Genomic DNA, 72,089 nt, shown 5'->3' with positions numbered 1-72,089 from the left:
AGTAAAAAATTTCTAAAGTGAGAATAATGGAAAAAGGCATCATGTCTCTTTTGGTAGTAAGCATCTTTAAACATGGAAGGCCAGTAAAAATCGCTTTGCAAAATTTTAGAGACTGTTTTCTTTGCTGAAAAAAGACCACCACATGTACCCATATGACAAAATCTCAACACAGAAGAAAACTCATTATCAGGAATGCATCTTCGAATCAATTGGTCCGAACAATATTTGAAAAGGTAGGGATCATCAAAGTAAAAGTGTCGTACCTCAGAGAGAAATCGACATTTATTTTGGATGGACCATTCAGATGGCATTTGCTTAGTCACCAAATAGTTGACTATGTCTGCAAACCAGGGAGCTTTGTGAACCCCAAATAGATGCTCATCCCGGAAACTATCATAAAGAGGAAAGATGACTTTTGAAGGAGAGGATGGTGGCAATCTGGAGAGATGGTCAGTCACCACATTTTCAACTCCTTTCTTGTCCTTAATAGTGATGTTGAACTCTTGAAATAGTAAAATCTAGCGGATAAAGCATGGTTTTGCATCTTTCTTAGTCAACAAATACTTAAGAGCAAAGTGATCAGTGAAAATAGTAAGATGAGAACCAAGAATGTAAGCCCAAAATTTATCAAGTGCAAAAACCACTGCAAACAATTCTTTTTGAATAGTGGTGTAATTTTTCTGGGCTTCATTTAAAGTCCTACTGTCATAGAAAATCACAGAAGGCATGATATTCACACATTGACCTAGGGGTGGGCAGCCGCTACCCCGCCCCCGTGTGGCGGGGTGGATCATCCAATCCGATTGATGCGGGGGGCAGGGCCACCCTCCCGCATCTGGGCCTCTCTACGGGGGTGGGGGCGAGATGGGGGTGACCCTTCGCCCGCCGGATATATATATTTTATATATTTATATATAAACAGGCATGAAGCGGCGTCGTTCCATCAGGATTTTTTTTTTAACCCAAGCATGAAACGACGTCGTTTCATGCATAGGTTTTTTTTTTTTTTTAACCCAAGCATGAAACGACGTCGTTTCATGCCTGGGTTTATATCAAAAACCTATCCCCCGGCCCCCATCCCGATTCCCTCCCTCGCTCACTTCTTCCTCGCTCAGACTCTCAGTCTCTGCCTCTCTCTGAGTTCCCAGCGCCGCACCCAGTCCCTCTCTCTGCATCGCCGTCCCTGTCACTGTCGTCATCGCACGAGTCGCAAGAGTCCAATCCGAAAACCCTAAATTAATTTAGGGGTTTCAAAGATTGAAAATTCTAAATTAATTTAGGAGTTTTATCTTTAAAATTGCTATACACTAGGGGTTTAAAAAATTAATTTAGTGGTTTAAAAACAGAATTTCATGTTCCCTACCAAATTGAACAAAAAAAAAAAAAAAAGAATGCACTACGGTATTAAGTATTTCACTACAATCATCTCATTTTAACTCAAACTTGAAAGGGATTGACCATCTTAGACTTTAGTTGGTAAGTATATACTTCAACAAACTTGATAAGGCATTGGCCATGTACAATAGGGGGATGCCAATTAATATTGACATAAAGAATCAAGATGTTAGGTAAGACGTGGATCAATTTTTTTTAATCATTCTTGCTCTTTCTATTTTTATTCTCGAGCTTTATTTTAGTATTTACCTTGTCAACATGCATATATGTAACATAATTCTTTACCTAAAAATGGCAACAACAAAAAAAAGAGATAAAAAAGGCATACTATGTTAGTCCGGGCTAACCAAATATTGTTTTGGCTTTGAGTATATGATATGAATGGTTATTATATAGTCATATAGTCTTGGACTGTATACAAATTATATTCTAAATTTATTACAATGTGTCCTATAATCCGAGAGAAGGCTGTGAAATTGTGAATACATAGGCCAGAACATAAAAAAGGAAAAGAAACTAAAATTCCAAATAAGAAATTTAAACTATATATATATATATGTTAGAAAATAATTTTGCATAAAATACATGCTATATAGCAAACGAAAAATAGAAAAGTTTTTTCCTAAATAATTGTGTTTCTAACTTTTCATTTGGTAGTTAATGAACGACTTGAAGGAAGAAAATGATTTTAAGGTAATGGGGAGTGCAAAAATAATACTTTTGAAGATTTATTGGGAACATTTAAAACACAAGCAAAAGTGTTTTAACATAGCAACATTTACTCTACCTTTTTTTATGTTATTTGGATTAGTTGCTATGCTTATAGTCTTTCAAGTCTAAGAAACTATAATCTATATTGTTAATATATAGTTGGCATGTTGCTATGTTTTCTATAATTTCAGATTTCTTGTTTGCTTGAGTTCATGGATATGCCAGCAGATTCTAGTGCCAGCTCTCCTTTTCAGGCCGAGCGCATCCCTACCCCTACACCTACACCTACCCCTCCTACTCATACCCCTACCCCTAGCCCTACGGCACCTTGCCATGCCCCCAAGCCCAGTAAGAAACTTGCTTCAATAGTTTGGAGTCATTTCACCAAACTAGATGGTGGTGACCCAAGTAACCCCCAAGCCGAGTGTAACCATTATGGGAAAATTTATGGATGTCACTATAGGAAACATGACACCTCACAATTAAATGTGCACTTAGAAGAGTAATGCAAAAAAAGTCAAATATTAAGATCATTACAAGAAAAAAACCAATCTAGGCTAGAAATTGGACTTCAAAAAATGGCGGATGGGACTAATGGGGGTGCAACTTTGAGGGAGTATACTAAGTATGATCCCGATGAGTGTAGAAGACACCTAGCTCGTATAGTCATCATGGACGAGCTACCTTTTCAACTTGTTGATGGGAAAGGGTTCCAAGCGTATTCTCGCTACTTGGAACCAATGTTTAATATTCATTCTCGCCACACGGTGGCAAAGGATGTAAAAAAACATTATTACATTGAAAAGGAGAAGTTGAGGAGTCAATTGGCGGATCAATTTGTTTGTCTCACAACTGACACTTGGACATCGATCCAAAATTTTAATTATATGTCTTTGACTGTGCATTTTATTGATTGTCATTGGATATTACAAAAAAAAATTATAAAATTTTGTAAAATCACCGATCATATGGGTGAGACAATTGGGAAGGCCTTGGAGGCCGCAATGAAGGAGTGTGGGTTGACTTGAGTTGTTACAGTCACAGTCGATAATGCCTCATCTAACAATGTCGTATTGGGACATCTGAATACCTATCTTAGAGAGGCAAATAAGACACTCATGGGTCGTGAGTGTCTACATGTGAGATGTGCGGCACATATTCTGAATCTGATTGTCACTGATGGTTTGAGGTGTCTTCATGACTCGATTGCTCGGGTTAGGACTACTGTGAGATGGGTGAGATCTTCTCTTTCGAGGTTGGAGAAAGTCAAGGTTGTTGCGAGATCTGTGGGCTTAACATCTAAGAAGGGTCTTTGTACTGATATGCCTACATGATGGAACTCAACATTTCTGATGTTGGAGGCGGCCCAAGAATATAAGTTGACATTTGCATTATTGGGTGATGAAGACATCCAATATGTTAAGTATTTTTATGATCACGGGAATTGGGGAAACCCATAGATGATGATCTGGAAATTGTAACTATTTTTGTAAAAAATTTTAGGCTTTTTTACGATGTCACCACGAGGCTATCTGGAACTTTGTACCCCACATCCAATGTTGTATGTCAGCAAATATGTAAGGTAAAAAAAGAATTAGATGACATGGTCGCGGGTAGTCACATTAGGCTGCGGGAGATGACATTGATTATGAGGACAAAGTATAACAAGTATTGGGGAGATTTAACTAGGGCTAATATTTTGTTATATGTAGCTGTCGTGTTTGACCCGAAGTATAAGTTGGATGGCATGATATTTGGATTGGGCCTTGCGTATGGGTAAGTATGGGCTGAACTTATTGCAGCAAGGGTTCGGGAAACCCTAAATAGATTATTTGATGAGTTTTCCACCCTACGGGATGGTAATATTGCGGCACCTACACCTACACCTACACCTACCCTCTCAGCCTCAGGCTCACAATTTCCTGAAGTCGAGGTTGGGAAAAGACGTAGATTGAAGTGAGGTGAGAGGTATGAGCAAACCCCCTTTCTTCGGAGTGCTGTAGAGGCTCAGTCAGAGATAGATAGATATTTAGCAGCAGAGATTCTACCATTTTCACGAGATTTCGATATATTAAGTTGGTGGAAGGTGAATGTCGTGAAGTATCCCATCTTTGGAGAGATAGCCTGCACACTTTGGCCATCCATGTTAGCACCATAGCCTCAAAGTCGGCCTTTAGCACCGGAGGACGTGTATTAAATTCATTTCAGAGTTTATTAGCTCCTGCTACAGTGGAGGCTTTGATTTGCATGCAGAATTAGATCAGGGGAACTCCAATTCATGTTCCGGATGTTCTTGAGTATTAGGAGGCCGGCGTCGAGGAGGAGGGTGATGATCGGCCTGGATCCGGTACTTATTTTAATTTTATTTTCTAATTTCTTATTTTAATTTATTTATTTTCATTTAATTGGTATTCATTAATTTGATTTCAAATTTAATACTTATAGTGATACATGAGATGGCGTCTACGGTTACCTCCGATGCAGTATGACTTTGTATTGGACCCACCATTGCCATGATTTGCACAATTTCTCCTTTAATTGTTTTTTGCATTTAAAATTTTGTTTCATCTTTACAATTTTTTAATTCTAATTTGTTTTATTTTTAACTTATTAATATTTCAAGTTTTATAACTTATTAACTTTTATGATCTTGATTTTCAGTTTCACAACAATCGACACAACTCACCATTTAGTGAACTCACCGCTACGGCTCCACCCCAAAATCAAATTGATCAAATTGAAAAAATATCATTTTGTTAATTTACAATTAATTGTAATCTTGCTACAATAGTTAATTGTACAATTTGTAATATTTATTTTTTTTAGAGGAATTTGTAATAGTGTAATAGTTTATTAGTTCTCTTAATTTATATAATTGTAAACTACTTATTTTAGCTTAATGCCTTAGTGATGATTATTACTTAATTAGTTAATAGTTGAAACTTAATATCTACTTAATAGTTCAATATATGATTGTATATATATATATTTTTTTTCAATTTTTAAATCTATATATTTTTTAAGTTAAATTATGGGCTCAAAGTGGCCCAAAAATGGATTATGGGCCTAAAGTGATCCAAAAATCGATTTTGGGCCATTTAGAATCTAGAAAAGTGTACTGGGCCGAAGGCCCATTAAAAGGATGCGGGGTGCAGACGTATGGGGGTCCACCCCCGCACCCCGGCAGCGGGACGGGATACACCACCCCTGCCTTTGCGGGGGCAGGGTACAGGAAAAAATTCCTCACCATCACATATGCGGGGGCGGGGGGCAGGTATCACCCCTACGTTGACCTAAAACAGCCCTTAAGACATGGTCACTAGCATCAATCATGATTTCAAATGGAATGTCTCACTGTGGGGGTTGTATAATGAGGGGTATGGTAAGTGATTCCTTAAGGGTATCAGAAGCTTTTTGGCACTCATCGGACCAAACAAATTTAACATCATTTTGTAAAAGAGTACACAAATGTTTTGTAATAGAACTAACCCCTGAATAAATCGTCTATAAAAACCAGCATGACCAAGAAATGAACAAATATCTTTAACTGTCATAGGGATATGAAATTTAGATATTAATTCAATTTTTGCCTTATCGACCTTTATACCTTCAGAAGAAATAATATGACCTAAAACAATGCCATGAGTAACCATAAATTGGCATTTCCCCCAATTAATCAAAAGATTTCCTTCTTCGCATCTTTGAAGAACACAAGCAAGATTATGTAAACAACTCTCAAAAGATTTTTCAAAAATAGAGAAATCATCCATAAATACTTCACAAATATCTTGAATCATGTCAGAAAAAAATACTCATCATGCTTCTCTGAAAAATAGCTGGAACATTACACAAATCAAAAGGTATTCTGATAAAAGCAAAACTGCCAAAAGAACAGGTGAACGTGGTATTATCCTAATCCTTAGGTGCAACAATAATTTAATAATAACCAGAGAATCTGTCTAAAAAATAATAAAATGCATTCCTAGTCCCAGTTCTAAAATTTGATTCAAAAATTGTAAATAAAAAAAAAAATAATAATAATAATAATAATGACATTTACTCTGTTCGGTGGCCGCCTTCAGTGTCCTTTCATCTGTGGACGTAGGCGTCACGTAGCAGCCTCCTTGTTAGTTGTAACAAATAATCGCCGACCAACAATTAAAACGACATGACAACTCTCATCAGACTCACGTTAATTGTCTTCGTACATTGTCCTTGTTGTGTTTTAAACGTGAACATATATATATATATATATATAAAATTGAAATGGCTATATATAAGGGTAGTTACTTTGAGAAGTGATGCCAATGCAACTTGGTTAAAGTTCTAATTTTGGGGGTCTATTTTCGTTTCCTTAGCTGCAGAGGTTTTAGAAATCAGGCTGCCATGACAAGTGTTTCTTTAGTCTCAGCGGCTGCCCGCAGGTACTATAGAAAATTTTCAGATTCTTTCAGATCAATTGTATAGTCTTAAATATTATCTATAAATTATTTTCCTTAACAGTTTGACTAAATTAGACATTTGTTAAGGAAACTCTCTCTTAGATCTGTTTTTCTCCTTATTTTGCTTTTATGCTATTCTCTCTCTCTCTGGAAGTATAAAGAAGTCAAGACTCAAAACTCATTTCCTATTGTTACTGTTTCCTGGTAATTTGTATTCGTTACTGCTGTTGTTGAGTTTTCTTCACTTAGTTGGATTTGGTCTAATGGTGGAGCATCTGTTTTTGATGCTATATATGTTGTTGGATCGTGTCTGTTATTTCCATGAACTGGATTGTATCTGGATTATTTCGCAAGGTAAGGCTCTTTAGTTGCAGGAGTAGAAGGGATTTGCTCGCAGGGAAGAAGGTTTTTGTTTAGATAGGCTTTAATCAAATGTAAAATTAACAATGATGAGTTTTTGATATTGTCTCAAATTTCTTAAGTGTCATTACATAAGTGGAGGGCTTTTTTCTCACATCTTCGTATGGGCTGGTAGTGTTTCTCTTTTATGAATAATAGTAAAATAGTAAAATGAATTTTAAATAATAATAAAATAATTTGAATTAAGATTTTTTTATTAATTTTTGAAGAAAAAAAGATAAAAAAAATATAGAATAAATTATTATAAAGTTAAAAAGTTTTTTAAGTCTAATTTTTTTTTATTTTTTAATTAAAAAAAGTTATATTATTTTTTATATTTCATTTAGAAGTTTAAAAAAATTATAATGATTAAATCATAAAATTAAATATTTAAAATTAAAAATTATTGTATATTTGAATAATATTTAGAAAAACAATTTTAAAAATTTTTTGAAATAAGATGAAAATTTCTATTCTTATCTAAATTGCCAAACAACCCATCTTAAGTCTCGTTTATTTTTATAATTATTTTTATGTTATAATTATTTTAAATTTTTATATAAAATAAAATAAAAAATTTAATTTTTTTAATTTTAAAATAAAAATTTTAATATTATTTTATTTAATTTTTAATTTTTATTAAAATTCATCCCATTCTATTTTATGTGTAAAAATAAACAAAGGCTTGGATGCGACAAAATATAATAAGAAAATGCCGTCTTTTCCTAATTAAAATCTTCAAGAATAGAAAAAGGAAGATTTGCTTTCACGGAGAATTGTACTTTCACAAAAGTAACCCTTAGAGTATTGGTAATAGACTAGTCAAATGTTAATGCAAGTCTAAACTTTAGTTAGATATGAGAAAAAGCCTCCACATTGGACTAAGCCAATAGTCCAAAGCTTAAGACTTGATGAATAGTAAATCTTAAGTCTTCTCCAAATATGGCTAGTTACTATTCACAATGGAAAGTAATATTTAATTATTTAATCACTTTCCTCTCTTTTTGAATGATAAAACATGCATGGCATGCACATTATTTCTATTGATTGATAGAGTAGATACATTATTTCTACAAAGCATAAAGATCTAAAAAATATATAAATTATATTTACAAAAAAAATATATATATTATATTATTATTTTAACTTTATAATGGCTAGTCCAATGTGGACTCACCTAGTCAAAAATTGATATTACAGCTAAAACTTAAGATTCTAGCCAAATTTTAGACTTGACAATGGCTAGACCATTGCCAATGCTCTTACGTGGGAATTGTTGTATCTGTAAATGTACCTATAACTCAACCACAGTTTAAAGTTGTGTTTGGTAAGAGCATTGATATGTTAAGTCTTAATTTTAATTAAAATTTTCACCTTCTGTTCACTTTCTTCTTCCTTTCTCTTAATTTTTTTTTTCATGTTAAATAATTTATTTAGATAATAAAAATTAAATTATTAATTAATATATAAAAAATATTTTCCAAATATAAAAATAATTATTAAAATACATATTATTATTTTTTTATTATTCACATATCATCTTAAATATCGTAATATTCGAACATAGTCTAAGCTGTTTTTTGCTAATAGAGTCTAGACCCCTTTGTTCGTGGACTATATATATATTTTTTTAATCTCAACCTTCTTTTATAATTTATATTCTTGCAATTTATATTTAATGTCATACTAAATACAGTAAAAATGGATATAAATCCAATTGGGGTTGCGTTAAGAATCTTAAAAAATACAGATCAGGGTTGAATTAAGAATCTTAAAAAATGCTTATATTATCTTTAAAGTTTTTTAATTATAAAATTAATTTATTTGTGTTATATATTAAATTACTTTTTAATCTCATATAAACTAATTCCCAAACAACCCCAAAATCAAAATCCTCAAGTTCGGATAATAACTCGACCTGCATAATTTTCCTATTGTCACAGGCTAGAAGGGAAAGTGGCAGTAATCACTGGTGGAGCAAGTGACATTGGGGAGTCTACAGCAAGACTCTTCTCCAAACATGGAGCTAAAGTTGTTATTGCAGACATCCAAGATGACTTGGGTCATTCTGTCTGCAAAGATCTAAACTCTAAATCCACATCCTTCGTCCATTGTGACGTCAGCAAGGAAATAGATGTGGAAAACGCAATTAACTTTGCTGTTTCTAAGTTTGGAAAGCTTGACATTATGTTCAACAATGCTGGTGTTGGTGGAGTTGCCAAACCAAATATCCTTGACAACACCAAGGCTGAGTTTGAGCAAGTAATTGGTGTTAACCTAGTAGGTGCCTTCCTTGGAACCAAACATGCAGCTCGTGTCATGGTCCCGGCTCGCCGTGGCAGCATTATTACAACTGCTAGTGTTTGCTCTACTATAGGAGGGTCTTCATCGCATGCCTACACGAGCTCCAAGCATGGCGTGGTGGGATTAATGAGAAACACAGCAGTGGAACTTGGACAGTTTGGCATTCGTGTGAACAATGTATCACCTTATCTAGTTGCTACACCATTGGCAAAGGATTTCTTCAAACTTGATGACAAAGGAGTTTACGGTGTTTATTCCAACCTTAAAGGCAGTCTCCTCAAACCAGAAGATGTGGCTGAAGCTGCTCTTTATTTGGGAAGTGATGAGTCAAAGTATGTGAGTGGACACAATCTTTTGGTAGATGGAGGCTTTTCCATTAGCAATCCAGGCTTTTCCATGTTTGTACAAAAGTTTTGAATTCCGTTTCGATTGAGGTACTGGAACGGAATATTTAGATATCGATATATTTTGACATATCGTTTCGGGATAGACATTATATGAATAAATTATATATAATAATAACTATAATAATAACTATATTATATGGTTAAAACAAGTTCAAGATTTCATTGATTTATTTATTTATTAACTTGTTTTTAAATATTTTAGTTGGTATTTATATTTTGTTTATACATATTTTGTTTTCTTTCCCTAGAACGTTTAACAGAGTTTAAGATCTCAGGATGACTGCTCTTCGTCGAGTTCGAAACTTTGGAGATTTGAGATTCTTCAGATTTTATGGACTGAATATTTGGAGGTTTGAGGTTTAGAGATGATACATACTTTAAAATTGATTTTGATGAGATTTAAGATCATTGATTTCTGCAAGTTCCAGGATATGATTTTTGATGATATGTAAGGTTTTAGCACTTGCGGACCTATGGAATGGGTTCTAAGAAATCTGAGGTTTTGGATTTTGCATAATCTAAGGAAACAATTCTTATGACATTTGAGATTTTAATTTCGGTAGGCATATTTTGTGGACTGTAGAAAATAATTCTAATAGGTTTTGAGGTTTAGATTTTAGGTTGACTTTGTGGAATGAGTTTTGATTAGAAACTAGAGGTTTAAACTTGTGATATTGATGTATTATAGTCTTCATACATGTTGGGAGACTTTGCAAATTAAATCTGAAAAGTGTATGGATTGGTTAAATGTGAAGGTTAGTTCTTTTCAGATGTACTTGATTTGAGATACAACGTGTTTAGTACTACAAGTTGTTAGAGTGCGCAACAGAAGCATGGTTTTGGTGATATGATAGTTTGAGAGTTTATTTCGTTATTTATTGAGGTTTTATATTAGGAGGAGAATTTGAAATTTATTTTTGGGTCTTTAATTGTATTATTGAAGTTCATATTTTAGATTTGAAATGGTAGTGTACAAGATCGTGCACACTTTGTACTAAAATGGTGAGATCTTCTCCTTCGAGATTGGAGAAATTCAAGGTTGTTGCGAGATCTGTGGGCTTAACATCTAAGAATGGTCTTTGTACTAATATGCCTACACGATGGAACTCAACATTTCTGATGTTGAAGGCGGCCCAAGAATATAAGTTGGCATTTGCATTATTGGGTGACGAAGACATCCAATATGTTAAATATTTTTATGATCACGGGAATTGGGAAAACTCGTAGATGATGATTGGGAAATTGTAGCTATTTTTGTAGAATTTTTTAGACTTTTTTACGATGTCACCACAAGGCTATCTGGAACTATGTACCCCACATCTAATGTTGTATGTCAGCAAATATGTAAGGTAAAAGAAGAATTAGATGACATGGTCGCGGGTAGTCACATTAGGCTGCGGGAGATGACATTGATGATGAGAACAAAGTACAACAAGTATTGGGGAGATTTAACTATGGCTAATATTTTGTTATTTGTAGCTGTCGTCTTTGACCCGAGGTATAAGTTGGATGGCATGATATTTGGATTGGGCCTTACGTATGGGCAAGTATGGGCTGAACTTATTGCAGCAAGGGTTCGGGAAACCCTAAATAGATTATTTGATGAGTTTTCCACCTTACGGGATGGTAATATTGCGGCACCTACACCTACCCTCTCAGCCTCAGGCTCACAATTTCCTGAAGTCAAGGTTGAGAAAAGATGTAGATTGAAATGGGGTGAGAGGTATGAGCAGACCCCCTTTCTCCGGAGTGCTGTAGAGGCTCAGTCAGAGATAGACAGATACTTAGCAGTAGAGATTCTACCATTTTCACGAGATTTCGATATATTAAGTTGGTGGAAGGTGAATGTCGTGAAGTATCCCATCTTTGGAGAGATAGCCTGCACACTTTGGCCATCCCTGTTAGCACCATAGCCTCAGAGTCGGCCTTTAGCACCGGAGGGCGTGTATTAGATTCATTTCAGAGTTCATTAGCTCCTGCTACTGTGGAGGCTTTGATTTGCATGCAGAATTAGATCAAGGGAACTCCAATTCATGTTCCGGATGTTCTTGAGTATGAGGAGGCCGGCGTCGAGGAGGAGGGTGATGATCGGCCTGGATCTGATATTTATTTTAATTTCATTTTCTAATTTCTTATTTTAATTAATTTATTTTCATTTAATTGGTATTCATTTAATTGATATTCATTAATTTGATTTCAAATTTAATACTTATAGTGATACATGAGACGGCGTCTATGGCTACCTCCGATGCAGTATGACTTTGTATTGGACCCACAATTCCCATGGTTTGCTCAATTTCTCCCTTAATTGTTTTTTGCATTTAAAATTTTGTTTCATCTTTATAACTTTTTAATTCTAATTTGTTTTATTTTTAACTTAATTAATATTTCAAGTTTTATAACTTATTAACTTTTATGATCTTGATTTTCAGTCTCACAGCAATCGACACAACTCACCATTCAGTGAACTCACCGCTACGGCTCCACCCCAAAATCAAATTGATCAAATTGACAAAATATCATTTTGTTAATTTACAATTAATTGTAATCTTGTTACAATAGTTAATTATACAATTTATAATATTTATTTTTTTTAGAGGAGTTTGTAATAGTGTAATAGTTTATTAGTTCTCTTAATTTGTATAATTGTAAACTACTTATTTTAGCTTAGTGCCTTAATGATAATTATTACTTAATTAGTTAATAGTTGAAACTTAATATCTACTTAATAGTTCAATATATGATTGTATATATATATATATATATATATATATATATTTTTTCAATTTTTAAATCTATATATTTCTTAAGTTAAATTATGGGCTCAAAGTGGCCCAAAAACGGATTATGGGCTCAAAGTGCCCCAAAAACTGATTATGGGCCATTTAGAGTCTAGAAAAGTGTATATGGCCGAAGGCCCATTAAGAGGATGCGGGGGTGCGGACGGATGGGGGTCCACCCCGACAGTAGGACGGGGTATACCGCCCCTGCCCTTGTGGGGGCGAGGTACGGGAAAAAATTCCACACCATCGCATATGCGGGGGTAGGGGGCGGGTATCACCCCTACATTGACCCAAAACAGCTCCTAAGACATGGTCACTAGCATCAATCATGATTTCAAATGGAATGTCTCACTATGGGGGTTGCTTAATGAGGGGTATGGTAAGTGATTCCTTAAGGGTATCAGAAGCTTTTTGGCACTCATCGGACCAAACAAATTTAACATCATTTTGTAAAAGAGTACACAAATGTTTTGCAATAGAACTAACCCCTGAATAAATCGCCTATAAAAACCAGCATGACCAAGAAATGAACAAATATTTTTAACTGTCCTAGGGATATGAAATTTAGATATTAATTCAATTTTTGCCTTATCGACTTTTATACCTTCAGAAGAAACAATATGACCTAAAACAATGCCATGAGTAACCATAAATTGGCATTTCTCCCAATTAAACAAAAGATTTCCTTCTTCGCATCTTTGAAGAACACAAGCAAGATTATGTAAACAACTCTCAAAAGATTTTTCAAAAATAGAGAAATCATCCAAGAATACTTCACAAATATCTTGAATCATGTCAGGAAAAAATACTCATCATGCTTATCTGAAAAGTAGCTGGAGCATTACACAAACCAAAAGACATTCTGGTAAAAGCAAAAGTGCCAAAAGGACAGGTGAATGTGGTATTGTCCTGGTCCTTAGGTGCAACAACAATTTGGTAATAATCAGAGAATCCGTCCAAGAAATAGTAAAATGTATTACTAGCCCCATGTTCTAAAATTTGATCCAAAAATGGTAAAAGAAAATGATCTTTCCTACTAGTTGAATTAAATTTTATATAATCAATACACATCCTCCAGCCAGTGACCATTCTAGTTGGAATCAATTCATTTTTCTCATTTTGACAACAGTTAAACCAGATTTTTTTGGTACCTCTTGAGTTGGACTTACTCAATTACTGTCTGAGATGAGGTAAATGGTACCTACTGCGAGCAGTTTGAGCACTTCCACTTCGACAACTTATTTCATGGTAGGATTGAGCCTACGTTGAGTATCACGAATCGGTCTAGCATCGTCTTCAAGATGGATTATTTGGGTACAAACAATAGCATCAATACCTTTGATGTCGGGTATTGTCCAACCAATTGCGCCTCAATGCTTTCTTAAGATTTCAATCAACTGGGCTTCATCCGTCTGATTTAATTTTGAGGAAATCACCACAAGAAAAATGTCTTCTTCAGGACCAAGAAAAACATACGTTAAATCTTGAGAAAATGATTTCAGTTCCAAATGGGGAACTTCTTCCTTTGAAGGTTTAAGTATGTCTGGTGGTGGTAGAGTTTCAAACTATGGTTGTCATCTTGTGCCTGCAAATTGTACTTCAAGTGGTAAGGAATAATCTGCAAAACAGTCCAAAACTTCAAGGAGATTTTCATTAATATAGTCAATTTTTTCATCAAGTAAAAATTCAGGTGTCTGAAAAATGGAATCATCATCAGAGAAAGAAAAAGTTGAGCAAATAAATTTTTTCGGTGTTAAACTCTCTACAACATTCAAATCACTTAAATAAATTTTTTCGGTGTTAAACTCTCTACAACATTGAAATCACTTATGTCATCAAAATGTGCTGGCATCTTTCAAGCATTAAAAATGTTTAACTCAAGTGCCATGTTCCCAAAAGTAAGCTTCAGAACTCCACTTCTGCAATTAATCAAAGCATTTTACATAGTTAGAAATGGTTTTCCAAGGATGACAGAAGCTTGGTAAATAGTGGAGGCTGGCTGCTGTATATGAAGAACTACAAAATCCACTTGGTAGTAAAATTTGTCCACTGGACCAGCACATCCTCAACAATACGTCTCGGCACCTTAACTGATTTGTCAGCCAATTGTAGCATGATGGAGGTGTTTTTCAGCTCACCCAATCCCAACTGCTCATACACTGAGAACGGTAGCAAGTTTACACTACTCCCCAAATCAAGTAAAACTCTTCCAATGCGTGACTCATCGATCATAATAGAAATGTTGGGAGAGTCGGGATCTCCGAACTTATGAAGAATCTCGCTCAATATCAATGCACTGACTTGCAACGTTAGGAAAGTTTCTTCTTTACATTCAACTTCCTCTTCACTGTGCACAAGTCCTTCAAAAATTTTGCATATGAAGGAACTTGTTGTATGGCATCCAAGAGTAGAATATTAATTTTTACTTGCTTGAAAATCACTGAATCTCAGTGTGGTATTTGTTCTTTTGGCCAACTGCCATCTCTGAGGATAGGGAACCACAAGTTGGTACCCCTACTAGTTTCAGCCTCTGCACTCACAGGCTTCTGCAACTCTAGTCTCACTACCTCTAGTTCTTTTTTAGTTTCATCAGTCTTTGTTACATCTTCTGGTATATGAGCAACTACCTGTCTGTCCATGTTCATCTCAAATTGGGGAACTTCATTTCCACATCATAAAATAGGAACGGCCTTCGCTGTCTCAATAACCTCCCTTGAGACATTATCTACCTGTTGTGGTTGTTGCTGGTATACTTGAGGATTAGGCGAAGGCTGCGCTGGAAATTTTCCTCTTTCTAGAGAGCTCAATGTCGTGCTCATCTTATTGATGGTGCCCCGCAAGTCATTTATGGCCTGAGAGTTCTTATTATTTGTGGTGGCCAGAATTTACATAAATTGCTGAAGTGTATTGGCCATCTGTGTCATACTGTCATCTAGAGACTTCTTCGCAGATGATTAAGGCTGAGAACTCTGTGTAGCTACATGAGGCTGAAATCCTTGAGGTGTTACAAAAGGATAGCTTTGAGAACTTTGATATGGTTGATATTGGTGTTGAGGAGTAACTTGATGAAATGGCTGCTGAGAAGGTGGTGGAGACCAGCCAGACAGATCATTCCTCCATAAGAAATTTGGGTGATTCCTCCACCCCATATTTATATGTATTGGAGAAAGGCTGATTTTATGTTCTGTTAACCCAGTTCACTGATTGCATTTGCTTAGACCCATTCTCCTGAAATACTGGCATAATTGGGCAGTCTTGGGTTTTGTGGTTTGAATCAACACATAAAGAACATGCCTCTACTGCTTCACAACCTTCACTTTTTCCATATCCATTGCCTCTAATCTTCTAGTCAATGCAACTATTTGGATTTGAAAGTTAGCGTCCTCCTTAAGCTCAGATATGCCCCACCAGCAATAGTCCTTAGTGATTGTGCTGTCAATGAAACTTAATCAGTCTGAGTGCTCCATTGTTGTCCGCTCTCAGCAAGATCGTCAAAAAATGAAAATGCTTCATCAGGTTCCTTGCTAAAGAATTTTCCATTGCAAATAGTCTGAACAAACGGCTTGCAGTCTGGAGTGAGACTAGTGTAAAAATAATTCACCAGCCTCTAGAATTCAAAACTGTGATGTGGACAGATGTTCACCAAATCCTTAAAACTTTCCCAGCTGGTCTGAAAAGTCTTGCTAGATTTCTGAAACCTGGCTGATTTGCTCTTGTAAATACTGAGTTCTCTGAAAATAAATTTTTTTTTGTAAGAACTCACGCTGCATATCAGGCCGACTAGTCTATTAGGCCTCAAAGAATTAAACCAAATCTTCGCTTTATCCTTTAAAGAGAAAGCAAATAAAAGAAGTCTAATAAATTCATCAGTAGTGGCTTTATTGATAAAAGTAATGCAGGCCAACTCAAAATTTGTCAGTTACTGATAAAAAATCTCAGAATCCATCCCTTGGAACTGAGGTATCACTGACATTATGCCATGTTTAATAGAAAAATTAGGTGCGTCATAAGGTAAAATAATGCATGATGGTGTAGTGGTGCGAGTGGGCTGCAAATAATCGCTAAAAGTGTGTGGTGCAGGTGTAGGCATGGTTTGTTCAATTTTAATGTCATCTTCTGTAGAAAAAAATAGAAGAACTATCTATCTCTAAACTGTGTATATACTACTCTCAGTGCTCGATATAACTCTAAGCAACCTATTTGAATTGTCTCTCACCCATGACATAAAACATCAATCCAAATAGCATAAGCAAGGTTTAAGCAACTGAGTAGTAGGTGACAATTGAAATGTGTAATCAGAGATAAGATAGTGAAAGAAACATTTGAGATAAAAATAAAAATAAAAATAACGAGTTTAAATTTACGTCAAGCAATTAATCCCCGACAATGGTGTAAAAAACTTGACTCACTAAAAAATAAGTAGCACGAAGGTTGTGCCAAGTGTAAGAGGATGTCGCGTAATAATTAGGAATAAATTTCTAAATTGTCTCCTCAGGGAAAATTGCTTAAAATCAAACTCGTTTAAAATGGTGAAAATATTCACAAAGAGAAACTAAAAGTTGTGGTATGTGCAATAAATGGAAGAATGCAACTGGAATAAAAAGGGCACTAGTCATGGACTAGATTCATATTTTTAGATTTTTTGAGTGTCGAAATGAAATATAAGAGACTAACAAATTGAAATTAACAATCAAGGAACCAAATAAGCTAATTAAACAATCTCAATTAATAAGAAAATTAATTAATAAAACCAAAATTAATTAAGTCCTAATTAACCTAATATGCAATAGAACTAAAAGATTAACAAAACTAAACTAAGAACTAAGCTAAATTAGATAATAATTAATACAATATGACCTGAAAATTGAAAAGTCTCAAAATCAAAATTCTAGGATTCATTCTTGTATTTAAATCATAAATTCTCAAAATCAATCTATAACAATTGTAATGCCTATTTAATGGAAGATTAAAGAAGCAAGAAAAATAACTAACATTAAGTAAATAAACAGCAAATAAAATGCCAAAAGGTATAAGCCAAATATCTCAAAAATACATTATAAACTTTAAACTAAAATTAAATAAATAGTAAAGTAGAAAGTGCAAGCCAAATTAATGGAGATAGAGGAGGCTGAGCAGCGACAGTTGGACCCTTCAAGGTTCTTCAACGTGCAGTGCTCTCTATTCGTGTTTGTCCAAAAAAAAAGCAAGAAGAAAAAAATATATCGGGTCCCCCTGTGCCTTTTTGCGTCTTCAAACCCAAGTGTAAAGCCCCAGAGCCCTCTATTCATTCAAAACTGAAAAAGCCTTTATTTTTTATTTTTTTTCGCACGGCATACGTCCATTTCTTTCTTTTTCCTTTCCCGTGTGTGTTGCCCGACATGTGTTTTGAGAGAGAACCAAAAGAGTTTTGCCTTGCTTCCGTCCAAACACCAAGAGAAAAAATGTTGGGTCTCGCGTGCATGTGTGGCTTTAGAAAAACCAATACAAAAACATGCTATTCTCATCTCATCATTACAATTTTTTTAAATTTCCACACAAAATAAAATAAACAAATCAACTTTTTCAAATTTTAAAATAAAAATAAAAATAATAAATATATTGTAACAATATTTTATTCAATTTTTTAACTTTAATATCAATTCATTTCATCTCATCTCTGAAGACAAACGAGGCCTTATTTTTACCTTTCTATTTTTTCATGCTTTGCATTTCTTGGCCTGAAAAAGAATATAGAAATCAGAAAAAAATAAAATAAAAAGAGGAATAGAACATAAAAAAATGTGTTGTGCATGTGAAGAAAATATTTTCCAATTAAATCATAAGTTATAAAATTAAGCATAAATTATGCTTTAAATCAATTTAAATTACAACTCGGATTTATGCATCTTAACAATTTTTTCATCTAAAATCAATAATAATGTAATGAAATAATAAATATATGGGTTCTAGACGTATAAAATATACAATAATTCATCTCAATCAAAGCTCTTCTATATTCTATCACAAATACGTAAAATTAGTGATTATATAAACAATTTAAATCATACGATATCTTATGAAATGGTGAGAATATTATTATTTCAACTATATTTCGAGACTATCAAGTAATTAATTAACTCACATTTTTCTTATTAATCCTCGTGGGGACAAATTTTCTATGTTGAAGCTAATTAAAAGACGAGAAAAACATTTATTCCATGGTGAATCGTTTTTACACTGTTTATGATGTTAGTATTATTGTAGTACTGTTAATTGAAAATAAAGTTTAACTAAATAATGTCCTGGTGGCGTAATTTGGAACGTCCATGAATCACGCTATGAACAGGGCTCGGTGCTTCAATATTCTTCTTTATTAATGGAATTGAAGACTTCGGGTCCTTACGTGCGGTGGTTGCAACATCATTTTCTTTACAGTAACACTCAGTTGTATAGTATTTAATCGGAGTTGAGTCTTCTAGAGTTTCTACTGAACTTATCTCAACTCATCAGGCTTCGTTTGGAATTTAAAATTATCTCAACTCATCATTACAATTTTTTCAAATTCAAATATAAAATATAATAAACAATTTAACTTTTTTAAATCTTAAAATAATAATAATAATAAATAATAATATTCTAATAATATTTTATCATCTTAACTTAACTCAACTCAACTCAGTTCAACATCTAAATGCATCCTAAAGTGTTAAGAACGATAAGTGAAAAAAATAAAAAATAGAATCATTTATACATATAATATAAGATTTACGTAGTTCGACAATATATCCACTTCTACAAAATTGTAAAAAATTTTAGTTTTGATGATAGCAAAAGAAACACGGAAGTATATAAGAATACAATGCAAATAATCCCTAATCCATAGGATCGGATCTAAGGCAAAAATGGGTCAAAAGGCCACCTATTGGCCGAAGCCTTCACTCCATGGCTCAATCATCCTTGAAAATTCATTAAAAACTCGAAACAAATCTTTATCAGAACAGGTCATCATCAATCGGGCCCGCCTACAAATAAAAACTGATTCTACAATAAAAGTCCCAACGAAAAGTTTAGAATGCGAAAGAAATAGACATGTGAAGTACTCTATAATATTTATTGAATATTTAATATTATTTAGAAAATTATTTGAATAATTATAAATATTGTAAAATAAAACTTAACTATTCATCTCATCAATCCTATCTAATCTATCACAGATGATAAAGGTGTGAAAGTAATGCCATGTTGCTAGGGGCTTTGGCCAACGGTATTTTAAGGTTGCAACTTATTATTTTTAATATATTTAAATTTTCAACTGAATCAAATGGAGCACGAAATTAATCTTTTAGCAATTTTGTTATATACAGTCATTTTTACGTATTTTTTACGCACTACATAAATGTGATGGAACTCAACATTTATTTTATATTAAAAAAAAGTGACGCAACCAATCAAATTTATGAAGTGCACAAGGAGTACATAAAAGTAATTGAGAAGTTTGAATCTTCAGTTTCCTATAATAAGCTCTCCGCTTGTGTCTCATCTGCCCTTACTCGTGTATGTGAGCAAAATAGAACAATTATCTCACTGCAAAAGTTTCATCATTATTTTGCGATGATGAAACAATAATCTATGCTTGGTTTTAGAAGATTCATTGGATTAATGGTGAACTTTTACAATTTAGGAATGTTAAAATTCTCATAAAGTTTCGTGTGGATGCTAAGAAAGATGAGACTGTAAAATAAAATATAAATAAAGTTATTCATGTGAATTTGAGCCGGAGTTAGGAGCTACTACCTGTGGCCATCTGCTCTTCCCTTAATGCACTGAAACCCAAACATGCAGAACCTAAGTTCAAAGTAATTAATTACAGCTTTAGTGACAGGTGAAAGTTCAAACATGCTGGTTCTTTGTACATAGTATGCTAACAAATCCTTCGAACAGAGAACATATACTAACTGGTAAAGAAAAATAAAAAAAACCAACTGCTAAAGATAAACTTTTAGAAAAAAAAAAAGATAAGAAAATGGTGATACGTTGGAAAAAGTAAGCCAGACCAAGCACACCGATGCCTTTTTCTATTGGGGTGGGTGGGTTCTAGATCAGGTTATATCATATGATCCAATGAATGCTACAGCATATTCTGTGTGCCTTTGCATCCGGAAAAAGTAATTAGATGAATCATACTGATTGATGTTGTTTAGCTGACCATGCATTTGGAACAAAAATGCAAATAGAAACAGCCAAAAAAAAGGGTAATTGTCTTCTTACATTGTCCTTAGTGTATTTTAAAAGTGAACATATATATATATATATTTATATATATAATTGAAATGGGTCTATATAAGGGTAGTTACTTTGAGAAGTGATGCCAATGCAACTTGGTTAAAGTTCTAATTTTGGGGGTCTATTTTCGTTTCCCTAGCTCAGAGGTTTTAGAAATCAGGTTGCCATGACAAGTGCTTCTTTAGTCTCAGCGGCTGCCCGCAGGTAATATAGAGAATTTTCAGATTCTTCGAAAATTGTATCGTATTAACAATTTGACTAAATTAGACTATATGTTAAGGACACTTTCTCTTAGATCTGTATTTTCTCCTTTTAAGTAGTTTAGCTTTTATGCTATTCCGACAGTCATGAACTATGTGTTACATTAACGTTTGTAATAAGATGATCTTGTGAATCTAAGGACATATTTAGATAATGAGATAAAATGAATTCTATGAAGAGAAAACCTAGAGATCAGCCTATCTGTTTTTAGAAGAAAACCAATCCTCCAATAGAAACCCACCATGTAAGCATTTTATCACTATTACCATGCATTTGCCTACACCTGAACACCCGTGTCTCGCTTTCTTCCTATTCGAACCCAAACCCATCCTCAACGCACTCCATCCCAACCCAAACTTGATGACACTCCACTCATCCACGACGGCAAAGAACACGACAACTACCCCTCAAAAGAGCTTCATCTCACAAACCCACCCTCCCAGAGCCCCATCGACGAACTCACTATGACCCTAGCAACCAAGAACACGCTCTTCCGATCGACATGGTGGCAACCCCTATCTCGCTTAATATTGGGATTACGTTTACATTCCCAATTTGAAGTTCTTTGAGTGGATAAGATGGCATCTCTCCACTTCCACTTCAATCTACCTGCTTTTAGTGAAATCGGAGGCGGTTGAGCTTCATTCTCCATTTCTTCTCCTCCATCAGTTTCTTTCAAGTAATTTTTTTTCTTTTTTCTTTTTTTAACTAGAAAGCTTTTGTGGATTTGATACTCTGTTGTGTGGAAGTATCAAGAAGTCAAACTCATTTTGTATTGTTACTGTTTCTTGTTAATTTGTATTGGTTACTGTTGTTGATGATTTTTCCTCACATAGTTGGGTTTGGTCTAAAGGTGGGGCATTTGCTTTTGATGCTATATATGTTGATGGATTGTGTTTGTTATTTCCATGAACTGGATTGTGTTTGGATTATTTTGTAGGGGAAGGCTCTTTAGTTGCAAGGGTAGAAGGGGTTTGTTCGCAGGGAAAAATGTTTTTGTTTAGATGGGTTTTAATCAAGTTTAAAATGAACAGATGATGAGTTTTTGTTATTTCCTAAACTTTCTTACGTGTCTTTACATAAGTAGAGGGCTGTTTTTTTCACATCTTCAGATGGGCTGGTCTAAAGCGTTTATCTTTTATGAATAGTAGTAAAATAATTTTTAAATAGTAATGAAATGGTTTGAATTAAGATTTTTTTATTGAGTTTTGAAAAAGAAGACAAAAATAAGTTGAATAAATTATTATAAAGTTAAAAAGTTGTTTGAGTATAATTTTTTTAATATTATTTTTATTTTGAAATTTAAAAAAGTTGTATTATTTTTTGCATTTCGTTTAGAAATTTGGAAAAATTATAATAATTAGATGAAAAAGTTAAATATTTGAAATTATTATTATTATTATTATTTTTTTTTTTTGTGTTTGAATGATATTTAAAAATTCAATTTAAAATTTTTTTGAAATAAGATGAGAATTTCGATTCTTATCTAAATTGCCAAACAACCCTAAAAAGTCTTAGGTCTTTGTTTGTTTTTACAACTATTTTCATCTCATTTTATCTAATTATTACAACTTTTTCAAATTCTCACATAAAATAAAATAAAAATTTTAACTTTTTAAAATTTTTAAAAAAAATAATATTAAAAATATATATTCTAACATTATTTTATTCAACTTTTAACTTTTATTTAAATTCATATCATCTTATTTTATCGATAAAAATAAACAAACCCTTGGATGCGACAAAATATAATAGGAAAATGCTGTCTTTTCCTAATTAAAATCCTCAAGCATAGAAAAAGGAAGATTTGTTTTCACGAAGAATCGTATTTTCAGATCTGTAACCCTTACATCGGATCAGTTGTATCCTGTAAATGTACTAATCACTCAACCACTGATTAAGGCTGCGTTTGGTAAGAGCACTGATATTGAACTAGTCAAATATCAATCATATCTAAATTTTGACTAAATGTTTTTAAAATTAGTTATATTGAACTAGTCAAATCACTTCAATAGTCAAATATTAATCATATCTAAATTTTGACTAAATGTTTTTAAAATTAGTTATATTGAACTAGTCAAATCACTTCAAATCAAATTATTAGCTACAATAAATGGAAAACAAAAATCATATTTGGTGAGTTACTATTCACCAATCAAAATAATATTTTATTAAAAAGTATTCAATTTCTCTTCCTTTTTCTTTATTTCTTCTTCATGTTAAATAATTTGTTTGGATAGTAAAAATTAAATTATTAATTAATATATAAAGTGTATTTGAAAAATATAAAAAAAAAAATTAAATTAAATTATTAAAATATATAATATTATATTATTATTTTAATTTTGAAATGACTAATCTAATGTAGATTAACTTCTTCAAAGAAGTTTTAGCCAAAATTTGAACTTGACAATGACTAGGCAGTCATTGCCAATGCTAAGTAGGCTGTCTTTGACAAATAATTATTTTATTATTATTTGTTATTATTTTATTATTATTCACATATCATCTTAAACATCCTAATATTCAGACGTAGCCTAGAATGTTTTTTGCTAATAGAGTCTAGACCCCTTTGTTCGTGGACTAGATTTTTCTTTTTTAATCTCAACCTTCTTATATAATTTATATTCTTGCAATTTATATTTAATGTTATATTACATACAGTAAAGATGGGTATAATCTGATTGCGGTTGCGTTAAGAATCTTAAAAAATGGTTAAACTATCTTTAAAATTTTTTAATTATAAAATTAATTTATTTGTGTTACATATTAAATTACTTTTTAATCTCATATAAACTAATTCCCAAACAACCTCAAAATTAAAATCCTCAAGTTCGGATAATAACTCGACCTGCATAATTTTCCTATTGTCACAGGCTAGAAGGGAAAGTGGCAGTAATCACTGGTGGAGCAAGTGGCATTGGGGAGTCTACAGCAAGACTCTTCTCCAAACATGGAGCTAAAGTTGTTATTGCAGACATCCAAGATGACTTGGGTCATTCTGTCTGCAAAGATCTAAACTCTAAATCCACATCCTTCGTCCATTGTGATGTTAGCAAGGAAATAGATGTGGAAAATGCAATTAACTTTGCTGTTTCCAAGTTTGGAAAGCTTGACATTATGTTCAACAATGCTGGTGTTGGTGGAGTTGCCAAACCAAACATCCTTGACAACACCAAGGCTGAGTTTGAGCAAGTAATTGGTGTTAATCTAGTTGGTGCCTTCCTTGGAACCAAACATGCAGCTCGTGTCATGGTCCCGGCTCGTCGTGGCAGCATTATTACAACTGCTAGTGTTTGCTCTACTGTAGGAGGGAGTGCATCGCATGCCTACACGAGCTCCAAGCATGGCGTGGTGGGATTAATGAGAAACACAGCAGTGGAACTTGGACAGTTTGGCATTCGTGTGAACTGTGTATCACCTTATCTAGTTGCTACACCATTGGCAAAGGATTTCTTCAAACTTGATGACAATGGAGTATACAGTGTTTATTCCAACCTTAAAGGCACTCTCCTCAAACCAGAAGATGTGGCTGAAGCTGCTCTTTATTTGGGAAGTGATGAGTCAAAGTTTGTGAGTGGACACAATCTTTTGCTAGATGGAGGCTTCACCATTACCAATCTAGGCTTTTCCATGTTTGTACCAAAGTTTTGAATTCTGTTTCGGTGACCATTCTGGTTAAGGTACTGGAACAGGATATTTCGATACCGATACGTTTTGCCATAACGTTTCGAGATAGACATTATATGAATAAATTATATATAATAATAACTATATTCTAAAATAAATGAAAAAAAAATGCTTTGTATTTCTTGAGAGAAAGAAAAAATGAAAAGAAATTCATTTATCTTTATTCTTTTATTTTTCCTTAAAACTTACCAAAGTAAAAAAATTTCAGATATCGCATTCCTATTTAAATCAATCAATAACCACCTCAAAAATAAATAGTATCAATGTGCATAAGTTCTATTCCAATGTGCATAAAGAGTAGGGTCCAGTTTTGATACAATTATGTGTAAAATATAAATCCATAGTAGAATGACAAATTGACAACCCAAGATTCGTATAATCAAACTAGAGCATGGGAGATAAACTATTCATCACTTCCAAATAGAAATAAACAAAAAATTTTTTTTTTAATTAATACTAGGTAGTGGTAGGTGCTTTCAAAAAATAAATATGAAGATACAAAATTTATTTTAAAGAAGGGGATACCCAATGCCCACAATGACGTTAAAGAAAGGGATCTGGGAATCAGGATTCTGGGGTCGTCGACTCGTTGGAGCTGCGCCGTTGGCTGTGGAGATCGACTGCTGTGGAACGATGTTGGCGTCGTTGTGGAGGAGCTGTGGCTGTATCAATGGAGATTGGATCTGCACGTTTTTTTCATTGAGATTGGACTTGGAGAGCTGCGGGCCATCAACTATCAATGGGAAGAAATAGAATCGCGATACACTGCAGAATGACTAAATTAGTATTTTATTCGATTAAAATATTGTTTCAGGCCCAACCCTCACTTTTCTCTCCCTCTTCTCTCTGTTTTCTCTCTGTATCGAACGATTGTCTCTCCGTTCTTGGGTCTCTTGAGTCCCTTTCCTAGTTGGTTCCTGTCATCCCAGGGTTGTGCGATTTCCCCCCCCCCCTCTCTCTCTCTCTCTCTCTCTCTGAGAGCTTGGCTCAAAAACATTCAACAACACTCTCGGTTTGGGTTTCCTTCGCACGATTGGTGCTGGCTAGCTTTTTGAGGAAAGAGCGGTTGTTTTAGAAGTTCGGGAATGTGAGGATGGTTGTGAGTTAGAGCGAATCTGGTTACGTATCGAGGGCCCCCTATGGTGAGCAATACTTTTCACCCAGCGACAATCTTGTTGAGTAAGGGAACTTAAAAACTCGATGCTATTTGAATTTTGGGTTTTGCCACTATCGATAAGCTCTATTTGGGTATAAATTAAGTTGCTTTGTGTTGGCTCTTTAACTTGTGAAATGGGTATGACTTTGTGTATTTTTTCTTAAAAAAATTGAGTGCACGTCTTCAAGAGTAGAAAACATACAGTTATATTTGGGTGATGGATTTTTCTTAATTTCGTGTTTGTGCATTTTTGTGGGAGTCAAGTAGTTTTTGGTGCTGTTTATCCTTGAATTTACTATGTACATAATTTCTTATTTCCCGTTTTTGGCTTATTACCCATTAGAGGTGTGTTTAATTTTGCAATTTCAAAGTTATTTTCCCAAAAGCTGAATAGATCATTGTGTCTAATTATAGCACTGTTTTTATTAATTTGACTAATGTATTTGGAAAATTGTTATAAAAAAATTATGCTAGTCTAGGAATTACTCTCCATTGCCACTTTCTGATGCATTCAATTTGTGACTTCTTTTCTATATCACAGATCTACTTCATACATTGTCAGCTATTCAAAGAAACCTTAATTTATTGAGCATACAAGTGACATTGGCTAGAAGGAGTATTTGACCAATCATTTTTCTTTTGTCAATTTTTTTTAATTTTGGTTGCATTAGTTCAAAAGCAGTACAATAATTGTCTGCATAATTGAATAAAACTTTGTTTAAAAGGTGCAAATCCTTCGAAATCCACAGATATCAGAGAGCCAAGCCTATTGTAATTGATCGTTTGTATAACTTGCGTAAATCAAAATGATTATGTTCTATTATATGAACGAGCCTATAAACCCTTGCAATATGCAGATTGTTGTGTATGTTGTGTATGAGGGAGAAATATTTAGAGAGATACCATATTTTATAGTGGAGAAACTCGAAACGGTTTATAGGACGGTTTATTTGACGAAACAATATAAATGTTGAAATAATGCCTTTGGATGGAGACTTGAATCGGTTTATATATTTATATGTAAGAAAATAAATGAAACTTAAAAGTTACAACAACTCATAATGAAACATTGATTTTAAAAGGATTATCGCTCTATAAACATAACACTTCAAGTTTAATTGGTAGAATAAAATACAAAACAATATAAATGATGAATTAATGCTTTTCGATGAAGTCTTGAATTGGTTTATATCTTTATATGTAATAAAAGAAATGAAACTTAAAAGTTGAAATGGTTCATAATGAAACATTACTTTTAAAATGTTTACCGCTTCATAAACATAACATTTCTAATTTAATGGGTAGAATGCCTACTTTTATGAGTAGAATGCCACGTTATAATTATATGACTCCGCTTTTATATATAGTAATAGATTTTAGTTATTTTTGCATTTCAAAGAGGCATAATGTACTGTAACAAACCCTTCCCGTAGGCCATAAGTGTCACGTGTTTTTCATAAAATAAACCCGGCAAGAGATCTCACATTTTAATAAATAAAATTAGGATTTATTTTGTAGAAAAATGTCTAATAAAAAGTATTTCAAAAATATTAAATGAATAAACTGAATAAAATTTATATAATTTTATTCTAGAAGGTCTGAAACTAAATCAACTGCTCTTTCTAATCTTGGCCTGCCTGTTTGTATTCATCATCCTCATCTAGGTGATTAAAAACATGAAAATAAACTAAAATGAATCGAAGACTCAGCAAAAAATCAATTACAATGTATACATAATAAATATAATGTTTTCATAAAAGTTTTCATATTGAGAGCTTAAAATTCATGACTATTCATACCGATGATTATGCTATGCTTGACTAATTTATTTGAATTAACTGACTGATTTGACTTAACTAACTAATCTGACTGGTCAACACACTTAACTCTATGTGCGCGTTTGTGCACCGGCCCCACATCTCGTAGCCGAGAGGGGAGCTGCTGATAGTATTTTGGCATACTATGGTGGACCACACTTGAATCTGTGGCTTGCACAACCTGAAACTGAGCTGCATTGGTACCATTCATTTGAATGACTATCTAATTAACTGATCTTATCTTATCTTGCACTTGAACTTAAGATAGCTTACGTGTCTTATACACATGAGATGCATGACATAATACATATATAATTACAATTTTTGAATTTGAACATGATGCGGAATGATATGATCGTATGCTATACTGGATGACATATTTGCATATGACATTAGTGGTGCATAAATAATGGCTGTCAATGAATTGATTTGAATAATACTTATATATAAGCTGAACTGTGATGATCTTAATTCGTGATCAAATTACTTACCTTGATGCACTTCTTCTTGAATCTCACTTCGTAGCTTGTCACCTATACGTAGTATTAACTATCACTAATTCTGTCTAGGAACAACATGTACTAATATCCTACTTAATTAAATTCATAATCTAAAAAATAGTTGAATAAATCCTGATATTTTAAATTACTTAAATACTAATAACTTATTATAATTTAGTAGAATACTTGTGCTATTTTAAATAGGTCATAAAAAAACCCCAATTCTTAAAATATATTTCCTTTCTTAACAAAATTATTCAAAACTCATAACATATTCCTTAGTTTTTCTATTTAAGATGCAATATAATAATTTTATTAAAATTCCTATTAAATAGACAAAAGAAATATTAACTAAAATATTAAGCTCAATAATATACTTTAAAATATATTTTTAATTCTTTAAACAATTCATTATAAAAATGAGCATTTGACTGAAATATTTATTTAAATAAAAACTTACATTTAAAATGTTAAGCTCAACCCAACAACAAATAAAGTACTCAAGCCCACATGAGGAAATCAGAAGCTCTTGGCCGGATGGGCTTAAGGCCCCGAGGCCCATTAAAATCCTACGGGTAGTTCATAACACAGGGCTCGGGGGTTTACGCATCAAGAGTCAAGGGCAACTTTGAAATCTTATTTAACACTGGCATTAAATTGGAACTTAAAAACAAACACAACTTATATAATGAAGAGAAACAGAGGCTCGGGTGAGTGGCGTGCGATACAAGGCCGAAACTCACTGAGGGAGGGAGATTGAGGCAATGGCAGTTCTGGGGTGGCTGGAAGTGGCCGGCGACTCGAATGGATTCCTGGGCAAGGTGGTGCGACACCGTAAGAGAAGAGAGAGAGAAAGAGAGAACTGAATTGATTACTGAAAACGAGAGAGAGGGAGAATGGCGGACGGCTCTGGCTTACCGGGATGGGGTGGGTGTGTGGGGTTGTGTTGGTCGGCTCTTTATGTGGCCGTGGAGAGGTGGTCCGTCGCTCCATGAGGTGGTTGACGGTGGGCTGATCAGAACACTCGAGGCCTCTTTTGGTTGTTGACGGTGGAGAGACGTGGCTGGCCGTTGGCTTACGGTGGCTGTCCAAGGCGTCGACATATTCTGGGTAATGGTGGTTGGCGATGGTGGACAACTGGTTGTTGGGATGGAGGCTGCGGTGGCTATTGGAGAACAAGGCTCATAGTTGGGAGCTTGCAGGGGATTCGTTACGTGGTTTAAAAGGTTCTGTGTTTAAAACAGAGGCTTTGTGGGTTTATATAGAGGGAAAATGAACGTTTGCTGATAGGATTTTAGAGTTACCGATGATCAACTAGGAGGTAAGAACGAAGATGGGATTAGGATTATCCAATCAAAATATAAGAATGAGGCTTATGGGTGGAGATAGGGAGAAATAATGTTCAATTTCAAAACAAAACTCTAATGGCTATTGCAAAAAATAATCGGGTCATAAAAAAATATCAATAATAAAATGATAATAATCTTATTAAAATGAACAATGTAAAATTTGATGATGATGATGATGATAATTTATAATAGTTATATAAAAAGTACATAAAATTTATATTATGGCCTAATCTTAAGATCGGATTGTTACATATACATTTAGGGACCCAAATAATTTTGAAAATTTAGAGCATGCTGCCTTTAGTTCAAAACCTATTTTTATGTGTTTAAGGGCTTCTAACAGTTACTTCCATGCTATATTTGGTTCCAAATATGAACTTCGTTCTTATGAGAATGCAAACATGATATTAGAATTTGATACAAATGTTTGTCCCTCAGATTTTGAAATGGTTATCCTCACTTTTTTTTGTACACCAGATCCTAGTTTTTACCTTTTAGTTAATCATGGTGTATGGTCATTGATTTCTTCAGATTCCGCTAGGATGATGCTCTCCCAGCCTTTTGTAGAGTTTTGTTTATGGGATGGGACAACCTCAGAGGGTAGTCCTCATGTATTATGCCAACTTTCTTTCTTCACCTGAAGGGTATTTCCATACAGTTATCTGCAATGCATTGGAGTTCCTGAATACTACTATAAACCAAGACCTCCACTTCGTATTGTGGGACAATCCTCCCAAACAACACCATATTTTCTCACTAACAAGGACTATCAAGGATGGTAGACAGTAATGCCCCGTTGCTAGGAAATTTGGTAGGAATAAGATTGATTCTAAGCCTTTGGGTTGCAATGTTGATGGATTTGTGCTTGGTAGATGGTTTAATCATCAATGAAATGTGAATATGACTGTTCCACAACAGATCATAGCAAACACCACTGAACTCAGGCCAGGTCCAAATTCTGTTGAAAGGCTCAAACGCCACCATCAGGGTTTGGATAGATAGTGAGATGAGATGAGTTGAGTTGAGTTGAAATGAAAGTTGAATAAAATATTATTAGAATATTATTTTTTAATATTATTGTTATTTTTAGATTTGAAAAAGTTGAATTGTTTATTGTATTTTGTTTAGAAGTTTGAAAAAATTATAATGATTAAATGAGATGAGATTAGATGAGTTGAAAGTGTTTCATTATCCAAGCCACCCCTTAAATGACCATTGAGAATATGGTTGTTTAAACAATAATTTAATTATAATTTGATTATTAATTAACATATGATCCGTAGAGTTGCAAAATATAACAAAAAATAATTAAATAAAAAAATAAAAACTATTAAATTAATGATATTTTATTATTATTTTGACTAAAAATAGATAATTTAATGTGTGAATAGATTTTAAATATAATAGATAAAATACAAAATATATGATATTAGCCAAATTTTAAATTTGACTTTACCTATTCCCATGCTAATTAGCATGGAAAATTCTACTCATCATCTATATATATTATATATTATATATATTTTTTTATCTTATTAAATATATGATGTATGAATGATGAGTTGAATAATTTAATTAATTTAAGAAAAAAAATTTAAAAAATAAATGAAAATAAATGTAATATAATAAATAAGAATAACGAATAACAAAGCTCGGTACGAAGATGCAATTCCGGTTCAGTCCGGTCAGAGATCACTCTTTAAAAAGGCATACGAATAAAAGAAGCGAACGTCAACCTTCCAGCAATCTACGGTTGGTGGTGCCTTTTTCAACTCTTCCACTGTTGTGCGTACTGCGTACCACTCACAACCGATCAGGCAGACACAAAAAACGCTTTACAAGTTTGAAGAAAGTGCAAGCACTCGTCCCAAGGAGGTCGATCATGAAGTTAGGGTTTTCTTGCCGGCACCAGTCTGTGAGTCTTTCTCGGCGTTTTGATTTTAATTGGTATTGCTCGTTGATCACGAGTTTGTGGTTTGTTTGATGGCTACCAAATCGCTGGAAAAGAAATGAAATCAGTGTTTGAATTCTTCACTGGGCTTAATATAACCAGTTTAGATTTTTTGGGACCTATTACATTTCCATGGTTTTGCCTATTCTTCTAAAAGGGAGAAAATAACAGAAAATTAAATGCGTTGAAGTTAATTGAACTATTTCTGTCGAGTGGAGTTTTTCAAGTTCGGGAAACCTAAATAGCACGTCGAAAGTTAAAAAAATAAAAATTGTTTTGTTTCCTCCTTTTTCCAACAGTTTCGCTTAGCTATCAAACACCGAAAAAAAAAACTATCAAACTGCTAGAGTATTATGGCTGAATTTCTTTTCTTTCAGTGTAATCGCTAATTTGTGTTTTTCTTTCTTGGTTTCGGTTCAGTTCTCATATAATTTTTTGTAAGGGTTTTAGATTATGGTCGTAGATTTTGTGAATTTAAAAGTTGTTATGAATTGTACTTCATTTATCTTATCGAAAGATCTGTTATTTTTATGATTATCTGTTCTTCCGTTGATTTTAACTTCATTTGCTTGCTTGGAAACGAAGGAATATAATTGAGCTTAGAGTTTAGAATCTTGGGGGATTCATTGCTGGAAATCACGTTCTCTAAAGGGCGCTTCTATGGCCATGTGGTTGGACTGACAAGTATGAAAATCAAATAATATAGGATATTGCTTTTAGAACTCCATTTCTTTTTTTCCCCAGTTTTCTTTTAGGTCAAAAGGATGGTTTTCTTGCTGGAGATGTTGTGGTTTGGCAAGGGTAATACAGTGATGCTTATAAAACTTCTTACATACTGAACAGGTTTTGTGAGAGCTACTTGCAATGATGTCAAGACCCATGTTGCTTGTTTTTCTGTTGCTTATACTTATCATCACTTCTCAGTTTGAGTGGAAGCAACAACTCGTCTTTGACCTCGACTCAACTCCGAGCATCTCACAGAAGCACCACCAAATTTCGAAGAGGGAAGAAGTTGTAAAGGAGAAGGTAAGAAGCCTATCCTATTTTTTGGTTATTGAGCGAAGATGTTGGTTGTGTGAAAACCTTTTTCTGTCTCAAAGATATATCACTAGTCAGTTATGATGCTTTTAATATACAAAAATCTGCATATGATCATTAGTGTGCTGATTGCTCTTGGACCTGCAAACTTCTTTTGTGAATTGGTCCCTTAGTTAAAGTTGCAAAGCCTGAATCTCCTAACTTAGTTAAGGTTATAAATTGTCTTTTAAGATGTAATCTCTGATTACTGTTTCTTTTTACAGGGTTAAACTTACTTTTTTGCATGAATTCATTATTTTGAGAAACCAAGCCTTAGAGTGCTTAGGATTTATTGCCAGTATTCGGAATAGAATTAAGTTATTATGTTGACCTTGCAAGTCTTCTTTTCAGTCAAGACAAGCTGTCGTCAGGCCTTAAGGTATGAAAAAATTTCTTTGGGGTTTTTTATATCATTGTGGGAAACATTATACAAAATATCCTGTGGCTAGAATGTGTGTGCATAACTGGAAGGAAGTGGCCTTTTTGTATATGAACTTGAATGTTATCTTTTATAGGTGCACTAAAGGGATATAAAATTAACAATATTTCCCTGCAGTTGTCTCTACATTACCCTTAGCTCTTTGATTTGTCAATTTAATACAATTAAAAAATGATGTACACCCCCTCTCAAATATATATATATATATATCCATATGTGTTGTGCTTGTGTTTGTGTTCCCTACATTAACTTGTAAACTGGTATTGTATGTGTAACTTTGTTTTTTGATAAGTAATAAAGTATTATTAATTGAAAAATGGGCACCAACTGCCAATTACAAAAGTCAATATGCCTTATCTATGCAGGCTCATTAGAAACTAAAAAATCATGAAGATTCATGCCATTAAAGTGCATAGCAATTGCCCAAGTACAAAGAATCCTAAAAAAGAAAATTTTAAGCTCTGCCATAGATCTCTTTTTGTCTTCAAATGTCTGCTCATTGCGCTCCTGCCACAAGCACCACATGATACAAATCGGAATCATTTTCCAAACCGCTTTGATCTGTTGTGCACCTCGAATGGAGGTTCAGTAAGCCACCATTTCCACCACAGATTCTGGCATCACCCACGCTAAATCTATTCTTTTAAACACCTCATGCCAAAGAGACCTAGCAACCTCACAATGTAAAAGTAGATGATTCACCGACTCACCCCCACTTTTGCACATGCAGCACCAGTCTGTAATGATTATCCTCCTCTTTCTCAGATTATCCGTAGTGAGAATCTTGCCTAAAGAAGCTGTCCAAACAAAAAAAGAAGCTTTGGGTGGAGTCTTGTTCTTCCAAAGCCTTCTCCAAGGAAACTGTATCTCAGGTACTTGTGTGAGAACCTTATAAAAGGAATTAACTGTGAATACCCTTCTGCCTGCAGGAATCCACCACAAACCATCTTCATGCTGGATATTCAGATAACACGAATACAACAGACTATACAAATCTACAAAACTCTCCACCTCCTAGTCTTGTGCTACCGGGATCAAATTGATATTCCAGTGTGTAATTCCACCCGAGAATCTCATAGCCTCCGCCACTGTGGCATCTTTGTCATTTGTGATCAGGAACAGTATGGGAAACAAATCTTGAAGAGTACTGTTACCACACCAAGCATCCTTCCAAAATCTAATCCTAGACCCTATACCCAACTGAAACCGAGTATGATAGTGAAAGGCCTCTCACCCTCTTCTTATATGTTTCCATAGCCCCACTCCACAAGAGCCTCTAACTTCTCTAGTACACCAACCTTCCCCTAAACCATCATATTTGTTCTCGATCACTACTTTCCATAAGGCTTCCGGTTCCTTAATATAATGCCACAACCATTTTCCAAGTAACGTCCTGTTGAACAACTTCAAATTTCTAATACCCAATCCTCCACTAGAGATAGGACGGCAAACCTTTTCCAACTTGACTAAATGAAATTTAAATTCCTCTCCTAAACCACCCCACAAAAAATCTCTCTGTAACTTCTCAAGTCTTCCGGCCACACTTGTCGGTATAGGGATCAAGGATAAAAAATAGGTATGTAGGTTAGAAAGTGTACTCTTGATCAACATAATCCGGCCACCTTTCGACAAGTACATTCTCTTCCAACCTGCCAATCTTCTCTCTATATTTTTTAATTACTGTATCCCAGATTGAGCACGACCCTGAATTTATACCCAACGGGAGTCCCAGGTACGTCATAGGAAGAGACGCTATCTTGCACCCCAATAGCCCAGCCAACTCTCGAACATTATGAACTCCCCCAATCGGCACCAACTCGGATTTATTATAGTTAACTTTTAAGCCAGATACAACTTCAAAACAAAGAAGCAACGCTTTCACAGCACTCAACTGATCTATATCAGCCTTACACATAATAAGCGTATCATCTGCAAACAACAAATGAGAAATAGTAGTAATACCCCTACTCGAGGAGCCCACCTGAAAACCTCCTACAACACCATTAGCCACCAATGCCGAGATCATCCTGCTTAATGCCTCCATAACAATAACAAAAAGTAGAGGAGATAACGGATCCCCTTGTCTCAAACCACGAGAGCTCGGAAAGTAACCCTCTGGGTTGCCATTGATCAACACAGAGAATCTTGCCGTGAAAATACACCAGCTGATCCAAGACCTCCACCACCTCCACCTCTCCCCAAAACCACACCTACCCAGTAGATAAAGAAGAAAATCCTAATTAACATGATCGTACGCCTTTTCCATATCTAACTTGCACATAATCCCTGAACTCCCATCCTTCAATCTACTGTCCAGACATTCATTGGCAATTAAAACCACATCAAGAATCTGTCTTCCCTTTACAAATGCATTTTGAGGCTTAGTTACAATCTTCCCCAACACCACACTTAACCGATTAGCAAGTACTTTGGAAATAATCTTGTAGACTCCATTCACCAAGCTAATAGGCCGATAATCCCTAATCTCACTAGCCCCCACCTTTTTAGGTATTAATGCCAGGAAAGTGGTATTGAGACTTTTCTCAAACTTCCTAACCGAGTATAACTCTTGAAACACCTTTAAAAGATTTTCTTTTATCACCTCCCAACATTCTTGAAAAAATCCCATAGAGAAACCGTTAGGTCCAGGAGCCTTATCTTTTACCATATTTCTTACTACATCATATACCTCTTCCTCCACAAATGCCCTCTCCAGCCTAGCTACATCCCCCGTCTCAATGGTGTCAAATACCAAACCATCAAGAGTAGGCCTCCACCCCACCTGCTTAGTAAGGAGCTTCTCAAAGAAATTAGTAACATGATCTTTAATAACCTTCTCTTCCATGCACTCCCCCCCCCCCCTCAATATTCAGTAACTCAATGTTATTGTTTCTTCTATGCGAATTTGCAATTCGATGGAAGAATTTCGTACTCCGATCCCCTTCCCTTAACTATAGTGCTCTTGACTTTTGTCGCCAAGACATATCTTCTTGTAAAATAATCCTCTCAAGATCTGCGACCAATACAGTTTGTTGTGATTGCTCCTCCTTCGAAAGTGGCCTCCCTGCTTGGAGTCTTTCTAATTCCTGAATTTCCATCCACTTGATCTTTTATTCTCCCTTATGTTTTCAAAAGACTGTTTATTCCACTCCTTCCAAGTCTCTTTTTAAGACTTTCAATTTGTTCGCAAAAATGAAACTGGGTGTACCATTGAATTGATAAGAGGTCCACCATTGTTTAACCCTCTCCACAAATCCTTCTGATTTCAACCACATATTCTCGAACTTAAAGTATCGTCTACCACTATGAATGCCTCCACAATCCAGCAAAATAGGCTAATGATTCTAATTTAAGCGTACTAAACACTTTTGCCAAACCTCCGGAAAATGGCTTTCCCAATCAGGTGAAATTAGAAAGTGATCCAAGCGAGACCAAGTCTAGTTATCTGCCCATGTGGCTGGGCCCCCTACGAGAGGAAGGTCTACCAAGTTCAAGTCAAAGATACACTCTGCGAACTCCACGCTTGCAGGCCTCAATCTTCTTCTTCCTGAGCTTTCACTTGGGAATCTCACAACATTGAAATCCCCCCCAATACACCAAGGAAGATCCCACTAACTATGTACCCCTGCTAATTCATCCCACAATAATCTTCTGTTAACATCTGAATTTGATCCGTATACACCTGCAAAAGCCCATAAGAAATCATTGAACACATTTTTAAAAGAGCACGCTAACATATATCTCCCTATATATTCTTCCACTTTCTCCACCACTTGCTTATCCCACATCACCACAATTCCTCCCGATGCCCCTATTAAGGCCAAATATACCCAATCCACATGAATACCACTCCATAAACTACGCACAATCTTCCTATTAATCATTTTCAACTTTGTCTTCTGTAAACAAACAATGTCCACATTCTACTCACGAAGCAAGTTCCAAACCCGGTGGCGCTTATCTACCTCGTTAAGCCCACGCACATTCCAGGACACAATCTTTGGCTTCATTTAGGAACAACCAGCCCCTTCCCTTTTACCCTACTACTACTGGAGCTCCCCTCCGAATTCATCGACCACGCCAATTTTTTGAGCTCCCGAACTTTGTTCGAATCCCCCTTTCTTTTTTGTTGATGTCCAGCTTCCATAGCAGTTAATGCTATGAACTGCTCTTCATACCCCTCACAATTAATCCCCACATAATGTTGAATCTCTTTCACCTTGTTTATGACCCAATCTGAGGCTTGGTTTGGATAACAGTAATTTAATGGAATAGGAATCCCCCTCCTATTAATCTGATAATTCTGAAACTCTTCACCCACCGAAATTCCATCCAAGCCCACTTGATCGCAAGCCTCAGGGAGAAGAAATTCATCCTCCACCGAATGCATAAGCACCTGATCACACACCTCAGGGATAAAAAACTCATCCTCCACCGAATGCATAAGGTCGACCGAATCATCATCCACCTTAGCCAGCTCGAAATCCTCATACAGCTTGACAGACAGGTTCGCCGGAGCCGGAGCCAAACCCACATCTCCTCCAGTCATCGGCGACGTCAAAGCTTCCTGCAGGGGAGAGAAACGCAATCCGAACTCCACCAGCGCCTTTTGCGCACAGTACGCCGGCAGATCATCATCTGCGAGCTCCATCACCACCGTCGGCGACGTCTGTGCAACCTCCACCTGAACCTCCACCGGCAGCAAGCTTCCTGGCATGAAACCGAGATTGTGCAGCTCCGCGAGACACCCTGGGTTAGGGCACCCAATACAAATTGAACCTGCCGTGGGCTGGGGCAAGCTTGCCCCGATTCTAGGCCCATCACAATGGGCCTTGGGCTTAGTCGGCCTAGCCCCATCACTAGGGCCCGTCCTAGTCGAAGCTTGCTGCTTGGCCTTAGATCGAGAAAGCCCACCCTTTTGACGCCAAACAGCCCTGCTCTTCCCACTCTTAATTTTCTGTTGGACCTCCCTCTGGGCATTTCTTAGCCCATCGCCAGTTGCCTTTTGTTTTTCTTTTAAATCTCCTTTTTCATCCCTTACCTTAAACAGACCGACAACCTCGAGTACTTCAGATATATCCCTCTGTAGAAGCCGTAACTGCCCCTGCACCTCCAACAGCAACCTACGCACCTCCCATGCCTCCTGACATGCCACAGGACTTCTGCCATGGGAGTGGCTCAACGCACTGTACGGCTTCGACGGAGCTTCGCGACGCCCGTGTCCCCTTACAGAGCCCCTCACATCACCGTCACCTTTCCTCACCACTTTCGTCATCGTCAGCGCCTCCTTATACGACCGTGATTGATGCCTCATCACCCCCTTGAAAACATTTGACTGACCTCCATCAGGTGACTCCTTTCTCGGCTCTAACAACACCTCCCGCATCTTCCTCCACCCCCAACCATTCTCACCCTCTGGAATGCATAAGACATTCCTTCTCCCCCCTTGGTTGTACTCAGCAACCTCAAGGTATCTCCCTCCACGATTTGAGCATCGTTGAGCAATAAGACTACAATAACCTTCCCTAGTTGCTGAATATACCTCCTTTCTTCCTCCTTTCATGCACTCCTCCAACACCCTCCCGAGCCATTGCAATGAAGATGGACCCATAAGAACCGCATGTTCTGTCTTCCAGTTTCTTTCGGTAACTCGCAGCAAACATCCCCCACCCAGCCTTGGACAAAGTAAAACATTTGGATTCAATAACCACCTCTACATGACAACCCATCTTAATCACCACAATAACTCAAAATCCAGCAATCATAGCACCAGGTCAATCAAATTATTGATCAGAAAAAATCAATTAACGCAACATTGATGATGAAAAAACGTTACAGGAAGCAAACAAGAAGAAAAAGTGTGCATGTGTATGGAGAGAAAATTTCTAGGAGAGAGAAAATTTTGTGCTTGTATGTGTAACTTGTAAGCAAATGGAGAGACTTTCAATCGTTTGTTCATTGCTTAATTACTATGGAGCTACAGGCTTTGTCTTTGTGGTTTATGCTATTATATGGGTTGTTGGTGTATGAAACCCACTTCAATCAGGAATAGGGCTTGGAGTGTGGTGCTAGGCTCTCATGAGGACTATATGATGGGAAAGAAATAATGAACTTTTGCGAGGACACGGCCTTTATATTGATATAATCAAGTGTTGTCTTGTATAATTGCCTCACCATATTCCACCACTGCCATATAACGGCCTCAATCATTCGCACAACGTTGTGCTATAAAGCTACGGCTCCCTTCCCGGACTGTGGTGTAAAAATATTTTTTTTCTTCCTTTGAACATGCTTCCATGGCCTTGGCCAGCCACTGCACCGATGAAGGTCGTAGAACCACCTTAGACACCACCCTCCAACTCCTCTCTGTAATAACCAAACTGCCCCCCTTTCACAAGAGTAAGACATTTAGGCTATGTTTGGCAAGTGAGAGTACCTCAAGTACTCTCACTACTATTCTTTACTTTATTATTACTTTTTACCTACTTTTCTATTATTCATTACTTTTCACCTACTTTTTACCACTATTCAATATTTTATTATTACTTTTTCATTACTTTTTCACTACTATTCACAAACATTCTCAACACTTCTCAACACTTCTCACTACCCAAACGTACCCTAGAGTCCATGACCAACTCCTTAGAGAGACCCATTTTGTTCACTCCCATAAAACTCCCATCACCTTCCATCTTGTAAACTTGTAAACAGAAACAGAAAAAAAAAAGGAAGAAAAGAAACAAAGGAGGGAATCAGCTCCGGCGAGAAGCGCCGGAGATGGGTTTACGTGCGTGCATGAGAACAGAGAAGACAAAAGGGAAAAAGTGTACGGAGAGAAAAAAGGTTATCTAGGGAATACTGTAACACACTTAAGGCAGATTTGATTTAAAATTGCCTTATCTTTTACCTTCTCCTGCAGATCATGCTAAACCTACCAGCTTAGCTTAGGAAAACATTTCAGTGCTGAATCAGCTGCCTGTTTAAGGGGCTAAAAGTTGTATGAAATTCAGAAGACTCCTATATTTTGGTAGCTAAGTTTGACAGAATTTTCTTATACTCCATCTATGGTATTGCTTGAGTATGCAAAAGTGTATTCTTGAAAGCAGTCATGGATATGACTGAGGTTACTTATAAAAAAGAAGAAGATATGACTGAGGTTAATTCACCATGTTGCCAGAATTTTGACCCTCATAGCCTTTTGTTATTTGGTCTGAATGAGCTACTGCCCTTTTGGAATAGTAAAAGATAACTTTTACGAATCCACACTCCAAAGTTCTAAACTTTTAAGGGTATATTTGGTTTAACAAAATTTTTCAAAAGCTTTTTAAAGTCAAGCCAAACATCTTTAAATCTAAAAAAAAATTGTATTTTAACTTTTCATCCAATCATTACCCAAACACAAAAATAATAAACCTTTTACAAACTTCAAAACAAAAATACTCTCAAAGATTGTATTTAAACAACTTCTCAACTCTACCTATGCACTTTCATAAACTCCACAGTACAAAACTTATTTCCAAAAAAGATTTTATTCAAGTTTTTCTCTCCTTTCCCGAAACCAATTTTTTTTTTAAAAAAAAAAATTATAATTCTCAAATATTCAAAAAAACTTTCATAACCTAGCATACCCTAATTTTCCTTGAAAAATTATGAGCAATTCACTGTTCTAAGCAATTCACTCTCTTCTAAGGCTCCTATATTGTGGAATGGTTGGTTGATATTAACCGGAGGGTCCTTTCCGGTCATTTTATAGGAAATAATACTTCCACTGGTGGTTGGGGTATGCACTTAAAAGGATTTGGAGGGAGGTTTATACAAATTGTGTTTCTGTTTGAAAATAATATTGTGGTGTTGCTCTTGTATATGTCCCATGTATCTGGGCTATGCCTAGTTCTCATCAATAAAATCCTTATTTACCAATCAAAAACAATATTGTGGTGACTGTACAGCCCAAATAATTATGGCAAAGCTTAAGGTACTGCGATACTATAATTCACTTAGACAGAAGATGAACATTACCATGTGTAGTGTGTTTATTATGATACATAGTTGTGTGGTTCATGGGGTCTTTAGTATGCAGATTTAGGCCTGGTTTGGATAGCAAAAGCCTCCCATCTCATCTCATATCATCCCATCTTATCTCAATCTCCAAACACCACAAATACAAGTACTTTTCAATTTCGAATATTCAGCTTTTTCAGCTAATCATACTTAATCATTACAACTTTTCCAAACTTCCAAACAAAACACAAAAAACAATTCAACTTTTTCAAATCTCAAAAAAAAAAGAAAAATCTCAACTCAAACAATTTCACTATTATTCACAAATCATCTCATCTCATCTCACTATCCAAACAAGGCCTTAAATTTGATGTCTCACCTTTGACTAGTGATGAGCCAGTTTTCTCCAATCACCTCATTTAGGCATTTGATATTCTGTGTTATGGATTTATGACCAACGGTTGGTAATTTAGGTAAGCCATAATAATTTGGTTTTGTTTTATAATGGCATTGGTTTGGCTCCTTGGGGCATGTTTGGATAAGAATTTTTAAGATGCTTTTTTTGTTTGAGCTTGTCAAAGTGGTTGGGTCCACTGAGAATCTGTTTGGGTGAACATTCATGAGACTTGCTACTTTTTTGGGTTTTTTTGTAAGTGTTCTTCATTTTATGTTTTTTTTAATATAAACCAATCCTGGTGTTTAGATGATTTGTTTTTTTTTTTTGGGAGATGAAACATTATTTTTGGGTTTAAAACATACTTAGATTGATAGTCGAAATTATTTCTAGAAAACTGAAAATCCTTTTACAGCCTAAACCTAGATTAATGTTTCCTATAGACATGCTTCTATGACCTATCTCATTAAACAAAAAACAGAATACTTTGTCAATGTCACGACTGCTAACATGTATTTCATTGAAATAGTTACCAAATTATGATTTCTTTTCTTTTGATTTAGTGGGATATTTCTTATGATCATCAATGTTGAAGTTTATTTCTGCCACTTTTTTCTATTTTAAGAGCAACAGCTAGGTCTTATTGATCCTATACTGACAAAGGCTTTGGTTGGAAACTGATAAAGTCTAACAAAGACAAGCTGTATAAAGTGGGTACTTTAGGGCTAGTTTGGTTACACAAAACCAAATTATCTCATGTCATCTCATTTCATATAATCATTACAACTTTCTCAAACTCCCACACAAAATATAATAAACAATTCAACTTTTTCAAATCTCAAAACAAAAATAACATTAAAAAATAATATTATAATAATATTTTTTTCAACTTTCAACAAAACATCTCATCTGAACTACGTAACCAAACAAGTAATCATCACACAGTCATTTTCTAATTCGCATATATGAATATGGCAACCTTTTGCTGCTTAATGTTTTGTTACAATAAAAGTTATGTTATTATGAAGAGTAGAAATCTACTGTTGGTTGGGAAGGTACTGACTTTGTGCTAAAAGAGCATATGAGTTGTGAAATTTGATATATTTTCCAGCAATATGCTTGGTTAGGTGGTTCTTGGGGTGGGGGGAGATTGGGAAGGTATTATTGGTGGGGGTGTCCAATACAGATATTACTTTGTTTGTATTAAGATTTTCCTTAAGATTTTTTAAATCATAACAATTTTTTTCAGGTTTTGTCAAAGATGTGGAGTGCGTAAAAAATATGTTTGAATTGAGAAAATTTTTGAAATATGTTTCTATTAGAGTTTGTAAAAGTAGTGAAATGGACTGAAAAAAAGTCTGGAAAGAAAATTTTGTGAGATGTATTATTTAAATATCTTGTGAAAGCTATTTTGAGTTGTGTTTTTTTGTCATGGAGATCGAGGAAAATTATTAGTTGGAATTTTTTCAGGGATGACTTTTTTTGGGTGTGTAAAAGATGTTTTGGTTGTACTTGAAAAACAAATTCTGTTTTTTTTTAATCCAGATATGGTCTAATATTGATGTTGGTGGTTTAATGTATCTCAGTTAGTTACTTGTCAAAAAAATGTATCTTGAATGTGTTCTTTACAATTTTCTTAATCCTTTTCAAGCCTGCAATTGTAGTGTGCTACTGTGGCTTGTCAATCATGTAGTATTTGTCAGCTTTGTTGAATTTGTTTCCGATGTATTTTTCACTTGGTGGTGCAGATAATTTTATCACAAGAACAGAACATTCAGAGACTCAATGAACTTGTACGGAGTCTCAGAAAACAATTGCAGCAGTGCAGAAACAATAATGAGACTTCAGATCGTAATTTAAGCCCTTTAACTGAGCATGTTATCCGGCTAGAACGACAGCAGATCCTGGAAAACTGAAATGGGTATGGGGCCAGGCAAGTTCTTATCAACATTTACTGTTTTCCTATGTCGTATGACCTCTGTTTCTTCACCCAGCTTTCCAGTTATTTTTCCTTTGGTCATTAGCTTCCTATCTTCTTGTTTAAATGATCATTGATGCACAATGTCAAAAGCCCCACCCACTATACCCCATCCATTGAAACTGGTAGGACGAGGCCATTTATATTTAACTTTTCATCGGTGTTACTACACTAATTAATCTCATTGTACTTGATATAATGGTAACTCAATTAAATTTGAGTATGATAGATACAGTATTGGAGTTCGCAAGTGCCGTGCAATGTTTTTGAAAAAGAGTGGAGTCTACTATTAAAAAATTAATTTTTTTTTATGTGGGTCTCGTATTTACTCATTTTTTAAAGAGATTGCGCAGTACTTGTACACTTCACGACTACAAATATTAATTCTCATTACATTTAAGCCACATGACAATTTTCTGTTGCTGTGATATGATACCTATGAAGCAAGTCTAGGGCATGAGAAGTGGGGCTTTATTAGGTAGTTTCAGATTACAAACGAGGATGTCATATCATTGGATGTCATTTCGTTAAATCTTTTTATGTTACAAATTCTTTAAGAGAAATGATATTTACAGTCGTGAAGTGCCCAAACACCGTGCAACCTCTTTGAACAAAAGAGAATAAATACGAGACCTACATCTAAAAAAAATTAATTTTTTAATAGTGGACCCCACTTTATTTTAAAAAGATTATGTGGTGCTTGCGCACTTCACGACTGTATCTAGCATTACTCTTTACTTGGGAGTCCATTTCATGGTTATTTTCCAACAATAATATTGGAGGGATTTTTTTTTTTTCCGTGTACCCAAGCCAAAAAGGCTTCAATTATGTTGTACCAAAAAGCCACCCCCCCCCAACCCAAAAAAAAAAAACTAACGAAAGCCTGTGCTTTTTTGGGTTAAATGGATATTGCTCTCATCTAAATTTATCTGAGAATCCCTTCAGATTGCTTAAAAAAAATTCCCACAAAACTGCCACATTTAATCAACCCAGTAAGCATAGTGTGTTAGTGGGAGGCTCGGTTTGGATTGAGAGTTAATCTCAACCCATCCATCTCATCTTATTTCATCATTACAACTTTCACAAATTTTCACATAAAATACAATAAACAATTCAACTTTTTCAAATTCCAAAACAATAATAATATTAAAAAATAATATTCTAATAATATTTTAGTCAATTTTCAACTTTCATCTCAACTCATCTCATCTCATCTCAACTCACTATCCAAACCTAACCATGTCAAAATATATGTTTTCTAGAATTTTTTTAAATTACTTATTTGTAATTAGTTGTTGAACACTTGAATATAATCTCCAGAAGATTTTACGAAGATTTTACTATTAGTTGGCTGGGGCTGAAAATTTTACTTTCAATGGCACTTTGAGACAATTTCAAAGTGCTATGCAACTAACAACATTACGTAAACAAAAAAAAAAAAAAAACTGCAACAACAGTTTTGTTCTGGAGGCAATGTTCTTTTTCCTTTCTCATAATTTTTTCTCTTCACACTTCGAGTCCCTTTTGTTTCGAATAAAAAAAAACTATTTCAGCAATTTATTTTATGGGAACATAAATAGTTTTCTTGTTTTGGCTCTTGTTGTAAATACTTATTTTAAATCACTTCCTATTGTTTGGTGGAGGATAATGCAATTTTTCATAATAAATATCATAGACGAATTTTTGTAATTACTAATAAAATGATATAAATATTTTGCAATCCCACCTGATTTTAGGTGGTCTTGAGGACAACTTACATATATATATATATATATATTTATGTAGATATATGATACATACACACACACACACACATATACATATATTGGCCTTCTCACCACCGCCATAATTGTTGGCGCCACACACTTGGAACGTTTGAGTGTCGCCAAGTCCCTGGGCTCCTATGCCGCCACCCCCCCCCAACAACCTCTTGCTGCCTGCCCCATAATTACTGATGCCACACTTGTGACTTTCAATTCATGTCTGCTCCATGATTTTCTTTCTCCATATCTCAATTTCATTCAATTGTTCTTCTTTGTGAATTGAAATTTTGTGTTCGAAAATGCCATTTCGCTGCCATAAGACCTGTTGGTTTTCATTGCCTAGGTTTTGGTCCATTATGCCCATTTTCGGCAGTGCCTAAAACAAGTTATTTTGTTCAGTGATTCAACTTGGGATTTTTGGATTTTGTTATTGATTCAGCTTGTTAGTAGTTTAAGAGCAGTGACCAAAATCTTTGTGAGTAGTGATTCAACTTATTTCATTATCAATTATATATTGCTTACTGATTCAACTTCAATTTTAATGATTTTCATGTATTGGTTAGTCATTTATTCAGCTTGTGAGAGTTAAGAAGCACCCATCAAAATATAAAATGTTATTAGTTAGTTAATCAACTTGTATATGTATTGATGAAGTGCCATAAAATGTTTTATACAGAGGTGTTAGTGAATGTATACTCAAGTGTTGAAGAAATGTGAAATATGATTGGTTAGTACTTCAGCTTGGAATCAACTAATGTGTGGTTTGCCATTTCATTTGAACAGGCAAAGTAGCTAAGTTTTCATTCATTGTATTTTTCCAGCATAATGAAAAGTTCTAGTTTTTATCCCGGGTCGAGTTATTGGACTGCAACGGAGGAAGATGGAGCCAATTTGAAGAGATCATTACACTATTGTGGCATTCCATCCAAACTGAGAACATCTAGCAAGGTAAGAAGTTTCGGTAGATGGTTTTATAGTTCACATTACAAGATGAATAGTCTTTGTTTTTTAATTTTTTTACTGTAACATTGGCGATGTATCAAAATTTATTCAGCAGTTCGATAGCAATCAACAGAAACTACAGCTTTTGTTCATACCTACTATATCTTAGGCAGCACTGAGTCTTGTTCAACACAAATCTAATGAATTAAATTCAGTTCCACTCTTCGTTACAGGATCAATAAACAGTGTAGATTGTTTTTAATGAGTTTGATCTCAAAATGGAACAAAGTGTTTGTTGTAAAAAGACATTTGGAGCTAGCGCAACGAAGGATGGAAGAATAAATGCGACAATTGCGACATGTAGGAAGCGAAATTCCGAAAATATGAGAGACCTTTTGAGAGACTTTTGGTATATTTGGTAAATGAGATAGGAACTTCTCAAAATTTCTCGTAATTTCCTTTTCAAACATTATTCAAATATAAAAAAACTTTTAATGTTTGGATGATCATGATGCAAATCCAAATCTTCCTACCCAAATCCAAGCATCCAAACGCCCCCAATCAGGATTGAATTTTAGTCCTGTTTTAGAGGACTTCAGCAACGATCATCCTCTAATCTCTAAAGATTAATTAAGAGTTGGTGAAATCGTAGTCTTTGTATTAATTAGAGAGGCCGTAGTAGTTCCAGTATCTCCAAAATATGAGAAATTAAAGTCAGTTGTTATACGCATTATATACTCAGTGCACCTCAGAATGCTTGCGTGGTTGCCTTCACCTCATAATATTTCATCAACAACGATAATACATGCCACCTAGACACCTACCAAACCATCTTATCTTACATTTTAGTAAGAATCTTAACTGCCCACATTTACCTGCTAATTTATTACCCTTTTTACCCTTTAGGTCCTCCTTACAGCACATCTAATTCATTTATAATTTTATAAATGAAAACCCACAAATGGGAAGAAAATGTAGATGGTCATGTTAAATTCCATCAAAGAGCACCGAAAACTTCGAGTTTCTATGCAATATTTTTTTAGCCACAAAGGGATTACACAAAAATAATTCCACAAACTAATGTGGTTTGATGTGGTTCGTCAAATTATAAAGTTATTTTTATTGTAAGGTAGATCTAACGGATCAGATGAAGCCACATCAGTTTGTGAGATTACTTTTGTGTAGTTCGTTTGTGGATGTAGCAGTACTCTAAAAATTAATATTTATGTAACTAATTTAGTGATTTGTCATGCCTCATCATCCATACTTAGAGAATATTTAATAAGAATAATTCTTCTCATTAGTCACTATTCATTATTCCACACTCCACACCATATGAAAAACATCCCATTATTTAAAAAAAAAAAAAAACTGTCAGGTGTGGGGCGTGGAGGTGAATAGTAGTTGATGTTTAACAAAACTCATTTAATAATTATCGGATTTGACGAGCTAATTGTGTTTTCAAGTAGAATATTTAATTTACTTGCATTTTATTTTGGTAGTTAGATTGAGTATTAGGAGAGTTGATAGAGTATTGTCAGAAACTTGAAGGTGGCCGCTAAAAAAATCTCTCTCAGGAGTGCTGCACTGTGAGGATAAGATAAAGTCATAATAATATTGTAGGTGAATATAAATGGAGCAAAATTCATTTGAGAAATAATAAAATTCAACAGTACTAGATGGTTCCATTTGACATAAAGTGTTCAAACAACCAAAAAAAAAAAAAACAGTTCATGATGGGTACACACACATGCATGCACAAGAAGTTAATTAGAACACCTACACAGATACACGTGCATACTCCATGGGAACTAATTCATAATGACAGAAAATGATGCTTTGAACCAAAATGTGGTCACGAATTGTTGCTTAATCGTCCATCCAAGTTTCCAGCTTGAGGATTGTCAAATACATCTGATCAAATAGTTTGGGTCTTAGCAGCCACAAACAAAAAAATGGTTGAATTTGCTACTCCAATGCATGGCTAATTAGTCATACGCATTAAAGTCAATATTCAATACTATATAATAAATGATAGCTTCGTCTTCAAAAGCTCACATAAAAGTTGGTCACATTAAGAGCATTGGCCAAACAAAAAATATCCTTTTTTTTTTTTTTAAAGAATAATATTTTTTTTATCATCCTTTTAATTTATCATCATTTTATAATTTGTGATAATTAATGATAATCATATAAATAAACGATTTCTTATCATTTGAGAATCATTAGATTCTACGTCCTGAGATGATGAATAGTATTTTTCAAAATATTTTATTTTACATTTAAATGGAAGGACGGATCCGAATAAAAGAACAATTTTGATATGGAGATAAGCAAGTTAATTATTCTATGACAAAAATAGGTCAACCACCTACATATATATATAAGCCAACTCTCCCAAGCATTTTGAAGATTATAAGGTATACCTTTCTTCCTACCAACATTAAGCATCTTGGCATTCTTTCCTACCTCAATTAATACATTAGAAATCATAATTTTAGACTTCCCACCTATCGATCCATCCTTTGTTCTCTACAACTCAATCCAATCCATCTCTCTCGTCCCTTCGCCTTAATTCATTTCTCCTAACACTGCATTTGTATCCATTATTTATGGAGGATTAAAGCTCTCTCTCTCTCTCTCTCTCTCACAAATCTACTATATATATAATGATATTTTGAGATCGATCCACCGTCAAAAACAAAGGACAAACAACCTTTGTTGATGGGGCCGTAGGTAAATGCTTAACAGAAAGTCCTAAGTAGCAGAACTTTGTCCAATTTTCAACCCAACTCGATCTGATTTTCTCCAGCTCTGTTCTTTCATCAATCTAGGTAAGATTTACTTTCGCAATAATCGAACACTATTCATCTTATATATGTTCTTATTTTGCAATCTTTCTCGCATTACCTTAACTAGTTTCGAACCATTAACTGATGCACTCTTTGTTTCATGGCGCATGCAGACAGAAACATGAGCCGAAGAGTTGCAAAGAGTCCAAAGTTGGAGCTGAAACTGAATTTGTCACCACCGAGAGAAAACCCTCCAGTTGAATCACCTGATGTTTCGACTACTTCGCCCGCATCGTCGTCATCATCATCCGAAATGTCGATTGAAGGCTCCTGCGTTTCGTCCGAGGCTGAAGATCAGACAGTGAAGAAGTGGCCCACAAACTCGGAGGCGACATCGATGATGCTGGTAGGGTGTCCTAGATGCCTCATGTACGTCATGTTGTCCGAGGTTGATCCAAAATGCCCCAAATGCAAGAGCACTGTCCTCCTCGATTTCCTCAAAGACGAAAAGAATCGTGCCAAGAATAATACCAGCAAGTGATCAGAGCAACCGCATGCTTTTCGATCGATGCTTTTTGAGTACTACCCTTATTTTTTCTATGTTTTCCTTATTTTCCTGTCTTCTGTTTTGTTCTGCCTAGAAAGAGCGAAAAAAAACAAAAAAGGTTTTTCACTTTTTGTATTCTCTCCTTTTTTTTTTTTTTTTCCTTCTTCTGAATGTATTTTGTGAAATTTGGTGCCCTAGAAGAGAAAAAAGTTTCGGTTCACTTCTCTAATATTACTCTCCTTTTTTTTCTCTGTTTTGTATAATTTTGTTAATTTTCTTTATCTTTATCAACACTTTCTCCACAACCAAACAGAACCTTATATTTTCTACCTTATTATTCAAGATGTGGCCTAGGCCTTTATTCTCATTTACGCAACTTCTCGACAGGAAGATGATTCTCGTAGCTACTTGGGCCTGAGCTTCTTCACCTCTAGGGGTTGGCTCAATCTAATAGAACAGATTAAACAGAGAGATAGATTCTGAAAGTATTTGATTTTCTTCATTGAGAAATGTTTGATACAAACTGTGCTATTTATACACATAAGATGGAATATTCTTTGTAACAGACTTTCATCACTACAAATAGAAACATTACATGACGTGTATAATAGAAAATTATTCTTGAACATTCTGGCTTGGTACGTCTTCAGCATTTCTGTTATGAAATACTATACAAAGCACACACACCAACGATGACAAATAAAGTAAAAGCAACATAATCAAGAACACGACACAGTATTTACGTGGTTCGGCAAATTGCCTACGTCCACAGGAGCTGCAGAAATCTTATTAACCAAAGGAGATTACAATCACTCAATCTCAACTCACACTCTCTAGGACTTTTTGCTCTCTCACACAATATGCACTCACAAGACAATTGTTCTCTCTCAAAATATGCTTCTGGCCATCCAACACAAGTCTAATATGATAAATATATAGTGAGTGGCGCTGGAAACCTAATCTAGCAAAAACTGCGTACTTCGCTCGAGCGGAGTGTCGAGCGCTACTCGAGCGAACAGCCAAATGAACATTGGCTCGAGCGGAGTGTCAAGCGAACACTAGGGTTTGTGTCTTGCTCGAGCGGAGTGTCGAGCGAGACTCGAGTGAACCTCTCTGACTTGCCTTTGCTCGAGCGGTACGTCGAGCGATGTCGAGCGAACCTTGGCTTGAGCCAACTGTCGAGCCAACTTTCAGCAAACACTTTTCAGCTCCAAAACCAGTCTCCACATATACCCCAACAATCTCCCACTTGGAGACTGAGTCTCCACATGCCAACCACTGTTTCCAGCCAAGCCCTATCATCTCTGCAGCTCACAGCTCCCATCTTCAAGCTAGAAGATGCACTGAAGTCAAGCCCAACTTCAGTCTTCCACATACATCGCCCTTAGGGCGACTCAACTCCCACTGCACTAAGAGTATCCAGTCTCGAACCGATCTTGGCAACCTTAGCCAACTTTCTCAGGCTTTCATGAGGAACGGCAAATCTGACTCCCTTTGGCTTCCTCCCATGTTTGGCGCGATCAAGCCTGCCTTTTTGCACTCTTATATTTCCCTGCACATCACTGGATCTTGATGTCAAATACAAAGAATTAGATCTCTTACCATGCGCTAGGACCAGCGCACCCTTAGTGATCTTCCAAGCTCCTCCAGAGAACGCTACTGCAAAACCGTTGTCATCAAGCTGTCCCACAGAGATAAGGTTTTTCTTCAGATTTGGAACATGTCTAACTTGCTGTAAAGTCCACACGCTCCTGTTTGGAAGTGTGATCTGCACATCACCCACTCCCACTACATCCAATGCCTCTCCATCAGCCGTATACATCTTCCCAAAATACCAGCAACATAATTCTGCATGATTTCTCGATGTGAAGTGCTATGGAACGAAGACCCTGAATCCAACACCCAATCATCAATCAGACTGTGCACTGCAAGAAGTAAGGCATCATGAATTTCTTCTACCACTACATTCACAGCATCATCATCATAACTTTCTTGATTCCTGCAGTTTCTCTTGATGTGGCCCGGCTTGCCACAACTCCAGCACGTGATCTGCTGCCCAAATCTCATCTTGCTATTTCCTCTGCTCTTAGAGCTTGACCTGCCATGTCCTCTGCCTCTATTGTCAACAATCAGGGCAGATCCTGAACCCGAAGACTCACCCATGTCTCTCCTACGTACCTCTTCAGCAAGCACCATATCACGTATGTCATCGTAGTTCAGTTTTGCCTTGCCGGCTGAACTACTCACAGCCATCCTCATGGCCTCCCAACTGTTTGGCAACGATGCCAACAAAATCAACGCTCTGATCTCATCATCAAACTCAATCTCTACAGAAGATAGTTGATTTGTGATAGTATTGAATTCATTCAAGTGTTGGGCTACAGACATACCTTCCGACATCTTCAGATTGAACAATTTCTTCATCAAGTGCACCTTATTGTTCGCAGACGGCTTTTCATACATACCTGACAAAGTCGTCATAAGATCCACCGTGGTTCTCTCCTTATTGACATTGTGTGCCACTGTTCTGGACAAAGTCAACCGAACAAGACCTAGAACCTGTCGATCTAACAAGGTCCACTCAGTATCAGCCATGCTCTCCGGCTTCTTTCCCAACAGTGGAAGGTGGAGCATTTTCCCATAGAGATAATCCTCAATCTGCATCTTCCAATACCCAAAATCAGTGCCGTCAAACTTCTCGATCCCGGGTGCGTTCACTTTATCTCCAGCCATCATTCTCTTTCAGATCCGACCTTGGCTCTTGATACCAGTTGTTGTGAAATACTATACAAAGCACACACACCAACGATGACAAATAAAGTAAAAGCAACACAATCAAGAACACGACACAGTATTACGTGGTTCAGCAAATTGCCTACGTCCACAGGAGTTGCAGAAATCTTATTAACCAGAGGAGATTACAATCACTCAATATCAACTCACACTCTCTAGGGCTTTTTGCTCTCTCACACAATATGCACTCACAAGACAATTGTTCTATCTCAAAATATGCTTCTAGCCATCCAACACAAGTCTAATATGATAAATATATAGTGAGTGGCGTTGGAAACCTAATCTGGCAAAAACTGCGTACTTCGCTCAAGCGGAGTGTCGATGGCTACTCGAGCGAACAGCCAAATGAACATTGGCTCGAGCGGAGTGTCAAGCGAACACTAGGGTTTGTGTCTCACTCGAGCGGAGTGTCGAGCGAGACTCGAGCGAACCTCTCTGACTTGCCTTTGCTCGAGCGGTACGTCGAGCGATGTCGAGTGAACCTTGGCTCGAGCCAACTGTCGAGCCAACTTTCAGCAAACACTTTCCAGCTCCAAAACCAGTTTCCACATATACCCCAACAATTTCCTGATGTGGTGTCCTTTGAGAGCTGGTCTTGAGTGGTAATGGCATTGCTGATACAATCAATATCAATTCCACTCTGTCAAGGTCAAAGCACCCATCAAATGGAGCCGAAGTCGAGGTGTTTATCGAAAATCTGATCGGAGTTAGAGTCGGAGACAAAGTGTTTTCTCCGACTTTGAACTAACTAGATATAAGATATAAAATATATATTACAATTATTTTCTATAGTTATCATATATGCATATAATATATACATAAAACAAATTATATATATATATTCAATACTATACTAGTATATACTATACTAGTATAAGTGTTAATTATTTATAGCATCATCATATACTTGTAGTATTCATTACTCAATACTAGTTATGTGTATAAAGTACTCAATACATATATAACAAGTAGTTATAATAGGTATACTAGTGTATTGTTAATAGATATAGTAGTGTTAACAATTAGACAAAGCCTCGTTTGGTTTCACAGATGAGATGAGATGAAAAATTTGTAAATAGTAACGAGATAATTTGTGAATAGTAGTGAAATTGTTTCAATTAAGATGTTTTATGAAGTTTTGAGAAATGAGAGAGAAAAAGTTGAATATAAATATTATAAAAATTGACTCAAAGAGCAAAAGAAAGTCAATTTTTTTAAAATTGAATTTATTTTGAATTAAATTACATAATTACGTTGGTTGATTGAATTTATTTTCTACTAGATTATGCAAGAAGATCATGTTTTAAAATTTTTAATCCAAATTCAAATAGCAAAACAAATAAAAAAAATTTAGGTAGTAAAAGAGATGTAAAAATATATAAATATGGATAGCGGACGGAGTAGGAAATGAGTTAATGAGTTGATATTGTGGTTATGGCTACCAAAATATATAACTAAAGTCACGTACCGACATAGATTGCATCGACATATCATGCACCCAACGGTTAACAGAAGGTGGTTGAGCTAACTCCTGACCTTATTTTACGCTGAAAACCTGCGGGAATTAATTAATGCCTGCCTTTAAAAATGCCCACGGAAAATATCTAAGAAATATCATAAACACAACACCACTTGTGACTTGTACATTAGTTTATTCGCTTCTTTCCTATCACATTGTCTTGGTACACCTAACCTTATATAAATGGATTTAATCCATGCTTGAGCTACAAAAGCCTTTCCTAGAATCCTATATGCTGAAGTGGACGAGTTGTCAGGGTTTGGATACAAGAAATATTTCATCTTGTTGATGTCTTATTTCGCAAGCCGAGCAGTACCACGGCGTCCAAGCTCACAAACCTTGCAGCTAAGAGGGAAGAATGGGCTCTGGTGACGTCCGGGATCACTCTGATGCCAAAGTCAATGAAGAATACTTGGTTGATGAAAAAAATTAAGTAAACTGGAAAATAGTAAGGGTTCAGAGAGCCTTCCCGTTGGAGGGATGGCTGTTATTTATACATTGTTTGGACCCAACCATCGAGCGAGATCGTAGGGTGTCAGGTCATGCTTGGGTTAGACCTGCTACCACCCTTCTATCATGGTAGTGTGTTAGGTCGTGGCTCAAACTGTCGAGGGAGATCGTTGCATGTCAGGTCGTGCACGAGTCAAACCTGCTGCCACCCTCCTGTCGTGGCAGGGTGTCAGGTCGTAGTTGAGCCGTCCTACGATACCTCTAGCACCATGCCGTTGCGTGCTAGGTTCCTTGACACGCATTGATGCAACGTGTCTCGGGCTTGGCGTGCCCACGACCGGACACGCCTAGCTACCTGCGTCCAGCGGCGATAGTCTACAATGTACCTTATGGCAGGGTGACTCACTAAACAAAGAGTAGTACAAAGGCTATCCCAAGTGCAGGAGGGTGTCGCGTAATAATTAGGAATAAATTCCTAAATCGTTTCCTCATAGAAAGTTATTTAAAATCAAACTCGTTTAAAATAGTTAAAATATTCACAAAGAGAAAATAAAAGTAGTGGTATGTGCAATGAATGAAAGAGTGCAACGGGAATAAAAAAGGCACTAGTCATGAACTAGATTCATATTTTTAGATTTTTTCTTTTAGTATCGGAATGAAATGTAAAAGACTAACAAATTGAAATTAACAATCAAGGAACCAACTAAGTTAAACAATCTCAATTAATCAAAAAATTAATTAATAAAACCGAAATTAATTAAGTCCTAATTAACCTAATATACAGTGAAACTAAAAGATTAACAAAATTAAACTAAGAACTAAGCTAGATTAAAAAATAATTAATGCAATATGAGCAGAAAATTGAAAAGCCCCAAAATCAAAAGTTTAGGGTTCATCCTTGTATTTAAATCATAAATTCTCAAAATCAATCCATAACAATTGTAATGTCTATTTAATAGAAGCTTAAAGAAGCAAGAAAAAAAGTAAATAAACAGCAAATAAAATGCCCAAACTTCTAAGCCAAAAATCTCAAAAATACACCATAAACCTTTGTAATGGACCCACGCTTGACTTGTTCGAGAAGTCACTCTCCAGAATGTACGAAGAGAAGAGAAGAAGAATGAAGATGAAAGAAGAAGGAAGAAGTCTGCAATTGTATGAAATTGTTCCCCTGTTTTCCCTCCGTTTCTTCTATTTATAGTATTTGTTTGAACAAAACGACAGTGTTTAGACAACACTTATTACAATTCTTGTAAATGAAACGACTGTGTTTACAATTAATAAGAAGAAAGACATGAAATGGCAACGTTCTATTTAAGACTGAAACGAATTATACATCATACGACGCCGTGTGTAATTGCTCAGGATCAACTAACTGCTCTTAACGACCTTCTATTTCAGTTCTTATGCATCTCAGGCCAGCCTTCCTTCGTCTGCACCTTGCCACAATGCGCATAACCAAACTGTCATTCTTCCACTCCAGCACGTCTTCCGTCCATAACACACCCTCCCCCTTTAAAGCACCTTGCCCACAAGGTGGGGAAACTGCTGACGAAGCTGCCAGTAAGGTTCCCATGTGTAATCTTCCACTCCAGCACCTTCCCATTGAATCAAGACCTCCACCACTGCTCTATTATCTTTCTTGACACTTCTCCTCTCCAAAATCTTCTCAGGCTGAGGCCTTAACTCTCCTTGTAAGTCCACAGGAGGTAAGGTAGAGATAGGTGTAAATTGGTCCCCAATCTTTTTCTTCAAAACAGAAACATGAAAAACGGGATGTATGAGTGAGTCTGAAGGTAAACATAAGCGATATGCCACTTTGCCAATTCGATGAGTGATCTGAAATGGGCCAAAATATCGAGGTGAAAGTTTAAGGTTTCTTCTAAGAGCCACAGATTGCTGTCTATGGGGTTGGAGTTTAAGATAAACCCAATCCCCCACAGAAAATTCCCTGTCAGTTCTGTGTTTGTCATAATAAAACTTCATTCTATCTTGAGCCAAGGACAAATTGGATTTGAGGGTAAAGAGAAGTTGTTCTCGAGTTTGTAAGAGCTGGTCCACTGCCTGATTAGAAGTCAAACCAGGAATATAAGCCTGCAGTTTTGTTGGAGGGACCCCATACACAGCTTCAAATGGAGTCAGCTTTGTGGAAGTATGAAAGCTGGAGTTGTACCACCATTCAGCCAAGGAGAGCCAATCCACCCAGAGCTTTGGTTTGTCACCAGAGAAAGACCTCAAAAAATGTTCAAGACACTTGTTGACAGCTTCGGTCTGGCCATCAGTTTGAGGGTGATAAGCTGATGAATAAGACAAATTAACTCCTTGCAACTTGAAAAGTTCACTCCAAAAAGAACTAGTAAATGTTGAGCCACGATCAGAAACAATGGTTTTAGGCAAACCATGTAACTTAAAAACATTATTGAAGAACAGTGAGGCAACTTGAGTAGCTGTAAAGGGATGCTTTAAAGGCATGAAATGAGCATATTTTGATAATCTGTCCACTACCACCATAATGACAGAATAGCCTTTCGAGATGGGCAAACCTTCAACAAAATCCATTGATAGGTCAGTCCATATTTGGTCAGGAATAGGTAAGGGTTGTAAAAACCCTGCTGGAAGAACATTCTGGATCTTGTTCCTTTGACATGTGTCACAGTCCCGAATGAACTGCTTAACATCATGTTTGAGACCAGGCCAATAAAACTCTAATCTTGCTCGATGCAAACATTTGTGGAAGCCAGAATGGCCAGCAGCAGGACTAGAGTGCAAGTAGTTCAAAATCTGTTGTTTCAAAGGGAAGGAATCTGGCACATATATTCTGTCTTTTTTAAACAAAAGACCATGCCTCAGTTTGAATGTAGGATGGGAAGTAGGGTCAAGTTGCAGAGCAGTGACTAACTGCTGTTTGTTCTGATCTGTGGTATAAGCTGCTTTCAACTCTGAGATCCATGTTGGTGTGGGAAATGACAATGCTGCCAACTCTCCAAACTCATCCACCTGATCCTTTCGAGACAAGGCATCAGCTACCTTGTTCTCCACCCCTTGCTTATACTCAATGGAAAATTCATAACCAAGAAGCTTAGAAAGCCATTTTTGCTGAGCAACAGTGCCAATCTTCTGCTCAAGCAAATATTTAAGGCTATGGTGATCAGTTTTAATCACAAAAGCACTTCCTAAGAGATATGGCCTCCACTTCTTAACAGCTAGCACTAAGGCTAGAAGTTCTTTCTCATAAGTGGAAAGGGTTAAGTTTTTTCCTTTCAAGGCTTGACTGAAAAAAGCTAAGGGCCTTTGGTCTTGCATCAGAACTGCTCCTATGCCAGTTGCACAAGCATCACACTCAATAACAAATGCCTTGGTGAAGTCAGGCAAGGCAAGAACAGGAGGGCTAGTGACAGCAACCTTCAATGCATTAAAAGAGTTTGTAGCAGAATCTGTCCACACAAATGCATCTTTCTTCAGCAAAGAAGTCAAAGGGGCAGCAATCTGACCATAACCCTTAATGAATTTTCTGTAGTAGCCTGTCAAGCCTAAGAAACCCCTCAATGCCTTTAGATTTTTTGGTATTGGCCAAGTGACCATAGACTCCAATTTTTTTGGATCTGCCCTCACTCCTTCCTTGGAAATCAGATGGCCCAAATATTCAATCTCCTGACATGCAAACTTACATTTCGACTGCTTAGCATAAAGTTGATGGTGCTGTAAGGTTTGCAAAACAGTAGAGAGATGATCCAAGTGAGAAGACATGTCACTACTGTAAACCAGTATGTCATCAAAGAAAACAATGACAAACTGTCGAAGGAATGGCTTGAAAACTTCATTCATAAGGCCCTGAAATGTTGAGGGGGCATTGGTGAGACCAAAGGGCATGACAAGAAATTCATAATGCCCTTCATGAGTTCTGAAGGCAGTTTTAGAAATATCCTCATCCTTCATACGTATCTGATGATAACCAGCTCTAAGATCCAATTTAGAAAAAATTGTTGAACCAGAAAGTTCATCCAAGAGCTCATCCACAACAGGAATGGGATACTTGTCCTTAATGGTGGCTTCATTTAAGGCCCTATAGTCAATACACATTCTCCATGTGCCATCAGACTTCCTGACTAGCAACACAGGAGATGAGAAGGGTGACTGACTTGGTCTAATAACCCCAGAGTTCAAGAGCTCCTTAACAATTTTTTCAATTTCTGCCTTTTGGTAAAAAGGATATCGATATGGTCTAACACTGATAGCAGAAATGTCTTGTTTCAAATTGATCTTGTGGTCATGAGACCTATTGGGTGGCAATCCAGTAGGTTCATTAAAGACTTCCTTATATTTCTGCAGAAGTTGCTGCACGTGTAGATTCTGCAATGATGGAAGTTCAATGGAACTGCAAGGCACTATCTGCAGGAAGATGCCTTTGCTTCCACAACCAAAAGTCTCAAAGGATTCCTCATCATCGATAAGATTTGACTGAGGCACTGTCAAACCTTTTAAGGAAATTTCCTGGCCATTAAATTGAAACTGCATGCTCATATTGACAAAGTCCCAGAGAATAGGGCTCAAGGTAGATAACCACTGAATTCCAAGAACTGCATCACATCCTCCCAAGGGCAGTGTGAAGAAATCAACTGTGAAAGGTATGCTCTGAACTGTCAAAGGCACAGCCACACATTTACCCGTGCTCTCAATGAGCTGACCATTAGCCACTTTAACACTAATAGCCTGGCCAAGTTGTACATGTAATTTACATCGAGCAGCAGCCACAGTGTCCACAAAATTATGTGTGCTACCAGTGTCAATTAAAACTATCAACTTCTTCTTGCCAATACAAGCCATAAGTCTCATGGTTTTAGGTCCTCCTCCACCTACCATAGACTGTAATGAGATGGAAGCCATCTCAGCCTCCACTTCCACAGGTTCAACAACCAGCTCATCATTAGCCTCAACTCTTTCTTCACCACTAGAGTCACCAAATTCCATACCTTCTAGTAGAAATAACTTTGGTCTTGCACATTTATGACCTGGTTGCCATTTATCATCACAGAAATAACAAAGGCCTTTTTTACGCCTTTCCAACATTTGAGACTCAGATACCTTATGGTAAGGAAGCCTAGGTAAAGGAGAAACTCGTGGAGCTCCTAACAGTGAAGGAGTCTGTCCAGATTTTAACAAATTCGACTCTGGACTAAACTTACTCGAATCAGTAAGTGAATTTCTCCAAGGTTTCCTTATACTCACCACATACTGTTCTTGAATTTTAGCTAAACCAAAAGCATCATTCAAGGATAAAGGATTCAACATCCTAACAGGTAATCTGATCTCATCTCGCAGGCCACTCAAAAAACAGCTCAACTTGTTTTTCTCAGACAAGCCTCTAATACGATTGGAAAGAATCTCAAACTCAGATTTGTAATCATTAACTGTACTAACCTGTTTGAGTCGAGTAAGTGACTCCATAGGATCATCATATGGAGTAGATCCAAAACGGATCTGAACAGCCTTGATGAAGTCCTCCCAAGACAGAAACGTTCCAGCCTCACTAGCATCCTGGAACCAGATCAAGGCTTCATCATCCATGTGGAAAGAAGCAATGAAAATACGTTGACCAGGAGGAACCTGGTGATACAGGAAGTACTGGTTCGCACGATAGATCCATGGTGATGGATTACCACCACGAAATCTAGGAAAATCCAATTTAATACCCCTGGCAAAGCCTCTGTTTACAATCTCTCTTTGGTTCACGTCCCCTGTGTCATTCTCCATATCTTCATGTCTGTGCCTGAATTGTTGATCGTGATTATCTTGACGTAAATTACCAGGATCTTCAGAATTGTGACAAGAAATCTTAGAGATCTGTTGTAAAACCTCTTGAATTTTCTTGTCCTGTGTTTCTCTTTCCAATCTTGCCGCTTCTTGCTGCTGCAACAATAAACAAATCACATCTTCGATCTGCTTTTGCTGACGTTCTTGTTGTTGACGTAAATGATTCATTGAATCTACTATTTGAGCATACGAACGCGTCCCTTCTGCCATGGCTGATACCAACTGTAATGGACCCACGCTTGACTTGTTCGAGAAGTCACTCTCCAGAATGTACGAAGAGAAGAGAAGAAGAATGAAGATGAAAGAAGAAGGAAGAAGTCTGCAATTGTATGAAATTGTTCCCCTGTTTTCCCTCCGTTTCTTCTATTTATAGTATTTGTTTGAACAAAACGACAGTGTTTAGACAACACTTATTACAATTCTTGTAAATGAAACGACTGTGTTTACAATTAATAAGAAGAAAGACATGAAACGGCAACGTTCTATTTAAGACTGAAACGAATTATACATCATACGACGCCGTGTGTAATTGCTCAGGATCAACTAACTGCTCTTAACGACCTTCTATTTCAATTCTTATGCATCTCAGGCCAGCCTTCCTTCGTCTGCACCTTGCCACAATGCGCATAACCAAACTGTCATTCTTCCACTCCAGCACGTCTTCCGTCCATAACAACCTTAAACTAAAATTAAGTAGGGAGTGGAAAGAGCAGGCCAAATAAATGGAGATGGAGGTGGTAGGCAATGAAAATAGGCTGGGCAGCGGCGGACATTGGACCCTCAAGGTTCTTTAATATGCGGCGCTACTGTGTGTGTTGTGTCTCCAGAGGTCGAAAAAAAAACTCCTTTGCGTCTTGCATCCCAATGAATGATAAAACCAAGAATCCTCGTTCCATTGCGTCCGTATGAAAAAGTCCCAATAAAAACTCGTGCCTCCTCCGTCTCCAAAGCAAAAGTGAAAAAGAAAAGAAAAAAAAAACCTTTTGCTTGGTCTCACATGCAAAATCTTGAGTTTTCCGCCTGATCCTTTTTTGTCCCTTTCCGCGTGCATTTCTTTTCATTTTCGTGTGCGTGCGTTTCTTTGCATTTTTGCCAAGCGGCTTGTGTTTTCTTTTTCTTTTTTTAGCTTGTGTCTTCGGCCTATTTCAAAAATTAGAGAACAGAAAGAAAAATTAAAAGGATGAATAAAATATTAAAAATATGTTGTACATGTGAAGAAATATTACACTATTAAATCACAAGTTATAAAATTAAGCATAAATTATGCTATAAATCAATTTAAATCACAACTCAGATTTATGCATCTTAGCTATTTTTTCATCTAAAATCAATAATAATATAATGAAATAATTCAAATATATAGGTTCTAGATGTATAAAATATGCAATAACTCAATTCAATCACAATTCTGAATTCTCACAAAAGTGACGCGTTACTACTTAACCCCCAGGGGTTATACCCACCAAGAGTATCTCAACAATCTTTCACATAGAATTGAGGCAAATGTTTTAGAACTCAAATGTATGTGTGGAGCTAAATTGGTTGTGTATTCCTCATTACTAGCCATGATTTATTATAAGATTTTTTAACGTTAAGATTAATCATTGCTGATTCTAACTGCCTCAAAGCCCAAGGGACTAACAATTTTCACGCCAACTCTATTTTTAAAAGTTGAACACTCAACCTCCAAAGTCTTGGGTAACTGTTTCTAGCCCTTAATTTAGGAAATATCCATAAATTGCTTTATCTCTTTTTTATTTCTTTTTTATTTCTTTTTTATTTATTTCTTTTTTATTTTTTTTGGAAAAAGGCTCAGTAGTCTTGCAGTTTACTTCACCAAGTCTCATCTCAATGAGTATAGCATCCCGGTATTTCAAGCTACACATCAACAAAATATGATGCATAAAAAATCATGTTCTGTGCTCAAGCTTGAAAATAAATCTTCACAAAATGATTCTGCTCAACTACTCTACCAAGATGCTCATATTTCACAAAATATCAGAAATGGAGAAATAGAGTGTGTCAATCATATGTGTGTGTCAATTAAACAAAGCCGTAAGGAAGAAAAAGATAAAAACACTTCCGTGGAATTTTGCACAAGCAAGATCTCTTCATTGGGTTCGAAGCTATTGTCATTCTTTGGATTGACAATGTCTACCGCTTTACCAGGAAAAATATGTAAGCAAAAGTTGTAAAGAAGAATTTCCTGGTCAAGTGTGAAATGGTTAGGATGAATTTTCTGATCATATCGAATTTTCATGTAATCCTTCGCCAGTTGAGCGTTGTCAAAGGCATCCCGAGGAGTTTCATCTACTTAATTGATCTATAATTTTCTCAACCCTGAAACTTCATCAAGTGACATGTTAATATATTTTATAGCCCAAAGGGCTTGATGCTGAATATCAATAGGAAAATGACAAGTTTTACTATAAACTAATCGATAAGGGGACATTCCTAAATTAGTTTTAAACGTTGTTCTATAAGCCCACAAAGCATCATGAAGCTGAATTGACCAATCTTTTCTATTAGGATTGATAGTTTTCTCCAAAATGATCATGATCTCTCTATTTGCCAATTCTGCTTGCCCATTTATTTGAGGGTGATAAGGGGTAGAAACTCGGTGTATGATACCATATTTCTTCATGAGTGTAGAAAATGGCTTGTTACAAAAATGAGAACCCCCATCACTAATGATAACTTTGGGTATGCCAAAGCGAGTAAACAGAGATTGCAAAGATTTTAGGACAAGACGATGGTCATTTGTTTTGCACGCGATTGCCTGCACCCATTTTGGAACATAATCTATAGCCAATAAAATAAATGTGTTTCCAAAGGAAATCAGAAAATGTCCCTTGAGGTCTATTCCCCAACAGTCAAATATTTCTAAAGTAAGAATAGGGAAAAGAGGTATCATGTCTCTTTTGTTAATGGATCCCAATTTTTGACAAGGCTCACAAGCCTTACAAAAATTATAAGCATCTTTAAACATGGAAGACCAGTACAAATCGTTTTGTAAAATTTTAGCGACTGTTTTCTTTTCTGAAAAATGACCACCATATGCACCCATATGACAAAATCTCAACACAGAAGAAAACTCATCATCAGGAATGCATCTTTGAATCAATTAGTCTGAAAAATATTTGAAAATTTCTGGATCATCAAAGTAAAAGTGTCGTACCTCAAAGAGAAATCGACTCTTATCTTGGGTGGACCATTCAGAAGGCATTTGCTCAGTCACCAGATAATTGACTATATCAGCATACTAGGGTGCTCTATGAATCACAAAGAATTACTCATCTGGAAAACTATCATTAAGAGGAAGGCTGACATTTGAATATGAGGATGATGGCAATTTAGAGAGGTGGTTAGCTACCACATTTTCAACTCCTTTCTTGTCCTTAATGTTGAACTCTTTAAGTAATAAAATCCAGCGGATTAAGCGTAGTTTAGGATCTTTCTTAGTCAACAAATACTTCAAAGCAAATTGGTCAGTGAAAATGGTAACATGGGAGCCAAGAATGTAAGCTCGAAATTTATCAAGAGCAAAAACCACTGCAAGCAATTCTTTTTCAGTAGTGGTGTAATTTTTCTGGGCATAATTCAAGGTTCTACTGGCATAATAAATCACAAAAGATCTATTATCCACATGTTGCCCCAAAACAGCACCCAACGTATAATCACTTGCATCAGTCATAATTTCAAAGGGAATGTCCCACTACAGGGGTTGCATAATGGGGGCGGTGGTAAGCAATTTTTTAAAGGTATCAAAAGCTTTTTGACACTCATCAGTCCAAACAAATTCAATATCATTTTGTAAAAGAGTACACAAAGGTTTTGCAATAGAACTAAACCTTTGAATAAACCACATATAAATGCTAGCATGGCCAAGAAAAGAACGAATATCCTTAACTGTCCTAGGGATAGGAAGTTTAAATATTAATTCAATTTTTGCCTTGTATACCTTTATACCTTTAGAAGAAACAATATGTCCCAAGACAATGCCTCGATTAATCATAAATTGGCATTTCTCCCGATTAAGTAAAATATTTTTTCCCTCACATCTTTGAAGAATACGTGTCAAATTATGCAAACAACTATCCAAAGATTTCCCAAAAACAGAGAAGTCATCGATGAATATTTCACAAATATTCTCAATCATGTCAGAAAAAATATTTATCATGCATCTCTGAATGGTGGCTGGGGCATTACATAAACCAAAAGGCATTCTAGTAAAAGCAAAGGTGCCTAAAGGACAGGTGAAAGTGGTTTTTTCCTGGTCCTCAGGCGCTATAGCAATTTAATAATAACTAGAGTATCCATCCAAGAAGCAATAAAATGCATTACCAGCCACTATTTCTAAAATTTGATCCAAGAATGGCAAAGGAAAATGATCATTCCTACTGGCTGAATTAAGTTTTCTATAATTAATGCACATTCTCCAGCCAGTAACCATTCTAGTTGGAATCAACTAATTTTTATCATTTTGAACAACAATTAAACCAGATTTTTTTGGTACCACTTGAGTTGGGCTTACCCACTTACTGTTTGAGATGGAATAAATGATAACCACTGCGAGTAGCTTGAACACTTCCTCTTTGACAACTTCCTTCATGGTAGGATTAAACCTATGTTGAGCATCACGAACTGGTCTAGCATCGTCTTCAAGATGGATTTTGTGGGTACAACTCCTTGCATCAATACCTTTGATGTAGGCTATTATTTAACCAATTGCACCTCAATGCTTTCTTAAGACTTCAATCAATTGGGCTTCATCCTTCTAATTTAACTTTGAGGAAATCACCATAGGAAAAATGTCTTCTTCAGGAATAAGAAAAACATAATTTAAATCTTGAGAAAGTGGTTTTAGTTCCAACTGGGGAACTTCTTTCTCTAAAGATTTAAGTATGTCTGGTGGTGCTAGAGTTTCAAACTGGAGTTTCCATCTTGCGCCTGCAAATTGTACTTCAAGTGGTAAAGAAGAATCTGCAAAACAATCCAAAACTTCAAGGACATTTTCATCAACATGGTCAGTTTTTTCACCGAGTAAAATTCAGGTGTCTGAAAAATAGAATCATCATTAAAGAAAGGAAAAGTCGAGCAAATAAATTATGTTGGTGTCAAACTCTCTATAGCATTCAAATCACTTGTGTCATCAAAATGTGCTGGCATCTTGCAAGCATTGAAAACGTTCAACTCAAGTACTATGTTCCCAAAAGTAAGTTTCAGAACTCCACTTCTGCAATTAATCAAAGCATTTGACGTAGCTAGAAATGGTCTTCCAAGGATGACAGGAGCTTGGTAAATAGTAGAGGCTGGCTACTGCATATCAAGAACTACAAAATCCATTGGGTAGTAAAATTTTTCCACCTGGACCAGCACATCCTTAATAATATCCCTCGGCACCTTAACTGATTTGTTAGCCAACTGTAGCATGATGGAGGTTTTTTCAGCTCACCCAATCCCAACTGCTCATATACTGAGAAATGTAGCAAGTTCACACTACTCTCCAAATCAAGTAAAACTCTCTCAATGCATGACTCACCGATCATAATGGAAATGTTAGGAGAGCCGGGATCTCCAAACTTCTGAGGAGTCTCACTCAATGTCAATACACTAACTTGCTCCGTTAGAAAAACTTTCTTATTTACATTCAGCTTCCTCTTCACTGTGCACAAGTTCATCAAAAATTTTGCATATGAAGAAACTTGTTTTATGGTATCCAAGAGTGGAATATTAATCTTTACTTGAAAATCTCCTGAATCTCAGTGTGGTATTTGTTCTTTTGGCCAGTTGCCAATCTCTGAGGATAGGGAACCATAGGTTGGTACCCCTACTAGTTTCAGCATCGGCACTCGTAGGCTTCTTCGACTCTGGTCTCACTACCTCTGGTTCTTTTTTATCTTCATCAGTCTCTGTTGCATCTTCTGGTGTAGGAGCAACTACCTGTCTGTCAATGGTCATCTCTAGTTGGGGAACTTCATTTCCACTTCTCAAAGTACGAATGGCCTTCGCTGTCTCAATAACATCCCCTGAGATATTATGTACATGTTGTGATTGTTGCCAGTATACTTGCGGAGTAGACTGAGGTTGTGCTGGAAATTTCCTTCTTTTCTCTAGAGTGCTCAATGTCGTACTCATCTTATTGATGGTGCCCCGCAAGTTATTTATGGCCTAAGTGTTCTGATTGTTTGTGGTGGCCTGAATCTGCATGAATTGCTGAAGTGTATTGGCCATCTGTGTCATACTGTCATCTAGAGACTTCTTCGTAGATGATTGAGGCTGAGAACTCTATGCAGCTACATGAGGCTGAAATCCTGGAGGTGCTACAAAAGGATAGCTCTGAGAACTCTAATATAGCTGATACTGGTACTGAGGAGCAGCCTGATGAAATGGCTGTTGAGAAGGTGGCAAAGACCGATCAGGTTGATCATTCCACCCTGAGAAATTTGGGTGATTCCTCCACCCCAGATTATATGTATTGGAGAAAGGTTGATTTTGTCTCTGTTTACCTAGTTCGTTGATTGCATCTGCTCAGACCTATTCTCCTGAAATACTGGTATAATTGGGTAGTCCTGGGTCTTATGGTTTGAATCAACACATAAAGAGCATGCCTCTACTACTTTCACGACCTTCGCTTTTCCATCTCCATGACCTTTAATCTTCTAGTGAATGCAACTATTCGGGCTTGAATGTCAGTGTCCTCCTTAAGCTTATATCTGCCCCCACCAGCAATAGCCCTTAATGGCTGTGCTGTCAATGAAATTCGATCAGTCCGAGTGTTCCATTGTTGTGTGCTCTCAGCAAAATAGTCAAAAAATAACAATGCTTCATCAAGTTCCTTGCTAAAGAATTCTTCATTGCACATAGTCTGAACAAACTGCTTGTATTCTGGGGTTACACTAGTGTAAAAATAATTCATCAACCTCCAGGATTCAAAACCGTGATGTAGACAGATGTTCACCAAATCCTTAAACCTTTTCCAGCTGGCCTGGAAAGTCTTGTCAGATTTCTGATTGAACTAGCTGATATGCTCTTGTAAATACTGAGTTCTCTGAAAACGAAAAAAATTTGTAAGAACTCACGCTGCATATCAGACCAACTAGATATAGAATTAGGTCTCAAAGAATTAAATCAAATCTTCGCTTTATCCTTTAAAAAGAAAGGAAATAAACGAAGTTTAATAAATTCATCATTAGTGACTCTATTGATAAAATTAGTGCTGGGTAAATCAAAATCTGTTAGGTGCTAATAAGGACTCTCAGAATCCATCTCGTGGAACTGAGGTATCACTGACGTCATGTCATGCTTAATAGAAAAACTAGGTGCATCATCAGGTAAAATAATGCATGATGGTGTAGTGATGCGAGTGGGCTGTAAATAATTCCCAAGAGAGTGTGGTGCAGGTGCAACCATGGTTTGTTCAATTTCAATGTCCTCATCTGTAGAAGAAACATAAGAGCTATCTATCTCTGGCTGTGTATATTACTCTCAGTGCTTGATGTAACTCTAACCAACCTATTTGAATTGTCTCTCACCCATAACATGAAACATCAGTCCAAATAACGTAAGTAAGGTTCAAGTGACTGAGTAGTAGGTGACAAGAGAAATGTGTCATCATAGATAAGATAGTGAAAGAAACATTTGTGATAAAAATAAAAATAAAAATAACGAGTCTAAATTTACGTCAAGCAACTGTTCCCCAGTAACTAGGCCTGTGCATAAAGGGCGGGGATCCGATCCGTCCGAGACAACCGATTTGTCCAACCCGAACAAAGACGGGTTCATCGGGTCAAAATTTAACATCGGGTTTGAAACAATGCAATCTGTCGAAACCGATCAATACTAGTAAAAGCTGAATTTCAACGGAGGTACATACAAAGTAGCATACAGATCTGAGCAAAAGGAAAAACCTGAATTTTTTAACAACAATTACTTTGTTTATATTCAACATAAATTTTGAACCGCATCATACTATAGTGAAAGAGATGAAATCCTGAAACCTTAGACGGACAAAAAAAAAAAAATCCCTCCGCAGCAGACCTTGACTCTACAACCAGAAAAATCCTTCCAGCAACCCACTTTGCCACAACCTTGAGTTTTGACCAAAAAATTCCTTCAACCCACTTCGGCACTATTGAAGAAGCTCTAGACCAGAGTTGAAAAAAATTAAAAAAAGGTTCACTCGACTGAAATCCTTAAAGGGGGAAGAAACTGAGACCTAGGAAGGCTCTTACCCCGGCCATCCTCGATCTTGAGGACGGAGTAGCATGACGAGTTGAGGATGCTCTCGACGGTGCTCTCGCAGCGAGCCTTGCAGGAAACGATCCGAAGGCAACCCGACTAGATCTTGTAGATGGCCACCTCCTGGATCACCAAAAGGGTCTGCTCCAACGCGGCCTCATCATCCTCCTCCTACGGCTAGTTAAACGACATAGTTCAATTGTGGGTGATTTTCACTTTTGGGAGAAGAATGAAGGATGAGAAAGGAAAGGAGATTCGGGAGATTCGGGAAAGGAAAGGAGATTCGGGGCAGAAGTGAGAGAGAAACAGAACGTAATATGCATATTTATATACCTAAAAACCGATCTGACCCGAACAAGACCCAGCTTATTCGGGTCGGGTCGGGTCGAGTTTGCGCCTTTATGCTACCGGGTCGGGTCGGGTCGGGTCGGGTGTAAATCAGTGTTTTTTTAATTGGGTTGTAGGCCTACCGGTAACGGCGCCAAAAACTTGACTCACTAAAAAATGAGTAGCACAAAGGCTATCCCAAGTGCAGGAGAGTGTCGCGTAATAATTAGAAATAAATTCCTAAATCGTTTCCTCAGGAAAAATTACTTAAAATAAACTCGCTTAAAATTATGAAAATATTCACAAAGAGAAAATAAAAAGTGGTGGTATATGCAATAAATGGAAGAGTGCAACGAGAATAAAAAAGGCACTAGTCATGGACTAGATTTATATTTTTAAATTTCTTTTGAGTGTCGGAATGAAATGTAAAAGAGTAACAAATTGAAATTAACAATCAAGGAACCAACTAAGCTGAACAATCTCAATTAATCAAAAAATTAATTAATAAAATCGAAATTAATTAAGTCCTAATTAACCTAATATGCAATGGAACTAAAAGATTAACAAAATTAATCTAAGAACTAAGCTAGATTAAAAAATAATTAATGCAATATGAGCTGAAAATTGAAAAGTCCCAAAATCAAGATTCTAGGGTTCATCCTTGTATTTAAATCATAAATTCTCAAAATCAATCCATAACAATTGTAATATCTATTTAATGGAAGCTTCAAGAAGCAAGAAAAATACTAGTATCAAGTAAATAAACAACAAATACAATGTCCAAACTTCTAAGCCAAAAATCTCAAAAATACACCATAAACTTTAAACTAAAATTAAATAAAAAGTAGGAAGTGGAAAGAGCAAGCCAAATAAATGGAAATGGAGGTGGTAGGCAATGGAAATAGGTTTGGCAGCGACGGACGTTGAACCCTCAAGGTTCTTCAATGTGCGGCGTTGTTGTGTGTGTTGTGTCTCTAGAGGTTAGAAAAAAAGAAAAAAAAACTCGTTTGCGTCTTGCGTCCCAATGAATAATAAAACCAAGAATCCCCGTTCCATTGCGTCCATATGAAAAAGTCTCAATAAAAACTCGTGCCTCCTCCGTCTCCAAAGCAAAAGTGAAAAAGAAAAAGAAAACCATTTGATGGGTCTCACATGCAAAAGCTTGAATTTTCCGCATGATCCTCTTTTGCCCCTTTCCGCATGCGTTTCTTTTCATTTTCGCCCAGCGGCTTGTGTTTTCTTTTTCTTTTTTTAGCTTGTGTGTTCGGCCTATCTCAAAAATTTGAGAACAAAAAGAAAAATTAAAAGGAATAGTAAAATATTAAAGATATGTTGTACATGTGAAGAAATATTATCCAATTAAATCACAAGTTATAAAATTAAGTATAAACTATACTATAAATCAATTTAAATCACAACTCAAGTTTATGCATCTTAACCATTTTTTCATCTAAAACTAATAATAATATAATAAAATAATTTAAATATATAAGTTTTAGATATATAAAATATGCAATAGCTCAACTCAATCAAAAGGCTACCCCAATAAACTTTGTTGAATTTGCTACCCCAATATATGGCTAATTAGTCATGTGCATTTTAGTCAATATTCAATACTATATAATAAATGACATCTTAGACTTCAAAAGCCCACATAAAATTAAAGTTGTTCAGATTAAGAGCATTGGGCAAACAGAAAACATCCTATTTTTTTAAGAATAATATTTTTTTATCATTCTTTTAATTTAATTATCATCATTTTATAATTTGTGCAATAATTAATGATTATCGTATAAATAGAAATAACAAACGATTTGTTATCATGAGATGATCTCCATTTTATACATTTAAGGGTGCGTTTGGAACATAAATTACTCTCAACTCATCTCAACTCATCATTACAATTTTTTCAAATCCCAACACAAAATATAATAAACAATTCAACTTTTTCAAATATCAAAATAATAATAATATTAAAAAATAATATTCTAATAATATTTTATCATCTCAACTTAACTCACTTCAACATCCAAACTCACCCTAAGCGGAAGGGTTGGCACGAAAAAAAGAACAATTTTGATATGGAGATGAGCAAGTTAATTATTCTATGACAAAAATAGGTCAACCACCTATAAATACGTGTACACACACACACACACACATATATATATATATATATATATATATATATATATATATATATATATATATATATATAAAAGCCAACTCTTCCAGGCATTTTGAAGATTATAAGGTATACCTTTCTTCCTACCAATATTAAGCATCCTGGCATTCTTTCCTACCTCAATTAATACATTAGAAATCATAATTTTAGACTTCTTCCGATCGATCCATCTTCTGTTCTCTACAACTCAATCCAATCCATCTCTCTCGTCCCTTCATCTTAATTCATTTCTCCTAACACTGCAATTGTATCCATTATTTATGGAGGATTAAGGCTCTCTCTCTCTCTCTCTCTCTCTCTCTCTCTCAAATCTACTATATATATAATGACCTTTTGAGATCGATCCACGGTCAAAAACAAAGGGCAAACAACCTGTAGGTAAAATGCTTAACAGAAAGTCCTAAGTAGCAGAACTTTGTCCAATTTTCAACCCAACTCGATCTGATTTTCTCCAGCTCTGTTCTTTCATCAATCTAGGTAAGATTTACTTTTGCAATAATCGAACGCTATTCATCTTATATATGTTCTTATTTTGCAATCTTTCTCGCATTACCTGAACTAGTTTGCAACCATTAACTGATGCACTCTTTGTTTCATGGCGCATGCAGACAGAAACATGAGCCAAAGAGTTGCAAAGAGTCCAAAGTTGGAGCTGAAACTGAATTTGTCACCACCGAGAGAAAACCCTCCAGTTGAATCACCTGATGTTTCGACTACTTCGCCCGCATCGTCATCATCGTCCGAAATGTCGATTGAAGGCTCCTGCGTTTCGTCCGAGGCTGAAGATCAGACAGTGAAGAAGTGGCCCAGAAACTCGGAGGCGACATCGATGATGCTGGTAGGGTGTACTAGATGCCTCATGTACGTCATGTTGTCCGAGGTTGATCCAAAATGCCCCAAATGCAAGAGCACTGTCCTCCTCGATTTCCTGAAAGGCGAAAAGAATCGTGCCAAGAATAATACCAGCAACTGAGAGCGACTGCATGCATGCTTTTTGATCGATGCATGCAGCCAGCTTAAATTCGTGAACTTTGAGTACTACCCTTTTTTTTCTATGTTTTCCTTATTTTCCTGTCTTTTTCTTTGTTATTTTCCCTCTTTTTCTTTTTCTTTTTCTTTTTTTTTTTCCCTTCTTCTGCATGTATTTTGTGAAATTTGGTGCCGTAGAAGAGAAAAAAGTTTTGGTCACTTCTCTATTCCTCTCCTTACTTTTTTTTCTCTGTTTTGTAGTTTTTAATTTTCATTATCTTTATCAACAGTACTAGTTTTCTCCGCGAGCAAACAGAACCTTATATTTTCTTCCTTACCATTCAAGATGTGGCTAACTAGGCCTTTATTCTTATTCACGCAACTTCTCGACAGGAAGATGATTCTCGTAGGTACTTGGGCGTGAGCTTCTTGAC

The 72,089-nt window shown here is 35.9% G+C and overlaps 3 protein-coding genes and 1 pseudogene across 9 annotated transcripts; all 4 read left to right on the top strand.

The window, feature by feature from the left end:
• The first annotated feature begins 6,393 nt into the window (after window positions 1–6,393).
• LOC108997783 (secoisolariciresinol dehydrogenase-like) lies at window positions 6,394–9,750 on the top strand. The gene is made up of 2 exons (XM_018974161.2): window positions 6,394–6,530; window positions 8,891–9,750. The coding sequence occupies exons 1-2, from the start codon at window positions 6,493–6,495 to the stop codon at window positions 9,666–9,668; spliced, it is 816 nt and encodes a 271-aa protein (XP_018829706.1). The 5' UTR covers window positions 6,394–6,492; the 3' UTR covers window positions 9,669–9,750.
• An 11,119-nt stretch (window positions 9,751–20,869) lies between these two features.
• Window positions 20,870–24,618, top strand: LOC108997790 (secoisolariciresinol dehydrogenase-like). Its single transcript, XM_018974166.2, has 2 exons — window positions 20,870–20,907; window positions 23,841–24,618. Exons 1-2 carry the CDS (start codon window positions 20,870–20,872, stop codon window positions 24,616–24,618), a joined length of 816 nt encoding a protein of 271 aa, XP_018829711.1.
• A 573-nt stretch (window positions 24,619–25,191) lies between these two features.
• On the top strand, window positions 25,192–30,478 carry LOC118348435 (annotated as a pseudogene).
• Window positions 30,479–31,141: 663 nt separating this feature from the next.
• Window positions 31,142–46,241, top strand: LOC108997826. Of its 7 annotated transcripts, XR_004801541.1 has the most exons (6): window positions 31,142–31,391; window positions 32,013–32,111; window positions 32,271–32,453; window positions 43,087–43,271; window positions 45,756–45,806; window positions 45,901–46,241. XR_004801541.1 is itself a non-coding variant. In XM_035690175.1 (4 exons), exons 2-3 carry the CDS (start codon window positions 32,292–32,294, stop codon window positions 43,252–43,254), a joined length of 330 nt encoding a protein of 109 aa, XP_035546068.1. In that variant the 5' UTR covers window positions 31,142–31,391; window positions 32,271–32,291; the 3' UTR covers window positions 43,255–43,259; window positions 45,901–46,241. The 7 variants fall into 7 exon arrangements, 4 of the variants coding, with proteins under 4 accessions (XP_035546068.1, XP_035546067.1, XP_035546066.1 ...); XR_004801542.1 differs by lacking the exon at window positions 32,013–32,111 and having other exon boundaries at window positions 43,087–43,259; XR_004801540.1 differs by lacking the exon at window positions 32,013–32,111.
• Window positions 46,242–72,089: the final 25,848 nt, after the last annotated feature.

The sequence above is a fragment of the Juglans regia genome, chromosome 5 (assembly GCF_001411555.2).
Source record: "Juglans regia cultivar Chandler chromosome 5, Walnut 2.0, whole genome shotgun sequence".
Taxonomy (NCBI): Eukaryota; Viridiplantae; Streptophyta; class Magnoliopsida; order Fagales; family Juglandaceae; genus Juglans; species Juglans regia.
Note: the sequence above shows the minus strand (reverse complement) of the source record. Positions and strands in the feature narration are given on the sequence as shown.

Excerpts from the sequence above, each read along its gene's own strand:
- LOC108997783 (XM_018974161.2), top strand. The coding sequence starts at position 6,493 with ATGACAAGTGTTTCTTTAGTCTCAGCGGCTGCCCGCAG. Across the intron at positions 6,531-8,890 it reads GTCTCAGCGGCTGCCCGCAG|GCTAGAAGGGAAAGTGGCAG; the intron begins GTACTATAGAAA and ends CTATTGTCACAG.
- LOC108997790 (XM_018974166.2), top strand. The coding sequence starts at position 20,870 with ATGACAAGTGCTTCTTTAGTCTCAGCGGCTGCCCGCAG. Across the intron at positions 20,908-23,840 it reads GTCTCAGCGGCTGCCCGCAG|GCTAGAAGGGAAAGTGGCAG; the intron begins GTAATATAGAGA and ends CTATTGTCACAG.
- LOC108997826 (XM_035690175.1), top strand. The coding sequence starts at position 32,292 with ATGATGTCAAGACCCATGTTGCTTGTTTTTCTGTTGCTTATACTTATC. Across the intron at positions 32,454-43,086 it reads AAGAAGTTGTAAAGGAGAAG|ATAATTTTATCACAAGAACA; the intron begins GTAAGAAGCCTA and ends TTGGTGGTGCAG.